Source organism: Vigna umbellata, chromosome 4 (assembly GCF_029865625.1).
Source record: "Vigna umbellata cultivar VRB3 chromosome 4, Vumbellata_1.0, whole genome shotgun sequence".
In the NCBI taxonomy this organism is placed as follows: domain Eukaryota; kingdom Viridiplantae; phylum Streptophyta; class Magnoliopsida; order Fabales; family Fabaceae; genus Vigna; species Vigna umbellata.
The window spans coordinates 42947042-43018857 of NC_142168.1; the positions used below are offsets into that span (position 1 = coordinate 42947042).

Consider the following 71816-nt stretch of genomic DNA (forward strand, 5'->3'; position numbering starts at 1 on the left):
GTAGCGTTCATCCAGTTCGGCCTGTTGTTGAGCGCTCGTCCTGTAGTGTTCGTCCAAATCATCAAGTGAGCGTTCGTCCAAATCTTCCATTGAACGTTCGTTCATTCGCTGGTTAGTAGTGTTCGGTCAGTTGATGGTTAAGTGAGCGTTCGGTCTTCATAGGCTTTGAGCGCTCGTTCAAATATTGAATTCAAAATGGTGTTCGGTTTTGAGCGTTCGGCAGAATCTTTGATCTCACAGTGTTCGTCCATGAAGAGCTAGCATTAATAACGCTCGTCCCAATAGTGCTCGACTAAGAGTAACAGCGTTCGTCCAAACAGTGTCCGTCCAATAGCTTATGACGTTCGTCCAAATAGTTGACACGCACCTACACATTGCAGAATTTGTTTTCGATAGTTTTGGGGGTTTTGGATGTCCGTTTTGGACGTTCTCTAGGTCGTTTTGGGGGCTCTTGACCCTTCCGGAACTGTTGGTGATGGTTTCAAAGCTGTTTGAGTTATATTTATGTGAGTAATAAAGTGTTATAAAGAAAATGTGTTATGTGTACATTGTTTTGAGTTGTTAGATATATCTATTTGATATAGAAATATTGTGTGATCGGTTTGACATTGCAAATTGATATGAGAATGATGTTTGGATGGTTAAGTACTGTTGAAATCATGGTTGTATATGATTTGATTATGAGTTTCATGTTAAATGAAGAATTGAGGTTATTAATGATATGGTATTGTGATAATCTCACTTATGCATTTGAATATATTGAATATATGCTAAGTTCATGGTTGGCGAATATGTGATGATGATATGATATGGGCGTTATGGTATGGTTGGATTGGTATTGTAAGGATTATTGTATATGGGTATTTTGGTCAGATGATGTTATTAAACGAGTGGTGGATAGTAAGCGTTGTGCGTGTTGGCCCGGGGAATCTCTTTAGGTGAGTGATGGGAGGTATACTTGCACTTGTCCGGGGAAGCTCTTGTTCAGAGTGATGGAAGGTGACATTGTGTACTTGCCCGAGGAATCTCCCTATAGAGTGATGGGAAGCAGCACTACACATTGGGGTAATGTGGAACCGCCCGGGGAATCTCTTACATTTATGTAAGAGTGGTGGGGGTGACGTGGGGTACTAGTCTGGTGAAGCTCGAGATAATTAAATTGGCGTTGTGCTTGCGGGCCAGGGAATCTCTTTAGGCGAGTGATGAAGGGTATACCTGCACTTGTCCGTGGAAGCTCTTGATTAGAGTGATGGAGGGTGACTTGTGTACTTGCTCGGGGAATCTCCCTATAGAGTGATGGGAAGCAGCACTACACATTAGGGTAATGTGTAACGACCCGGGGAAGCTCTGAAAAGAGTGATGGGAGTGACGCTAGTACATATTGGTGTATGTATTTTGATTGATCTGTAATATTGGTGGATGTAGTCTGATTTATTTTGTAATGCATATTGGTGTATGCATTCTAATTTGATATTTTGATACATATTGGTATATGCATAAGGTTGAAGCATAATTAGTACTTGGGTATATAGTTTGATGTGGTTAAGGTGTGGATGATAGTATGTTATTATGAGTATATTTATGATGTATATAAATTGTATTTTTTGTTAGCTCACCCTTGCATTGTTTGTGTTGTGTGCTGTTTGGGTATGTTTCTCTGGCGATGATCATCCACTTGGATAGGAGCAGACGTTGTTGAGGAAATCCCTTTGGAGCAAGAGCTGGAGGATACTAAGGTTGCGGAGTAGGTTTCTTAGGAGTTTCCCATCTGAACACATGTAGTGTTCGAATCTATAAACTGTTGAAGTTTAAATTTCAGTTTCTTTTATTTCTGGATGACTATAATTTCACATTTAATTACACGTCATGCTCCGATTGTTCTCTTTATTGGGATGTTGACGTCTTTATTATGTAATAATTGTTATTATATAAGCGGGATGTTACACTTCACGTATGCTCCAGGGCGCGGAACGGACTAACCTCGTGAGGGTGGTAGGGTGGAACCCATTGGCAATGGCTTTGCAAAGCAGTAGAGGCCACCACGAGTGCATAACCCGCCACAGCTCGATAATCATTCTAGTCCGGACGAGTCGGTCTATAAAGTAACAAGTCGGGGTATAAAGTAACAAGTCTTGTAATGTCGGTTTACCATGTTTGGATGATTTTTGCATGTCGTGTGAGATTATATAACATGCTTTTTATATCTAGCTCACCCTTGCTTGTTTGTATTGCTTGTGTACGTTTCTTTGGCGATGATCATCCACTTGGATGGGAGCAGATGGTGGAGAGGATACTTTGGAAGCAGCCCTTGATGAAGACGGCAGTGCTGCAGCTTAGACTTGCTAGTTTTTATTTCGTGAACTTGTTTTATTTGGAAGAACATTTTGTGTATCTTAAGTTTTAAATTCTCCGTAATTTCCATGGAGAAATTCTAATACTCTAGTTGTCAATTCTGCACTATTCTGAGGATGACTGTAATCCTAAATTAACTCTTGATTGCTTTCCTATATTATGCATGATGACATCTTTATTATATATGCATGACGTATATAATTGGGATGTTACAATTGTTACTGCTCTTTCATTTTATCCAATTCTAAATTTATTTTTGCTCGTGATTGTCAAGATTCAGAATCCCTACAGATTTAATTGTTAAGTGTAACATCCCAAAATACAGTAATAACCATAAATTAGCATTAATTACATTTAACAGTAAACCATGCAGTCTTTACACTAAGGTCAGAGTTCCAAAAGCCAAAAGGGTTTAAGTACAGAAATCAACTACCGAACTACAGAAAATAAGAGTTATGAACGAACAGTTTTACAAAACATTAACTGAACGTTCAAATATCAAAACTAAACAGCTAATGACTACAAGGTTACGAGCGCTCTAGGGCTCGGCTTTAACTTCCACTTCTACCAGATTCGCATCTTCCAAATTTTCTTCTTCCAGCGCCTCTTCAAGTAGCGCACTTCCATCTGCTCACATCCACACGGATGATCATTACAAAGACAAGACGGACGTACAAATGACGAGAGACAACACAAGGAAAAACGAAGGGTAAGCTTATGGAATTTAATTCATACATCAACATAGGAATTTAACATTTCAAACACACCCAAGTATTTCAACAAGTATAAACATTCATAAACTAATCACTAGACAGACCGTCCGGACTGTATGAATCTGTGTAGCTACAGGCGTCCCTTGCACCCGGGTGATGTAGTAACTGGAATATCACATCAGCTGCCACCCGAGGTTAGCCCTATCCAAAGTACCCCTAAGGACTAGGACCACCTGCCGTTCCCACACATGACCTACCCTCCTCTATGTGAGGACGAGTACCCACGGAACATCAGGATGGACAGCCAGCATTAGCATGCCCACAGTCATACTTTACAACAATTCCAAAATCTTTCATACATGAGTCGTTCCTTCCTGGAACGCTCGTTCAAATTCCACAATCATTATTTCATCTCATATATGGTTCGTTCAATATCATTCTTCACTTTAAACTCATTTTTATCCTACACTTCAGTTTCATAAAATAACGAGCGTTCAGTCCCCTTCACAACGAGGACGAACGTGAAAGACTAGACCGAGAGATTCTCGTTTTAGAACTGAATAAAACGGATACATCAGATTTTCCGAACATCATATCCTACTCGAATCAGTTGAATGAACTGACTCTAGGAAGATTCAAATTATTACTCAAGGAATAAATTTAAGTAAGAAGGCTCCAGGCCGAATCCAAAAATAGATAAAGTCCCTCAAGGCGTTTAGATGACATACCGAAAATAATTTAATTATAAAAGCCGACTACCAGTCAATGACCGAACGCGGTACACGGATTTATCGAAGTTTGGACGAACGCTATTTCCACCAGTTTGGTAATTTAATACTAGGACGAGCGTTTCGGTATAGGACCGAGCGCCACTCATAACGAACGCTTTGGGTCGAGACCCATCGCAGACTTGTACTCATAATAGAAATAAAATTAAAGTTAATACGAGATGGTGAAGATAGAATTTAGAAATGACTAAGTGTCCAAAGGTATAGTTATAAGCTTCTCAATTCCTCAGATAACACTCGGGGCATCTACGTTCGGCCGAACGCTCAAACGTAGCACTAATACAAGAGGGCGTTCGTCCTTAACTAGGATTCTTTCCGAATGAAAGAATCCCTTACCAAATCATTTTCACTGGAAAAACCGAACGGTCAAAGACCGTCCAGTAACGTACGTACACAATCATAAGGGAAATTTCTTATCATAGTCCATATTATCAAAATTCCAGATTTAACATATCAGCTCATACTTTATAACTTCGTATCAAAATATTAATTTACATACTTCAGAATTAACATTATTCATTCATACTTCAAAGTGATGCTTCATATTCACATTCATAAATATCAAACATTTATCATACAGATCAACCAACATACACCATATTCGTTCAATCACACAGCGATCGTTCATACAAATACAGAATATGAAATATACCTGGATCAGTGGTGAACACGTCCTAACGTATTGGTTTTGGTTCGCCCAACTACAACTTCTACCCTCAAGATCACTCAACTCTTTCAAACTAAAACAAGCTACAGAACCAAGATTTGATTCAGACAAAGTGAAAACATGCAACCAGGCTTGGTTTGCATGTTCATACGAACAATAACTAGGGACGAGCGACTTACCAGTTTCAGATTATGAAGTTGTTCGATTCAGAATGAAGCTCACGACGTCGGGACTTCTTTTATGGTTTCTGAAATGTGATCGGAGAAAGGAGGGATGAGTTACAGTAGAGAGAAGATGGAAGCTTTCTAGAGAGAAGGATGAGAAAATGAAGAGTCAGGTTTCATGAGGAAGAAGGGTGCATGTAGAGAGTGGAAAGAAGTGTTTCAGAAAAATCATTTTTCTTTCCCAGACAAAACGAACGCGCACTCTCATACTGACACCTGTCTTCCACTACTGATTTCTGAATGTTCCATTCTTGACACCTGGCGTCAGTGTGCAGAGTTTGGGAGTGGGTTTCAAATGAATCTAAACAGGGTTTGGGCGCATTAAATGCGATTTAACAGGTGGGGTTTTTGGGTTAAATTTCCAAGGCCTTACATTAAGCATTCTTGTAAGGACCGCACGTTCTTTTATTTTAGAAAAGAAAATGTGGTGTGGGTGGGCCTCATGTAGGTGGCTGCACGTTCAACAAAAGTGGAAGTACCACTGTTTTGGCTTTGTTCAGCAGCAGATGTGAGTGGTGGGTGTAAGACCCGTTTTCTTAGAGTGGTGGGGGTATGGTGGGGACATGGTGGTCACCCACCACTTGCATTATTAGAATGCAATAATTGGGGGTGCTTGGTTACGGGAAAGGCTTGGCAAAAGAAGGGGGGGTCTCATGATTGGGGGCATTATTGGAGTGGAAGGAGGGGAAGGGAAAAAGACGGGGGGGGAGTGACACCTCTGTGGTGGTAGTTGGGAACGGGGGAGAACTCTCTCTGCATGGACTATGAAGTGCTGATCTCCAACGCTTGATGTGTGCCTCCTGGATATGACGGTTGCTGCTCACACTGCTGGACGGGTTGCTGCACTTCTATGATGGCTGGTGCTCTGCCGATATGCTGGACCGGAGAGCATCTTTCCCACTGGACTTGGAGATGGCTGGACCGTGTTGGTAGCTGCAGCTTCTTCCTTTTCTTCCAAGAGGTGAGGGGAGCTGGATTACCTTCTTCAGATGTATTATGTGTTAGGTGTATGAATTGAATTATGCATGGTTAGTTGTGTTGAAACTGTGTTATGCTGTTTGGAATTGACTTGGGTGAGTTTGAATAGTTATAATTGATCAATGGGAAGTGATTTATGTATGACACCTTGTATGCTTTGGGTTGGAAGGAAATCTGGAAATTTTGGGGTTGAAAAATAGGATTTTCTGGGTTTCTCTGGAATCTTCGCGATTCTGCAGAATTCTGCAGAATGCGCGTCCGTCAAATTTTGGTGATTCAAAATTGGACGTTCGTTCCAACTGTGCTCGACCAAATAGTGGTCGGCCAAATTTATGGACGTTCGGAAATTGTTTTGAGCGTCCGTCCGAATCAGCGAACTTGGAACGTTCGTTCCAACAGTGCTCGACCAAATAGTGGTCGCCCTAAGGTTCGTCCAATTCTGGTGAAACTGGACGTTCGTCCAATTTGTTGAGCGTTCGGCTTTTGAGTATTAGTGAGCGTTCGGCGTTTGATTATTAGTGAGCGTTCGGCATTCAAGTGTAAGTGAGCGTTCGGTATTTGAGTGTAAGTGAGCGTTCGGTTTTGGGGGTAAGTGAGCGTTCGGTATTTAAGTGTAAGTGAACGTTGAGTATTTAAGTGATAATAGCGTTCGGTGCTGGAGTAATAGTGGTTATAAACGTTCGTCCTCAATTGATATTCTTGGATAGTAATCTTGAGCGTTCGGCAATCAGCGTTCGTTCTTGGTAGTAGTGTTCAGTCTTAATCATACTTTGGCTTAGGCATTTAGCGTTCGTCCTTGTTTGAAATTTAGACGTTCGTCCATAAGTGATATAGTGATTGTTCGTCCATAAGTGTCATTTCAACGTTCGTCCATAAGTGTTATTTGAACTTTCGTCTTTAAGCGTTATTGTGAGCGTTCGTCCTTAATTGTTAGAGTTAGCGTTCGTCCTACAAGTGATTTTGACCGTTCGCCCATAATTGTTAGAGTGAGCGTTCGTCCTACTAGTGATTTTGAGCGTTCGTCCTTAATTGTTTGAGTGAGCGTGCGTCCTACAAGTTATTTTGAGCGTTCGTCCTTAAGTGTTATAGTGAGCGTTCGTCCATAAGTGTTATTCTGAGCGTTCGTACTTAAGTGTTATTCTGAGCGTCCGTCCTTAAAAGTTTCGTTGAGCGTTCGTCCTTAAGTGTTTCCTTGAGCGTTCGTCCTTAGTGTTTCGTTGAGCGTTCGTCCTTAGTGTTTCGTTAAGCGTTCGTCCAAAATGGGCGTTCGGTTTTGATGGATTGAACGTTCAAATAGCATTCGTTCAAATAGTGTTCGTTCAAATAGTGTTCGTTCAAATAGCGTTCGTTCAAATAGCGTTCGTTCAAAAAGTGTTAGCGTTCGTTCAAATAGTGTCGTTCAAATAGTGTTCGTTCAAATAGTGTTCGTTCAAATAGTGTTCGTCCAAATAGTGTACGTCAAATAGTGTTCGTCCAAATAGTGTTCGTCCAAATAGTGTTCGTCCAAATAGTGTTCGTTCAAATAGCGTTCGTTCAAATAGTGTTCGTTCAAATAGTGTTCGTTCAAATAGTGTTCGTCCAAATAGTGTTCGTCCAAATAGTGTTCGGTAAACAGGGTTCGGGTCCATGGTTATCTTTGCTCTTATTTTAAGTGTGCAATGTGTTTTGTATATATATATATATATATATATATATATATATATATATATATATATATATATATATATATATATATATATATATATATATATATATACCCTGAGGTAAATTCATGTGAAACAAAAATATGTGAATGCATGAGATGTGGTAAAATTACTGTGATAAATGTATTTTATTATGTTGATATGAAATTGTGCATTTGATCACGAAATGATTATTACGGGGAGAGTCACATAGAGGTGTAATGTGAGTTGAGGAATATGAGTATGGTATGAATCTCATGGAGAGATTCTATAATATTATGTTATTAGTGTGTATGTTGATGTTGAGGGTCCCGTAGTTGGAGGTTATCCTGATACTCTAATAATCATCCAGTCTCATGTAGAGAAGGATGAATTATGTGGTGAGAGGAGCAGGAGGTCCTGGTCTATGTTCCGGTGTGGACATAGTGAGGGGACTAACCTTGTGAATGGTATGAAGTATTTTGGAAGTGTATTTGTAAGGAAAAGTAGAAGTCATCACAAGTGCATAACCTCCCGTGACCGCTCATCAACGTATCATCCGGATGAGTGTCTAGTAGGAATTGTGGTATGATGGTATATGAGAATGTCTGACATAAATTTTATATGATGTTTTTATCAAAGCATTTATGCATGTTTTATAATTGCGGTGTTGCATGTTAGCTCACCCTTACTTGTTTGTTTGTGCCGGAAAACTATATTTTTGCGATGATCGTATAACGTATTTGTTATACGGGAGCAGAGGAAGGATTGTCGCATGATCTGGTGTAGATGAAGGAAGATTTGGAAGAACAGATTAGAGGGATTCAATGATATCTTTGCAGTCAACTATGAGCTTAAAACTTATGTATAGATTTAAGTTTGAGGTTACATAGTGTTAATGTAATTGTATTATTACAATAATTTTTAAATTTTGAAGGGATAATTTTTGGGATGTTACATTAATGGTATCAAAGTAGTTCATCCTTAGGATGACCTTTGTGTTGTGGGTTTACCATGTTTTCTCTGTGAAGAATTGAGTGTAAATGGTATGATTTACCATTTCCTCCGAGTCTATATAGTAAGGTGTGTATCTAACTAGAAGTTTTGAGAACAGAAAATGTCTTGATAAGAGTAATGAGGGTGCACACTCATGACTTTTACCATAGATGATTTTCCTTTCTTAATTCGGAAGGTTAGAGTTATGAAAGAGTTAGAATTTCAGTGTTGTTTCCTGTAGTAACTGTTGTCTTGTTCTTGCTGTTGGTGGTAGTGTTATGTGCTCTATAGTAGTAGAGGAATGCATATTGAAGGACAACTTGAGTTGTATACCTTTGGTGGAATTGGTTTAAGCCTTTGAGACAAGTTCTTGCCTCGAAGATAAGAGAAAGGAGACTAAAAGTTAAGCTTCGGAGGACGAGTGGAGATATGGGAGTTTAGGAGTAATGTTATGAGTGAAGAAAATTTCAAGAAACAAAGTCAGAAGATCTTATATCGTTCGAAAGAAGTTCAGAGATTAGATTAAGAGAAGCTGTGGATAAGCATGGTTGTAGCAAGGTTTGAGAAATGAGTTGGCTTTAGTATATCAGTAACGTCAACAGTCAGAAGAAAGGGAAGTGTTGGTGAGAAACAGAGTGACGCTGTGAGAGTTTGGTAACATGAATCTGGGTACCAGTGATGGCTGGAATCCGAATAAGAAAATGGTGGATGGCCTAAAGTTTAAGTTAAGAAAGGAATAGGAAGTTCTATAATGGATTAAAGGGAATTTGTATCAAGAAAGGATGTAAGAGGATGAGATTTTGAGGGGCAGTCAGATAAGGCAGAACATGAGATCTTTGAAGAAGAATGAAGTATAGTAAGGATTTTAAGTTAAGTGAAAACTTTGAAGGAGATGATCATGTTTTATCAGCAAGTGGATGATTCAGAGTCAAGTTTAGTTGGATGTTTCAAGATTTGTAGTTCACGCAGAAGAAAGGTTTGATCATAGGCTAAGATGAAAGGTTTGAAGACAAAGGTATGTCTCTGCCGATCGGTGTCTTGAGACAAAACCTCCTGGAAGATGACAGTTGCTTCTTAGTGTTATCACTTATGGAAGCGACTCAAGTTTCAGATCTTGCGGCGCAGGAGAATCGGAGTGTAAACCTCGTGGTTATGAATGACTTCTTAAGATAATTTTCCTGAAGAAGTTTCTGGTTTACCTCTTTCACATGAGTGTGAAGATCACCTTAGTACTGTGTTTGAGGTTGAGAATTGAGGACGAACTGTCAAACGAGTCAAGGTCACTTGGAATGGTATAACAGGCAACCCTATCTTGAAGTTAAAGGACGATATGGGAGAAACCTACCTTGACTAGTTTTGATAGGCTTAATTTTCGAGGACGAAAATTTTTGTTTTTGGGGAGAATGTAAGACCCGTTTTCTTAGAGTGGTGGGGGTATGGTGGGGACATGGTGGTCACCCACCACTTGCATTATTAGAATGCAATAATTGGGGGTGCTTGGTTACGGGAAAGGCTTGGCAAAAGAAGGGAGGGTCTCATGATTGGGGGCATTATTGGAGTGGAAGGAGGGGAAGGGAAAAAGACGGGGGGGAGTGACACCTCTGTGGTGGTAGCTGGGAACGGGGGAGAACTCTCTCTGCATGGACTATGAAGTGCTGATCTCCAACGCTTGATGTGTGCCTCCTGGATATGACGGTTGCTGCTCACACTGCTGGACGGGTTGCTGCACTTCTATGATGGCTGGTGCTCTGCCGATATGCTGGACCGGAGAGCATCTTTCCCACTGGACTTGGAGATGGCTGGACCGTGTTGGTAGCTGCAGCTTCTTCCTTTTCTTCCAAGAGGTGAGGGGAGCTGGATTACCTTCTTCAGATGTATTATGTGTTAGGTGTATGAATTGAATTATGCATAGTTGGTTGTGTTGAAACTGTGTTATGCTGTTTGGAATTGACTTGGGTGAGTTTGAATTGTTATAATTGATTAATGGGAAGTGATTTATGTATGAAACCTTGTATGCTTTGGGTTGGAAGGAAATCTGGAAATTTTGGGGTTGAAAAATGGGATTTTCTGGGTTTCTCTAGAATCTGCGCGATTCTGCAGAATTCTGCAGAATGCGCGTACGTCCAATTTTGGTGATTCAAAATTGGACGTTCGTTCCACTGTGCTCGACCAAATAGTGGTCGGCCAAATTTATGGACGTTCAGAAATTGTTCTGAGCGTCCGTCCTAATCAGCGAACTTGGAACGTTCGTTCCAACAGTGCTCGACCAAATAGTGGTCGGCCTAACGTTCGTCCAATTCTGGTGAAACTGGACGTTCGTCCAATTTGTTGAGCGTTCGGCTTTTGAGTATTAGTGAGCGTTCGGCGTTTGATTATTAGTGAGCGTTCGGCATTCAAGTGTATGTGAGCGTTCGGTTTTGGGTGTAAGTGAGCGTTCGATATTTTAGTGTAAGTGAGCGTTCGGTGTTGGGTGTAAGTGAGCGTTCGGTATTTGAGTGTAAGTGAGCGTTCGGTTTTGGGTGTAAGTGAGCGTTCGGTATTTAAGTGTAAGTGAACGTTCGGTATTTAAGTGATAATAGCGTTCGGTGCAAGTGTAATAGTGGTTATAAACGTTCGTCCTCAATTGATATTCTTGGATAGTAATCTGGAGCGTTCGGCAATCTGCGTTCGTTCTTGGTAGTAGTGTTCGGTCTTAATCATGCTTTGGCTTAGGCATTTGGCGTTCGTCCTTGTTTGTAATTTAGACGTTCGTCCATAAGTGATATAGTGAACGTTCGTCCGTAAGTGTCATTTCAACGTTCGTCCATAAGTGTTATTTGAACGTTCGTCTTTAAGCGTTATTGTGAGCGTTCGTCCTTAATTGTTAGAGTGAGCGTTCGTCCTACAAGTGATTTTGACCGTTCGTCCGTAATTGTTAGAGTGAGCGTTCGTCCTACAAGTGATTTTGAGCGTTCGTCCTTCATTGTTTGAGTGAGCGTTCGTCCTGCAAGTTATTTTGAGCGTTCGTCCTTAAGTGATATAGTGAGCGTTCGTCCATAAGTGTTATTCTGAGCGTTCGTCCTTAAGTGTTTCGTTGAGCGTTCGTCCTTAGTGTTTCGTTGAGGGTTCGTCCTTAGTGTTTCGTTAAGCGTTCGTCCGAAATTGGGCGTTCGGTTTTGATTGGTTAAATAGCGTTCGGTCAAATAGTGTTCGTTCAAATAGCGTTCGTTCAAATAGTGTTCGTTCAAATAGCGTTCGTTCAAATTGGGTTCGTTCAAATAGTGTTCGTTCAAAAGGCGTTCGTTCAAATAGTGTTCGTTCAAATAGTGTTCGTTCAAATAGTGTTCGTTCAAATAGTGTTCGTCCAAATAGTGTTCGTCCAAATAGTGTTCGTCCAAATAGTGTTCGATCAAATAATGTTAGTCCAAATAGTGTTCGTCCAAATAGTGTTCGTCCAAATAGTGTTCGGTAAATAGGGTCGGGTCCATGGTTATCTTTGCTCTTATTTTAAGTGTGCAATGTGTTTTGTATATATATATATATATATATATATACCCTGAGGTAAATTCATGTGAAACAAAAATATGTGAATGCATGAGATGTGGTAAAATTACTGTGATAAATGTATTTTATTATGTTGATATGAAATTGTGCATTTGATCACGAAATGATTATTACGGGGAGAGTCACATAGAGGTGTAATGTGAGTTGAGGAATATGAGTATGGTATGAATCTCATGGAGAGATTCTATAATATTATGTTATTAGTGTGTATGTTGATGTTGAGGGTCCCGTAGTTGGAGGTTATCCTGATACTCCAATAATCATCCAGTCTCATGTAGAGAAGGATGAATTATGTGGTGAGAGGAGCAGGAGGTCCTGGTCTATGTTCCGGTGTGGACATAGTGAGGGGACTAACCTTGTGAATGGTATGAAGTATTTTGGAAGTGTATTTGTAAGGAAAAGTAGAAGTCATCACAAGTGCATAACCTCCCGTGACCGCTCATCAACGTATCATCCGGATGAGTGTCTAGTAGGAATTGTGGTATGATGGTATATGAGAATGTCTGACATAAATTTTATATGATGTTTTATCAAAGCATTTATGCATGTTTTATAATTGCGGTGTTGCATGTTAGCTCACCCTTACTTGTTTGTTTGTGCTGGAAAACTATATTTTTGCGATGATCGTATAACGTATTTGTTATACGGGAGCAGAGGAAGGATTGTCGCATGATCTGGTGTAGATGAAGGAAGATTTGGAAGAACAGATTAGAGGGATTCAATGATATCTTTGCAGTCAACTATGAGCTTAAAACTTATGTATAGATTTAAGTTTGAGGTTACATGGTGTTAATGTAATTGTACTATTACAATAATTTTTAAATTTTGAATTTTAAAGGGAGAATTTTTGGGATGTTATAGTGGGTCTTTCTACCTGGAAGTGCTTCAGCCACCAAGGGAGACACCATCATTACCTTCGTAGTGGGCTTGGCACTGAGGAGTAGAAGGGACGGTTGAGGATCGTCCAAGCTGGCACCAACAGTGGAGTGCAGAGTCTTCTTTCCTTTTAAGAGAAGAACCCATTGGATTCAAGGGGTGCTGGTTCTGAAATTCTGGAGGAGTGGAATTCTTGCTGCGATATCTATGAGAGGGTGAAGTGGGGAGCTGCTGAAGTGCAAGGAGGCTTTGGATTGCAAGTCTTGGAGGAGATTGATTCAAGAGGGGTGTTTGGTGCTGCATCTGGAGGAGTGTAAGGCTTGCTGCAAATCTGGGAGAGGTGAAGTGGAGAACTTTTGGAGTTGCAAGGACATCAAGACACTGCATTTCTAGATCAAAGGAAGTCTTCAAGAGGTAAGGGGAGCTAGATCTTTTGTTTGATTGTAAGGGGAGCTAGATCTTTTGTTTGATTGTTGAAATATACTGTATTTGATGCAAATCTGGGAAGAAGGGGATGAAAAATGGGGTTTTTGGGTTTTCTGGAAAATCTGGTGCGATTCTGCAGAATTCTGCAGAACGCGCGTACGTTCAATTTTGGTCAGTAAAAATGGGCGTTCGTCCAATTTGCTCGACCAGTTAGTGGTCGGCAAAAATAGCATGAGCGCTCAGTTTTGTGTTCTAAGGCAATGAGCGTTCGCGTTCGTCCTTAGGCAAAGTAAGTAATATACTAGACGTTCGTCCAAACAGTATCCAGTGAATTAGTAATGTTAGGCGTTCGTCCTTACTTTAGCATTCTCATAAAGCAATCTGTAGCGTTCGGTCTTGGTAGATTAATGTTTATGAGCGTTCGTTCCCAATTTGGTATTTTAGGTTTCAATCTTGAATGTTCGTTCTTATATTGATATTCTGAGGTTTCAATTCTGAGCGTTCGGCCTTCGCGAAGTATTCTTAGGTTTGAATCATGAGCGTTCGGTATTCATCTGAAATTCTTAGGTTTGGATCTTAACGGTCGGGTGATCTAGAGCGTTCGTCTGGGTGTATAATTGACTTTAAGCGTTCGTTGTTAAATTGGTACACTTAGGTTTCAATCTTGAGCGTTCGAACGATCGGTCTTCGTGTATTAGTAATTGTAGTGTTCGACCTTCATCTGATATTCATAAGATTGAATCTTGAACGTTCGGTTTTGATGTATTAGTGTGCGTTCGGTTTTAAATTTATATTCGTAAACTTAGATGTGGAACGTTCGGTTGTAAATTGATATTCTTTAGTTTGATATTGAACGTTCGAAATTGTAGTATTCGGATTAAATTAGTATTCTCAGGATTTGATTTAGTACCGAACGGTGAGAATGGATTTAGTACCGTTCGGTCAGGTGTTGATTTAATACTGTTCTGTTTAATGGATTTCGACCTTAGCGTTCGGCCTCAGAGTGTTTTGTCTCATAGCGATTGTTATTAGGGAGTGGTCGGTCTGGATGATGCTTATTTCAGGAAACGACCGTTCGTAAATAGTGCTCGGAAAATAGTGCTTAAGCTTAGCGTTCGTTCGAATAGTGTTCGGCCATAAAGTATTCGGTCTAATAACGTTTGATGTTTAATGTCGAGCCTATGAGTTTGATCTTAACGTTCGTCCAGGCAGTATTCGATTTAAGTGAAGTGTTCGGTTATAGCGTTCAGCCGAATGGTGTTCAATCCAGTGTGGTGCTCGGTTTTTAGCGTTCGGCATGATGTGGTAGGATCCGATAACGTCCGTCCAAATAGCGTTCGGCCTGGTGTTTGGAAAATAGCGTTCGTTTAGTGGCGTTCGTCCAGTAGTGTTCGGTGAATTGTGCTCGTCCAAATAGTATTCTACAAATAGTGTTGAGTCTAAGTGCATTTTCTCTTGAATTGAATTATGTGTACAAATGTTGGGAATATATGCTGGGATGTGATGTATGTGAAAATATGTGAATGTATGAAATATGATAAATTACGGTGAGGATATGATTGTAAATGTAAATATATCTCTGTCTATCCCTACACTCAAAGCATTGTTCATGCTCACATAGAGAAGAACAGTGTCAGTGGTGAGAGTAGAGGGAGGTTCTCGTCTATAGCCTTTAATGGCAGATATAGGCAGGTTGGGGATTTACCTTGCTAGTGTTGGAGAGTCCCAACAAAACTATGCAAGTGCAAAGACGACTGTTAGTTCGACAGTTATACAAATCCGGATGAGTCGTGTGTTGTGGATTTACCTTGCATAGTGTTGGAGAGTGCCAACAGAACTATGCAAGTGTAAAGAGGAGTCGTGTGTCGTGGATTTACCTTGCATAGTGTTGGGGAGTGCCAGCAGAACTATGCAAGCGTAAAGATGTGTGAGTTGTGGTTTAACGAGCATGTTTTAATTGTTCCTTTATATGTATCTATGTATGATGACATGAATCAACTGTGATATATGTATAACATGCTTTTTATATCTAGCTCACCCTTGCATTGTTTGTGTTGTGTGCCGTTTGGGTATGTTTCGTTGGCGATGATCATCCACTTGGATGGGAGCAGATGTTGTTGAGGAGATTCACTTGGAGCAAGAGCTAGAGGATACCGAGGTTGCGGTTTAGACTGTTAGGAACTTTCCTATTCGAACACTTGTAGTGTTCAATAATCTAAACTGTTAAGTTTAAATTTTCACTCCTTTTATTTGGATGACTGTAATTTCGCACTTAAATTACACGTCATATTCTGACTGTTCTCTATATTTGAATGTTGACGTCTTTATTATATAATATTGGTTATTATATAATCGGGATGTTACAATTCTCCTAAGTTTTTGTCTTTTGCTGTGAATTATAAATCTTATAACTAAATGACTAAATAAATAGCCAATAAGAAGGATAGAGGAGAGGAGTACCATCTTTTGCAACCGAACTTTTTTGCTATTTTTTTGAAGAAAGAGCAGGGACTAAAGGTGTTGGTTTTGTTCCTTGTGTTGTTGTGGTAGAGACTTGTGTAGTTCCCTGTATCAGGTGGGATAAATCATTATTAAGAAGGAGCAATATGGTGATATTTCTCAACCCAGAATAGTTATTTGGTGTAATTAAGCTGCGAATTCAGAACGGAAAAGTGGCTAAAGAATTTCAATCAGAAAATGAAAAGGAGCCTGAGGCCGAGGCTAACACGTTCATAATTGGAAGATTTTATCTGCTGATACATTGTAAAAGAGAGAAAGGAAAGATGTTTCTGTAATGGGTTACTATGAATAATATCACTCTTTTTCACTTTTAACTTCATTACATTTGGGTATTGCTATTGGAGAAATAAATCTAAGATAGATGAAGGGCCTGAAAATCTCGGCACTCATTTTCTTAGTCATTTTTAGTTTCATCTCTGGTGCTGCCGCCCAATTTGAATGAGTGCTTCTTGCATTTCCAAGTAAAAACACTTGTGTTTTTCATATTAGGATCTATCTAATTTCAGTTTCTGGTATGAGTTCTGGACAGATTGCTTAGAATGCAATATACATATGCATTACATACCACTTGGTCATGTTACTGACTTAAGCGTCGGAGTGCCTTTGACAGGTGCACGACCGCCTGACTTGGAGAGCGAGGAGGGAGAGGACGAATACTACAACCAGGACTTGAAGACGAGAGCCCGTTCGGCCCTTCCCAGCGCATCCAGCCCTCAGCCAAGAGCTCGTCAGAAGGCGTCCGTCCGTCACCAAGCTCCGTCCGATCCATAGCATGAGATATCATCCGTTCGCCAGTCTTTACCGTTCGTGAGTGTTTTAACAGGGTCCCACCAGATCCGGCCGAAACATTTGGCGCCCACCGTGGGGCCGAGTGCGTATTCCCCATTGTAGACACAAGGAACCAATGAGCAATGAAGGGCACCTCAAAAGAACGTCAACTTCCACCGTTCAGCCCTTTGCACTCGGCTACATCAACCCAACAACTCAGTCTCCCGGCCGTTCGGCCTCAACTCTCGGCCGTCCGGCCTCAACCAAATTTGGTATCCGTCATCCGGCCATTTGGCCTCCAAGGTACGTGTTCGACCTCTACCATTCGGCCATTCGGCCTTAGGTACTTAGCCAAATTTGGCATTCAACATTCGACCGTCCGGCCTCAACCTCTTGGTCGTTCGTCCAAAGTTACTCGGTCGTCCGACATCAACCATCCGGCCATTTGGCCTCCAAGGTACGTGTTCGACCTCTACCATTCGGCCGTTTGGCCTCACGAATTCAACCGTTTGGTCTCCCGGGCCCCACATACCTTCGTCCATTCGACCCCTCATTAATTTGGCCATTCAGCCTTTCACGCATTCATTTCGGCCATTCGGCCTCACATGCCTTCGGCAATTCGGCCTCCCATGCATTTGGTTCGGCCGTTCCGCCTTGCAGGTGTCCGGTCGCTCGACCTCTACTGTTTGGCCTTCTGTGGCCTCAACATTCAGGTATTCGGCCGTTCAGCCTCACAAGAACTCGATCGTTCGGCCACACAGGTACTCGGCCTTCAGGCCTCAATCGTCCGTCCTTCAAGGCGTCAAGTGTTCAGGCATTCAACAATTCGGCCGAACAGATTTCGTCTACTAGGATGTTCTTCAAGAACTCCTGGGCCACACATGGTCATTAACGTCTGCTAGGAAGTTCTCCTGGGCTACAGACGGTTATTCTCGGAAGCGCTCTCTAGGAACAATCCTTCTCATTCGAGCATCTTCAACTGACCGGTCTACCTTACAGGGCATAATCATCTACTTTCTTTAAACTTCAAATTCGATTACGTCTTCTTCCTAATACAGAATACGAGAAGATGAAAGCAGTGAGATATATAAACATTATGCCGAGCTATGTCAGGTATGTGCTTTAACCGTGAGAAATATAAACATGTCCACATAACTAGTACTTTGTATCTGGACTTATGTATGAAACACTTACCATTGCTTGCTTCAAAGAAAGCGCTGTCAGAGGTACAAATCTCTCCTTTAGTTTAAGTACATGCTAGGTTGATTGGCATGTTATATTTTTAATAAGAAATGACAAAGAAATAAATATGAAATGAAGCAGATAAAATAGCATCTTTATTAGGATGTGATATGCATGTTTGCTGCCAAAATGTAGTTTTTACTGCCTTTATCCTTGGCATGCATGCAGGGACCTGCCTTGGAACTTTTCCAAAATGACTCTGAGAGGGAGCAACACTACGCAGATGCTTTAAGCACGAGTTCATATGAAATTGTTAATGATACTAGCGTTGCGACAGAAATGGAAGCAGCCCTAAAGGAGTATGACCAAGTTGGTGCGGACCTTGGGATCATTCCCAGATCTTGTAAATTCTTTGCCGATGATCCGAGTTGGCTTACAAGATGGTTAACTGGGGAAGAAAAACTACAAAGGATATGATGGGTTATTATTTTGACATGTATAATTTGAACATTTGTTTCTGTACTATTTTAACTCGTAGTTCCTTATACAAAAGACGTTGTCAGTTTTCTTATCATTTGGTCAGGCCTTATATATATATATAATTAATTTTTCTTTTTAAATTTGAGCACATTTTTTCTCCATAGGATTGCCTTGGTTATTCCATACTCAAATTGAAGTTTAGTTCCGGTACTTTTACTATACTTAGGTTTTAGTTCTTATAATTTTATTCTAATTGTTTTAATCCTTATAATATATAGAGATGGGTTCTAATGAATTTGCTTTGAAGTGCTATTTGTAACATCCCAAAATACAGTAATCACCATAAATTAGAATTAATTACATTTAATAGTAAAACCATGCAGTCTTCACTAAAAGATTAGAGTTCAAAAAAAACCAATAGAGGTTTGAATACAGAAATCAAAAGCCATACAACAGGAAAGAGTTATGAACGAACGGTTTTACAAAACCAAATAACTGAACGTTCAAAAATACAAAACTAACAGCTAACAACTGAAAACTTAACGAGCGCTCTAGGGCTCGGCTTTAACTTCCACTTCTACCAGATTCGCGTCTTCCAAATTTTCTTCTTCCAGTAATTCTTCAAGTAACGCTCCTCCTTCTGCTCACTTCCACACGGATGATCATTGCAAAGACAAGACGAACGTTCAAGGTCGAACGACAACACAAGGAAAACGAAAGGGTAAGCTTATGTAATTTAATTCATGCATCAAACATACAAATTTAACAAAACCATTATACAGTAATATCTCAACACATATAACCATCCAAAAATTCTCATTTAACAGACTATCCGGACTGTATGAATCTATGTATCTACAGGCGTTCCTTGCACCCGGGTGATGTAGTAACTGGGAAACACTCAACAGCTGCCACCCGAGGTTAGCCCTATCAGTCCAAAGTACTCCTAAGGACTAGGACCTCCTGTCGTTCCCACACATGACCTACCCTCCTCTACTTGAGGACGAGCACTCACGGAACATCAGGATGAACAGCCATCAACAGCTTTACCATAGTCATACTATACCACTTTCCATATTCAAATCATAAAGACGTTCCTCCTTGGAACGCTCGTTCAAAAATCCACCATCACTTATTCATTTCATATATTGTTCATTATGTATAATATTTCATTCCATTTTCATTTTCAACTTCCAATCCCAGTTCACAAAATAACGAACGTTCAGTTCTCTTCATAACGAGGACGAACGTGAAGAAAGAGAACGATAACCTTTGTTCCAGAGCCGAATAAATTTGACTACAATTACGCATCACATTTGACGAACGTCATTTACCACTTGAATCAGTTAAATGAACTGAGTCTTGGAAGATTAGATCAATACTCAAAGAATAATTTAAGTACAGGACTCTAGGCCGGATCCAATTGGATAAACCACCTGATGAGTCAATATTTTCTTCACTTCGCTTAGTTTATTGTATTAGAATTAATCAGGGAATTGTGCTTAATTGTCCAGTATTTTCCTATTTTTCTGAATTGTGCTTAATTCGATCAGAAATTCTTATTTTAATTAATTTGAATTATCTGAGACTAATATTTTGCATTATAAATTGTAGGGAAAACTCTGAAAATATTCTAGGACATTTTGAAGAAATTTCGTTTGCACACTATGATAATTACTTGGAAGGAGCTGCACTGTGTTGATTTAATTTGTGTGTTGAAATGGAAAATTTGATTTGAAACTACCACCTACTTCACGGCCAAGAAGTTCCAAGAAGTGCTCAAATTTATCTGTAGTGTTATTAAGGGAAAGAGACCACACTTATTGAAAATTCACGTTGAGAAGATATTCCCTTTGCATTTCACGGTTATATGGTCTAGGAACACTACAAAATTCAGCAAAACATTTAAGTTGAAAGAGGGGCACTACATTCCAAGTAGCTCACGGTTTTGGGCATTGAAGAAGCAAATTCACGGTTCTCTTTGCAAATGAATGTGAATGGGAGACAACATATTATGGAGGGACCATCTTCCATTGTTGGGAGAAGTGTTATGTTATTTTGTTAATTTGCACGTAGAAGAATCCATTCAGCAAACATCACATGTTTTAGAATGAGGGGTCCACCATTTGGCTCATATTCACGGTCAGGAGGAACTCCAAAATGCAGCTAAATTTGTTGAAATGTAAAAAGCACACGGTCCCATACTTTTGTAAATCCATTATTCCTAGAATAAAAATGGGAGCCACCGGAAGGTCACGGCTTTGTTGGGTGAAATCTGACCCACCTTGTCACTCATTTTCATTCCAAAAGAGACAAGCATGACTTACTAACGAGCTCACGGTTTTGAGGAATGGCAGCAGCTAACATCCAAGAAGCTGGACACGGCCTTGGTTTTGGAAAAAAAGGAAGCATCTATTAAAGAGGACCATTCAGCTGGAACTTGTTGGAACAGCTGCAACAGGATTGAAGAAGGAAACGGTGCTGGCTGGATGTGTGAGGATTTCACGTCATACTACATTCAAGATGAAGGAGGCTAGCATCACAAAGATGGGTTTATTTATCTTGCTGTCCAGCCACATGATAAAAGGTGCATGTGCAGATTTTCAACTCTCTTCCACTCCACACAAGCTTGAGAAGCTCACGGTCCAGCAGCAAGGAGTGCAGTTCCAACGTCCAAGTCCAGCAGCTACCTTCACACGTCCAGAAGAAAAAGAAGAGCAGCTGAGTTTGAAGAAGATGAAGCCCACGGCTGGAGGAAGAGAAAGCTCACGGTATTGTTAAACTGCAAGAGGCATGGCAGCACTTATACGTCCAGCTGGGAGAAGATGAGAAGGCCACGGTTTTGAAGATGCAGCAGCAAGTTTGGTCACGGCTTGGTCTTGGAGAAAAGAAAGCTCAGTAGCTTGGACGGAAGATGGCAGAAGCACTCACGGCCTTCACAGTTCAGCAAGCTCCACGGTTCTGGTCTAGCATTAGAAGCACCATCCAGCCACCACTTGCATGCTATTTTGGATGTTTTCTTGAAGATTGTTTTGGAGGACCAAGGAGAAGAAGACGTCTAGCTTGGAGCAGCCACCCGTAGAGAAGACCTCCATGTCCAGCTGCAACACACATCCAGCTTGGCAGCAGCTACGTTCAAGGGAGAAGAAAGAAGAAAAAGAAATGGCACTCATGGTGTTGGATTTTGTATGAGAATGGAGAGGCCACGGCTGAATTGGAATGCAAGGAAGAAGTCTCCAAGTGTTGATGCCATACGGTTGAAGCTTGGGAAGAAGAAGGATGCTCACGGTTTCTTTGCAAAGCATGGTTGGCTGGAAAAGAGGAGTAGCTCAAGGCCACAATGAGGAAGAAGACAAGTAAGGACCCCACCTTCTTGACTTTGGCACATCTAAGGAGCTGCAGATTAGAGACAAACGTGAAAGCTGGAAGGTCACGGGCAAAATGAGAAGTCACGAGAGTTTGTCCAGGGAAATAGCTATAAATTACCAGCAGCAGCAAAGAAGAAACTTATTAGATTTTAGTGTGAGATTAGGAGTAGTTTAGGAGAAGTCACGGCCTTGGAAGAGGCTTCTGCCTCTTCTTTTTCCAGTTCTATTTTTCAAACAGTGCATGAATTTTATTTCAGAAGCGTGTAGTTCATTTTACAGTTTGATCATTTCATTTTCATTTTATTTTAAGTGTTGAATTTTAATTTAAGGCTTAATTACCTACTTAGTCCCCATGTTCGGAGGTAATTTGCTGTTTAGTACCCGGTTTTAAAAATGTAGGCATTTGATACCTATGTTTTGAAATTTGTATCAATTGAATCCTACCCACTTAACGCCGTTATAAATCTAACGTTTTTCTGACATCAACTTTGAATTCTGGACGAGCGGTAGTGGACGAGCGTCCGAGCATCGTTGGACGAGCGTCCTCTTCTGTTGGACGAGCGTCCTCCACTGTTGGACGAGCGTCCTCCACTGTTGGACGAGCGTCCTCCTCTGTTTGGACGACCGTCCTCCACTGTTGGACGAGCGTCCTCCACTGTTGGACGAGCGTCCTCCTCTGTTTGGACGAGCGTCCTCCACTGTTCGACGAGCGTCCTCCGCTGTTGGACGAGCGTCCTCCTCTGTTTGGACGAGCGTCCTCCACTGTTGGACGAGCGTCCTCCACTGTTGGACGAGCGTCCTCCTCTGTTTGGACGAGCGTCCTCCACTGTTCGACGAGCGTCCTCCACTGTTGGACGAGCGTCCTCCTCTGTTTGGACGAGCGTCCTCCACTTTTGGACGAGCGTCCTCCACTGTTGGACGAGCGTCCTCCTCTGTTTGGACGATCGTCCACAACCGCTCGTCCACAATTCAAAGTTGATGTCAGAAAAACGATAGATTTATAACGGCGTTAAGTGGGTAGGATTCAATTGATACAAATTTCAAAACATAGGTATCAAATGCCTACATTTTTAAAACCGGGTATTAAACAGCAAATTACCTCCGAACATGGGGACTAAGTAGGTAATTAAGCCTTAATTTAAATGTTGAATCCCTGATGAATTTGATTTTCAGTCAAGTGTTTTTATTTTTACCGTCTCTTTTATTTTACCGCTTATTATTTTATACATCGTTAAAATGTTTTACTGTTCCGCATTTTCATTTCCTGATGAATTTTACATTTTACCGTCTTTTACCGTTCAGCATATTTACTATTCCGTTTTTACCGTTTAGTTTTACAGTCGTTAAAATTTATTTCAGTGTTTTTAAATTCTGTCTTGTTTAAATTCCAATTTTAATTTAATTTAATTTTTCTCTGCAAAACAAAAATCATAAACAACCCCCCCCCTTTCATGTCAAATCTAAGACTAAACCGACACAAATTGGTCCTTGAGAGACGACCTAGGAGTCACTTCCTAGTAACTATACTGCATTAATTTCGTGCACATCAAATTTGTATGACCGCGATAGTCGTATCACCACCTCAAGACGATTTCCGAACCATAACGAATTTAATTACATTATAGAGACCGACTGCCAGTCTATGACCGAACGCGGTAAGAGAATTTTACTGAAATTGAACGTACGCTATTTCCACAATTATAATATTTAAAGACGAATCCGAGCGTTCGGTATAAGACTGAACACTTCTTATGACGTACGCTGGGTGTAAAATCGAACGCTATTTATTATGAACGCTAGGTGTAAGACCGAGCGCTACAAATCTTTAAAGTACAAGGTATATATATATAACTTTATTTCGAAGTTTAAGGTACGACTATTCTAAGCCGAACGCTCCAATATAGGATTTCCACATGAGGACGCTCGTCCTCGATCAGAGTCCTTTTCAAATGAAAGAATTCCATTTTTAACCAGTTTACTAGAAAACCGAACGGTAAAGGACCACTCGATAACGAACGTACATAATCATAGTAAGAAGTCTACATTCACATTTTTCACTATTTCCAACTTTAAGTTTTTCATCATACCAGATCATACTTTATACTTCACATCCAATATAATTTCCAAACCTTATAGTATCTACATTAATGATTCTTACTTCAAATTAATAACTCATTTTCACATTCATACACGTCATACATATCAACCATCATTCCACATACTCATACTGGATATATATATAATCACTCAATCGGCAACATGCATTCATTTTCAGCAACCATACCATAAACATACGAATCAAATTAATAAGCTTCCCTTACCTGGATAGTGGTGCACGTCTAGTAGCAGGACTTGGTCGTTCAAATATGGCTTTCTACCCTCAACGATTTTCTTAAGTTCTTCACTAAATCTAACCAAAAGAAATGTAGAAGAATTTAGCTTATACTCTTGCATGCAACCAAATCTTGGTTTTGCATGAACCCTAAGAACGAATGACTAAGGGAGGAAACTTACCAGCTTCAAACGTGAACTTGTTCAGTTTACTGGAAAGCTTAGGACGCCGGGATCTCTTCTACGGTCTTTGAAATGGGATCGGAGTAGAGAATGGTAAGTTACAGAAGAGAGAAGATGGAGGCTTTTTAGAGAGAAGTTGGAGAAAAATGAAATCTGAGTTTTTCTTGGAAGTGAGAAGGTGCGTGCAGGAGAGTGGAAGGGTTTTTCAGAAAATCCATTTTGTTCTCCTCACGTCCACACGAACGTGCGTCTCTCTTGTCGACACCTGCACCTCCATTACTGACTTCAATTCCTTCCTGGTGACACTTGGCGGAAGTTGCAGAGTTAAGGAAGTGGGTTTTTAATTAAATCAGAGAAGGGTTTTCAGTGCATTAAATGTGATTTAACAGGTGGAGGCTGGTTTAATTTTCCAAGGTCTTACACTATTGTTTTGCTTTTTCAGACATTTTGGATATTTAGGGATGAATGAAACTATTAAGGATGAAATGTTCTATGTTGTTTTCCCTTATTTTAAAGTGGGATACAATGATGCATGCATAGACTGAATTTTTCTTGTAACTGGATAGATAGGAAATAATCTAACTAAATAGGACAAAACAACAGAACAGAAAGGAAAAAAACAAAATAAATAGGAAGCATGACAAATAGTTCTTGAACCATCCAGAATTGGCAAAATTAGTATGACAAACTTGCTGTGCTTCTTCCACCTGAAGTGGGACAACTAATGGTATTTTGATATCCCACATAAATCGGAGGCGAGAATATTGATTTCAGAGAGGTTTGGAGACACTTTTGTAGAAAAGCGTAACAATTTCATATGACTTTGTTGAAGTTCCTCTTGGACCGAGAGAAAATATCTCTAAATGTTTGGTCCTCTGGTAAACCATCGGAATAACAGTAACATGAGTTGCATTCTAACTATTATAATATGTGACCGAAAGACGAGAGCCCTTGTTATGCAAATCATGTAAAAGAGACTGAATTATTGTAGCTCACAAAGGGTGGAATGCAAGGACATAAGACAATAAAATGGTTAAAGCTTCCTATACCCTATCAAAAGCTTCCGAAAAATGTTTCCATAAAAAGAGAGTTTTCTTATGCAACTCTGCTTTTTTTGATTTCCGGTTGCAACAACCAAGACTTATCTTCTTCGCCGCGTTCGAGAACAAGGCCGTGTCTAGCCCTAAAAACGGTGTCCGACACCATGTCGTGCACGTCCCTGAAACGTGTCCGTGCCAGCAAAGTGTCGGAAGCGGGGAAGCGCGGCCTCCCAACCGTCTCGGAGCTTTATAGGGAAGGATGAAATGTCGTTTGTCATTTGGCCTTAATTAAAAACGTGAATAGAAGGTTCCATACACAAATTGGATTTTACTTCTAACAGAAGAACAAAAGAGAAAGAATGTGTATATAGTTGGAAGGGGGAGAAAGGGAATCAAATCGAATTGATTGATGCGCGTGAGTGTTACAGTGAGAGGTGTGGTGAGAGGGAGAGGCTACCATGGGCGTTGGAGTGTTGAGAGTGAGTGTCAGGGGAAGGCGAAGGGGAATGCCAGTGCCTGGAATTCCCTTCTTCGCATGCACTCCACCCATGGATTGCCCCAAAGTGTCCTTCAATGTTTTGCTTCTTTTCTCAACTCTGGCCATTCCCCTGATCAGTTTACTTTCGCCATCACTCTGTCCGCCTGTGCAAAGCTACACAATGTTGAGTTGGGGAGGGCAGTTCACTACTGCATAATTAAGAGGGGTCTTCAATCTGCCTCCTTCTGTCATGGCGCACTCATCCATCTTTACGCCAATTCCCACTCTCTCACTTCTGCTCGCACCCTATTTGACGCCGCACCCTCCCCTCATCTCCACCCTATTTCTTGGACCTCTTTAATCTCTGGTTATGTTCAAACCGGCTTGCCTCAGCAAGCACTTCACGTATTTGACAAAATACGCACCACTGTTTCTCCCGCTTCTTTTCCACTTCTAGACCCTGTGGCACTTATCACCGTCTTAAAAACTTACACCTCTTTAGGAAAGCTGGACAATGCTTGCCAATTGTTTGCACAGATGCCCATCTCCACCTGCAATGTTGTGGCTTGGAATGTCATGATTTCTGGTCATGCCAAGAGAGGCCATTATCAGGAGGCTCTTGCCTTCTTTCGTCAAATGAGTAAGCATGGTGTCTGTAAGAACCTAAATAATTCTTTATTTTAGAAAAGAAGAAGTGGTGGGGGAGGGCCTCAAGTGGGCGGCTGCACGTTCAGCAAAAGTAGGAGTACCACTGTTTTGGCTTTGTTCAGCAGCAGCAGCGTGGGTAGTGGGTCTTCCCACTTTGAAGTGTCCAGCCACCAAGAAACACCATCATCTCCATCAATTAGTGTGCTTGGCACTAAGAACGGAAAGGAGTGGCTGAGAATGCAGAGTTTTCCTCTTAAAGGTAAGACCCGTGGATTCAAGGGTTGCTGAGTTCTGAATTTCTGGAGAAGTGGAAAGCTTTGCTGCAAGATCTGGGAGAGGTGAAGTGGAGATCCTCTAGAGCTGCAAGGAGGCCCTGGTAGTGCAAGTCTTGGGGGAGATAGATTCAATAGTTGCTAAGGAAGTCTTCAAGAGGTAAGGGGAGTTAGATCTTTTGTTTGATTGTTGAATCATACTGTATTAATGCAAATCTAGGAATTTATGGATGAAAATTGGGAGTTTCTGGGTTTCTGGAAAATCTGGTGCGTTTCTGTAGAATTCTGCAGAACGCGCGTTCGTTCAAATGGCTCGACCAATTAGTGGTCGGCCAAAATAGCATGAGCGTTCAGTTTTGTGTTCTAAGATAGGCGTTCGCGTTCGTCCTTAAGTAAAGTTAGTAATACACTAGACGTTCGTCCAAACAGTATCCAATGAATTAGTAATGTTAGGCGTTCGTCCTTAATTAGAATTCTCATGATGAAATCTGTAGCGTTCGGTCTTAGTAGATTAGAGATTGTGAGCGTTCGTTCCAAATTCGGTATGTTAAGTTTCAATCCTGAGCGTTCGGTCTTACTTTGGATTCTTAGGTTTCAATCATGGGCGTTCGGTATTAACCTGATATTCTTAGGTCTGGATCTTAAACGGTTACTTTTGATGTATTAGTGATGATGACGTTCGGTTTTAATTTGGTAGTCTCAGTTGGTGATCCTGAGCGTTCGGTCTTAAATTGATAGGTTTCAATCTTCAGCTTTCGGTCCTCGTGAAATAGAAATCGTAGACGTTCGTTTTTAAATTGGTATTCCAAGAAAATGATCTTTAGCGTTCGGTCTTGAATGTTCAGTATCGTTCGGTTAGAATTGGATTTAGTACCGTTCGGTCGAGCTTTGATTTAATACTGTTCGTTATAATGGTGTTTGATCTTAAGGGTTCGGTCTTAAATTTATACTTAAGTTTCACTCTTAAGCGTTCGGTATTGGTGAAATAGTAATCTTAAGCGTTCAATCTTAAACTGGTATTCTCAGAAAGTCATATTTAGCGTTCGGTTTACAGGAGGTATTCTCGGCTTATGAGCGTTCGGTCTTAATTTTGGATTCTTAGGTTTGAATCTCATACGTTCGGCCTTAGTGTATTAATGATTATAAGCGTTCGTTCTTAAGTTGGTATTCTTTGGTAGCAATCCATAACGTTCGGTATTAATTTGATAGTCTTAAATTTGAATCTTGAGCGTTCGGTATTATTATGTGATTTATGGCGTTCGATCTGGATTAGGTATTCTGAGGTTTAGATTGTAAGCGTTCGGTCTTGATGATGTTTGATTTCTGAGCGCTCGTCCAAACAGTGATGAATTCAATATGGTATCCAATGGTTTAGTGCTCGGCTCAGTAGTGTTGAATCCAAAATGATGTTCGTTCTTGAGCGTTCGGCCTAGTATGGTTTGATCTCACAGCGTTCGTTCTGAAAGTGTTCGGTCCATATGGTGCTCGGTTTTAGCGTTCGGCCGAATGGTGTTCAATCTAATATGGCGTTCGGTGAAATAGCGATCGGCATGATATTGTGGGATCTGATAACGTCCGTCCAAATAAGTGTTCGACCTGGTGTGGAAAATAGCGTTCGTTCAATAGCGTTCGTCTAGCAGTGTTCATTGAATAGTGCTCGTCCAAATAGTATTTTACAAATATGTTGGATTCTAAGTTCCTTTGCTCTTGGGTTGAATTATGTGTACCAATGTTTGGAATATTGTCTGTGATGTGATTTATGTGAAAATATGTGAATGTATGAGATATGTTGGATTTGTTGTGATAATATGGTGGTATCTAATTATTCATAATTGTGATTAAGGTTCAAAGTAACAATATGATTCATGGACGTAATTCCATGATCCTTAAGGAGAGGATACATGGTGGTGTTTTGGGGTTGTATAGAATGATTACATGGTAGCTCAGTTTTGGGGGTCATCCTAAAACTCCAATGGTCTTTCTTCTCATGTAGAGAGGATTGAACCATGTGGTGAGGAGTAGCAGGAGGTCATAGTCTTGGGTGCTTCCATATGATCCAAGGTGAGTGATAACGGATTAACCTCGTGACTGTGGCCGGGCGGTAGTGCCCAAAGTTCCACCGGGCGGTAGTGCCCAAGTTTCACTAGGCGATAGTGCCAGGGCGGTAGTGCCCAAGTTTCATAAAGCCACCACGAGTGTAAGACCCGCCATAGCTCGGTAATCATTCTAGTCCGGACGAGTCGGTCTATAAAGCAACAAGTCGGGGTATAAAGTAACAGGTCTTGTGATGTCAGTTTACCATGTTTGGATGAATTTTGTATGTCGTGTGAAGTTGTATAACATGCTTTTTATATCTAGCTCACCCTTGCTTGTTTGTATTGCTTGTGTATGTTTCTTTGGCGCTGATCATCCACTTGGATGGGAGCAGATGGCGGGGAGGATACTTTGGGAACAGCTCTTGATGGAGACGGTGGTGCTGCAGCTTAGAATTACTAGTTCTTATTCCATGACTTCGTATTATGTCCGAAGAACTTTTGTGTATTTAAAGTTTTAAATTCTCCGTAATTTCCATGGAGAAATTCTAATACTCTAGTTATCAATTCTGCACTATTCTAAGGATGACTGTAATCCTAAATTAACTCTTGACTGCTTTCCTATATTATGCATGATGACGTCTTTATTATATATGCATGACGTATATAATTGGGATGTTACATTTATGGTATCAGAGCAGTTTCTGTCCTTAGAGGATCTTGTAGGGTATGTGTGTGCCCTACTTGTGTTGTGTACTCTTAGTCGTGTGTTGGATGGTTGTTCTTGTTTCCTTGGGTTGGACTAATGGTGTTTCTCTGTATGAGCAGAAAATGGCACCTAGACCACCACCTCCTCCTCCTTCTCAGCCTGAGCCTTCTGAGAACACCATAAGACTGGAGGCTGTACTTGAGGCTATGCAACTTCAGAATACTGCCTTGGTACAACAAAACACCATCGCTCTTCAAAGCCTAGAAGCTGCAAGAGTGTCAGCTGAAGACACTCAGAAGTACCTCAGGGAAATGATGGCTAATGAAAGACCTACTCCTGGTGTTTCTACTCCTATTGCCATTCCAGTTAAGGAGTGGAGTTTGGAGAGTTTTCTCCAACATCATCCCGACAGGTTTACTGGCAAGTGCAGTCCGGATGAGGCCGATCATTGGTTCCAAGATATGGAACGAATCTATGAAGCCAAAGGGTGTCCGGATGAGAAGAAGCTGGCCTACACCCAGTACTTGCTGACAGGAGAAGCTGGACATTGGTGGAACAATGTGAAGACGATCATGGAGGGGAACGGGACTCCTATCACTTGGGAGTCATTCAGAACTAAATTCTACACTGAATACTTCCCAGATAGTGTCAGGTTTGCTAAGGAGGTAGAGTTTCTTGAGTTGACTTAGGGTAACAGATCGGTATCGCAGTATGCAGATCATTTTAAACACCTGCTTCGCTTCAACACCATGTCAATAAATGAAGAATGGTAGTGTCGCAAGTTTGAGAATGGCTTGAGAAAGGATATAAAGTTACTGGTGAAAGGATTGCGCATTAGAGAATTCTCCGCTTTGGTAGAGATGGCCCGTGATATGGAAAAGACTAAGGGAGAACCAGAGGGACCGTAGAGATAGCAGAACCAACCACTTAGGGTTGGTGGACCTGTGATATCCCGGGGAGGCTCCAGTTCTAGAAAGACCCCTTTCTCTAGACCCTCTTCCTCCGGGTTCAGGGGTTCTTCCTCTCAGTCATCGGGGCAATCCAATTTTGCCAGTTCCGTTATATGCTTCAAGTGTGGTGGACCACACCTCCAGATTTCTTGCCCTCAGTTAGAAGGGTATAGGAGGTGTAATATCTGCAGGCAAGAGGGACACTATGCTAGAGACTGTCCTACTACTAGGAGGGTAGGACCACAGCCACGCCAGGCTAGCAGATCTATTCAGAGGGGTGGGCACAGACCTCAGGCAGTCGGGAGAGTCTATGCGTTGACTGGGGCTGAGGCAACCAGTGTAGGTAATTTAATTATCAGCAGTTACTTGTTATTTGGAGCTTCGTGTGTGACGTTGTTTGATTCGGGGGCGACACATTCTTTTGTGTTTAAGGCTTGTGTGGAGAGGCTTGGTTTAGTTGTCAGAGAGCTTCCGTGTGATCTGGTGGTGTCTACACCAACAGCTGGGTTAGTCAGGACACCTAATGTGTGCTCCAGATGTCCTATTGAGGTAGAGGGGCGCAGGTTCAGAGTGAACCTTATTTGTTTACCTCTGCAGGAGCTAGAGGTAATTCTGGGAATGGATTGGTTAGCAGCCAATCGTATTCTTTTAGATTGCGGTGGTAAGAAGCTAATATTTCCCAAAGAAGATGAAGACTTGTCATTATCGCTCGGTGTATTGAGGCAAGACATCTTCGAAGGTGCTAGCTGCTTCCTAATTATGTTTCATATGGACGAGACTTCTAATTTAAACTCTTTAGCGCTTGGGGACCAGAGTGTAGACCTTCTGGTTATGAATGACTTCATGGATGTTTTCCCTGAAGAAGTTCCTGGTTTACCTCCTCCGCGAGAAGTGGAGTTCTCTATTGATCTAGTCTCAGGAGCAGGACCAATATCCATAGCTCCTTATCGGATGGCTCCAGCTGATTTGGCGTGGGGTGCGCCTGTGTTGCTAGTAAAGGAGAAGGATGGTAGCTCAAGGTTGTGCGTTGACTATCGACGACTGAATAAGTTGACGATCAAGAACAAGTATCCGTTGCCGAGGATCGACGATCTGATAGATCAATTGCACGGAGCTACGGTATTCTCCAAGATTGATTTGAGGTCGGGTTACCATCAAATTTTAGTGAAAGCCGATTATGTGCAGAAGACGGCATTCAGGTCCAGGTATGGTCACTATGAGTATGTGGTTATGCCTTATGGTGTGACTAATGCTCCAGCCATATTCATGGACTATATGAATCGAATTTTCAGACCCTTCTTGGACAAGTTCGTGGTGGTGTTTATAGATGACATACTTGTCTATTCTAAAACTCGGGAAGAACATGAAGATCACCTTAGGGCAGTGCTTGAAGTACTAAGAGAAAGAAGATTGTACGCCAAGCTGTCCAAGTGTGAGTTTTGGATGAAAGAGGTTCCTTTTCTTGGACATGTGATTTCAGATGGAGGAATTGCTGTTGATCCCGCTAAGGTGCAAGCAGTGCTTCAGTGGGAGAGACCTAAGACTGTTACAGAAGTCAGGAGCTTTGTGGGTTTAGCGGGCTATTATCGCCGTTTTATCGAGAGTTTTTCCCAGATTGTGGCGCCATTGACACAACTGACTAGGAAGGATCAACCTTTTGTTTGGACAGATCGTTGTGAGACTAGCTTCCAAGAGCTAAAGAACAGGTTGACTAGTGCACCAGTTTTGGTTGTCCCTGACACAGGTAAACCTTTTGAGGTTTTTTGTGATGCCTCTCATTAGGGATTAGGGTGTGTATTGATGCAGGAGAAGAAGGTAGTGGCATATGCATCAAGACAACTCAAGGTTCATGAGAAGAATTATCCCACTCATGACTTGGAGTTGGCAGCTGTGGTATTTGCTTTGAAAATTTGGAGACACTACCTGTATGGCGCGCAATTTTAGGTGTTCAGTGATCATAAGAGCCTGAAATACCTCTTTGATCAGAAGGAGCTTAATATGAGGCAAAGGCGATGGATGAAGTTTCTTAAAGATTTTGACTTTGATCTCCTTTATCACCCTGGGAAGGCTAATGTGGTGGCGGATGCATTGAGCAGGAAGTCAGTGCATATTTCAGCCTTAATGATCAGAGAGTTAGAGTTGGTAGAAAGCTTCAGAGATTTGAGGTTGCAAATAAAATTTGAAGTCATCCAGTTTGATTGGGACTGAACAAGGAAAAGATTTTGCCTTGGGGGCTGATGGTATCTTAAGGTTCAAAGGCAGAGTCTGTATCCCTATCAATTCTGAAATGAAGAAGTTAATCCTTGAGGAGGGTCATAAAAGTCGTTTTAGCATGCATCCTGGCATGACTAAAATGTATTGTCATGTTTAACATGTTAGAAGGCTAAGATAGAGCATCAGAGACCAAGAGGTTTGTTTCCCGGAAGGTCACCCATCCCAGAATTACTCCAGGCCAAGCACGCTTAACCATGAAGTTCTTATGAGTTAGGCTACCGAAAAGCAAATGCATTTTTGGTGATATGAGTAGTCAAATCAATTCCTTTAAGTTATCCTTCAACTGTATAGTCCCATACCTATACAGTCTCCAGATCCCTCTCATTCCGGTGTATGTTCGATTCATCCATGTGTCCCTTCCACCGGAAGCCTTGCCAGGAGCCGCTCCTTGTCTGTGCCCCCTGCACCATGCTCCCTGCACCGGCGTCACTCCCCGCCCTCTTATTAGTGCCCGGGTGTCACATGCCCAGTGTAACACCCCGAAATTTGGTGCTACACCGACTAATTTTTCCGTAAAACACATAAGTAAAAATTTCAAATTTTTAATATCCAAACTCTTCGGAAAATTAGTACGTTATTTATTACAAACCGATTATTCCGAAAATAAAATGTTAAAATAGTTAGGATCGAATAAAATATTAAAATACATTCCCAAGTCCTCTATCCCATCTCTCTTTCATCCTTTATGCATGTTCAGAAACATCAGCCATCACATCTGCAATAACATCTGCTCCCGTATAACATCACACATTACACGATCATCACATTCACATGCACAAACAAGCAAGGGTGAGCTAACGAAAATATAGCACACATACATCATAAATATGCTCATATCTTGAGTATACTATGCACACACATACCTCATAACATACTACTATTCACAATTATGAATATACTTCAATTACATTGCATATACCAATATGCACATAAAATAATACCTGCACACCCAATATACAATCACACCAACCACCTGTATACACCAATATGCATATAAACAAACAACATGTATACACCAATATACATCATAAAAAAATACCTGCATACACCAATATGCAATCACACCCAAATCATAATGCATACACCAATATACATCACAAACAAATACCTGCATACACCAATATACATCATAAACAAATACCTGCATACACCAATATCCACATACGTCACTCCCATCACTCTTTTTAGAGCTTCTCCGGCCAGTTACACATTACACCCAATGTGTAGTGCTGCTTCCCATCACTCTTTTAGAGCTTCCCCGGGCCAGCAACCACAACGCTTACTATCCACCACTCGATCATTAACATCATCCAGCCAAAATACACATATCCAATAACCCTCACAATACCAAACCAATCATACCATGACACCCATATCATATCATCATCACATATTCACCAACCATGAACTTAGCATATGTTCAATATATTCAAATGCATAAGTGAGATCATCACAATACCATATCATTAATAACCTCAATTCTTCATTCAACATGAAACTCATAATCAAATCATATACAACCATGATTTCAACACTACTTAACCATCCAAATATCATTCTCATATCAATTTGCAATCTCAAACAGTTCATACAACATTTCCATATCAAACAGATACATCAAACAGCTTAAAACAGTGTACAAATAACACATTTTCTTTATAGCACTTTATTTTCCACATAAATATAACTCAAACAGCTTTGAAACCATCACCAACAGATCCGGAAGGGTCAAAAACCCCCAGAACGACCTAAAGAACGTCTAAAACGGACATCCAGAACCCTTAAAACTTCAAAAAACGTAATCTGTCCCGCGCAACTCGCTCCAGCGAGTTCTTCACTCGCTCAAGCGAGTGGACTATTCCAGAACCACGAAAATTCACTTTCTGGTTCATCCCAATGTTTCCCTTCGCAATCCAGACCTCCCAGACATCCGAAACTCATCATCAATCATCACAGATACCAAAAATGTTCACATACTTCGCATATATCAACAGATTCATAGTTAAAACTCAAACAGATTCGGATTTCAATAAGTTGAGACATTCCTTCGTTTAAAAACCACCACAGATTCATACACATGTTCAAAAATCAAGAACATATGAAAACAAAAGACATAAAGTTAGCTCCCCTTACGGTTTTCTCCGTAGCTTCTTCTTCAAGAACTCTTTGTGATGTTTCCTAGACTCAGAGTCCTTATCCACGGCTTAAAGCGTTGCTCCAAAGCTCCACGCACCAAAATCTTCGTTTCTCTGCTCTCTAGTTCGCACATGAACCCTTTCCAGCCCCCCCCCCCCCAAACGTCCTATAAATAGCCAAAACTCGATCTGGTCGCCCAGCCGAAACGCTCCGCTCGCCCAGCGAGCTTGGTCATCTCGCCCAGCGAGTTGGTTGGCTCGCCCAGCGACTAAAAAAGTCTCCAGACACCTTTTTCTGGTGTCTGGAGCTGTCGGGAAACTTTTTCGCTCGCCCAGCGAGATGTACTGCTCGCCCAGCGAGTGTGCATTGCTCGCCCAGCGAGTAGAGAAAACTGGTGCAACTTTGACAGCTCGGTTGGACCCCTTCCCGACTTTGGAATTAGGCGTATGAGTACTCAAATCGAAGCTCTTTGAGTCTACTTTCCAATGGAAAAAGAATCAACCCAAAATATTAATTGTATAAAAAGTTATACATAAAATAGTAAACCATGTCAAATTTTGACAGCATTCTATTTTACACTACAACTTGAAATTTTTACAACTTGGTAAAATTTTGAGTTTACAAGGGTCTTACATTCTCCCCTCCTTTAAAAATTTTCGTCCTTGAAAATTGTAGTTGTTAACCAAAAAGATGAGGTCATGGACAGAATTCAAAACTCAAAATCAAACTTCCAACAAACATTACAAAATCAAATCAATGCAAACAACATAATTCAATCCACACAACTAAACAGATTCAGATTCAATCCACACAACCAAAAGAACTGAAAACATAAATAGATAGAGTTAGAAAGTTGGGTTGCCTCCCAGTAAGCACTTGTTTAACGTCTTTAGCTTGACACTAAGAAGCTCTCTGTGGTTGAGCCAATGGTTTGAAATCATCCTTCATGAATATTATACGCATGGAATAAGAAGAAGGACTTATTCCTTTCAGATTAGAATTTGACCAACCTACAGCTCCTTTGTCCACTTTCAACAATTTAATTAACTTTTCTCCCTCCAGAGTGGATAAAGCATTGCTGATGATCATAGGTTTATTGTCATCTTTGTCAAGAAAAGCATACTTCAAATGTGAAAGTAGCAACTTCAAGTCCAGCTTCTTTTCTTTTATCTCTTCTTCATCAGATGGACTTTCCTTTAAAGTATCTAGAGTCTGTATACATTCACCAATTAATTTCTCTTCATCTGCAAGTAGGAATTCACAAGCATCAACAAGAGTTCTTTCAAGAGGTGATGATATGTGCATCGTCTTCTGTGTCATCATGCAGATTTCCTCAAGTTCATCAGTTTGAAAGCATGTATCTTCATCATTTGGGTGAGACATTGCTTCAAAAACATTGAAATTTACTTCTTCATTATCAACTCTCACTTTGAGCTTCCCATCATCAACATCAATCAACACTCGAGCAGTCTTCATGAATGGCCTTCCCAGAATCAAAGGAATTTCTGTATCTTCTTCCATTTCCATGATAACAAAATCCACTGGAAATAAGAATTTATTTACCTTTACCAACACATCTTCCACTACTCCATGCGGATATTTGATCGATCTGTCTACCAATTGTAGAGTCATGCGTGTGGGCTTCAACTCTAATTCTCCAATCTTTTTAAACATAGACAAAGGCATAAGATTGATGCTGGCTCCAAGATCAATTAACGCCTTCCCAATAGTCAGTTTACCAATGGTGCATGGAATTGTAAAACTGCCTGGATCTTTAAACTTTGGTGGAAGCAACTTCTGAATGATAGCACTGCACTGGCCTTGTACTTCTATAGTTTCTTCCGCAATATACTTTCTCTTCTTTGTGAGCAAATCTTTCATGAATTTCGAGTAAGCAGGTATTTGTTTCAGTGCTTCTGAGAAGGGCATCTTGATTTCCAACTTCTTCAAAATATCAATGAAACTCCTAAACTGTTTTTCCTTCTCGTTTCTAGAGAAAACCTTTGGATATGGAAGAGGTTTCTCATACATCTGTTCTTTCTTTTTCTCTTCCTCTTTCTCTTTTTCACTTTCTCTATCCTCTTTCTCTTCTTCTTTATCTCCCTCTTTATTCATCTCATCTTTTTCTTCAATCATTTTTTTCTCATTCTCTCTTTCTTCCAGAGTTCTTCCTGATCTTGTAGTAATAACTTTACACTCTTTCTTTGGATTTACTTCAGTGTTTGCCCCAAAGTCCTTCTCTGGTTTTTCTTCCAACTTTTTAGCTAATTGACCCACCTGAATCTCCAAATTCCTAAGTGAGGCTTCTGTACTTTTATGGTTAGAGATTGATACCTGCATAAACTGCTGAAGAGTTTCTTCCAGTTTTGAAGTTCTGTCGGTCAGAGTAGGTTGTTGCTGAAAGTTCTGTGGAGGTGGTCTGTTGAACGGAACAGCTTGTCCCATACTTGGATGAGGTCTCCATCCTTGATTAAAACTTTGACCTTGATTATAATTCGTCTGAAGACCTTGATTTCCCATATAATTTACTTCTTCATGAGACATGCTTTGCATTACACATTGACCATTATTATGATTTCCTCCGCATAATTCACAACTTTGAAAACTCTGATGTTGAGCTTGAGAAACATTCTGCAGTTCTTTAGGTAGCTGAGATAACTTCTTCATTAATGTCTCAAGTTGCTGAGTCATAATCTTGTTCTGAGCTAGTAAAGCATCTTGAAATTGGAGCTGAAGAACACCTTTTTGTTGAAATTGAGCTCTCTGAACTTCATTATCATTTGCAGCCATATTTTCAATCAGATCATGTGCTTCTTCAGGTGTCTTCCATCTGATACTACCTCCAGCTGATGCATCTAACATTAACTTTGTTTGAGATTTCAGCCCTCCAAGAAACAGATTTAACATTGTAGGCTCATCAAATCCATGAGTAGGGGTTTTTCTTAGTAGGCCTTTGAATATATCCCATGCTTGACCTAGAGTTTCATCAGCATCCTGTTGAAAAAACGAGATCTCCTGCTTTCCCTTATTGAATTTGGACTGAGGGAAGAACTTATTCAGAAATTTTGCAACTACATCATCCCAGACTGTCAGACTATTCTCTGGAAAGGAATTCAGCCACATTTTTGCATTACCGGCCAATGAGAATGGAAATAAGCTGAGTCGGATTGCTTCATCTGGAACCTGGTGAATCCTCACTGTATTACAGATCTCCATGAAAGTAGCCAAGTGAGTGTATGGATTCTCGTGAGATAATCCATGGAACTGATTGTTCTGCACCAGATGAATAAGAGTTGGCTTCATCTCCATGTTAGTAGCATTCACCACTGGTCTTGCAATACTGTTGAAGTGCAGAGGTTCTGAGAAAGTATTATAATCTGCAAGAGTACGTCTTCCTTGCCCAGAACCTTCTCCAGTACGATTATCTTCCATTTCTTCTTTTTCTTGACTAGATGACAAGTCCAGAATTTCTTCAGAGCTAGCAGATGATTCTTTGGATTCTCTACTTTGTCTCCTTCTTCTACTGTTGTTCCTTCGAGCAGTTCTTTCAATTTCCGGATCAAAAAGTAGATTTTCAGCCTGTTCTCTACTTCTCATACAAAACACAAACTAAAAAGAAACAATTTCTATAGATGACAACAATTATGCACACAAATTCAAATACAAACACAATAACACTTAAACAAAAAATAGCTAAAATCAACTAAACCAGATAAACAACAAACAATCAACGAAAACAAAAACAAATCCCCGGCAGCGGCGCCAAAAACTTGTTGAGACCTCGGCAAGCGTATCGGATCGTTCAAGTAATAAACCGGTAAATCCGGAAATCGTTTTCCCAAGAGATTTGTTTTGATTCACAGATTGATTAAAGTTTACTAATTTAGTGATTAATAAACATATTTTTATAACACAATTAAGATTTACATACAAATGAAATTATAGTGGTAAAAACAGATGAATTAAAGCTCACTAGGGTTGAAATTCAAGTTCATCACTCCGGTAATTTTCTACAAACACAATTCCTTAAAATTAAGCATCGACATCCTAGGCGCATGCAGCCTCTGATCCCTTAGATGACAGTTCAGAATCACTCAAACTAAATTACTAATCCCTTAGCTAATTCAGTTATCAGATTTGCCTTAAACACGATGTCACAGATGACTAAAAATTCCCTCCTATGTTTAGGACTCGAAATCCTTTAGCAGTTCTATCCTAGGTCCGCGGTCTCATACATTTCCCAATGATTTAACCGTTCAAATAGCTCAGATTCCCATCATAGGCATGAATAATAAAGATAGAACACATAATTCAAACAAGTTCATGCATTAATAGAGAAATTACATAGAAGTTCAGAATTTTACTCTCAACCCCAGTGAAATGGAGTTCTAGCTACACATATACATCATAGAAGCGATAAACGATGGATTGGATGGTAGAAAGTGGTGATTTTCCACCTTGGAAGCACCCAAAACAAGCAGGACGTGAGCTGCAGAGTCTCCTCTGGACTTCTCCCCTCCAAGACTCTCTCTGTCTGCCTCTGGAGCGCGTTTTTAAAGAGAAAGACCTTAAGTGATTTCTCGTTGGGCGAGGAAGGTCAACTCGCTGGGCGAGCAGGGTCAACTCGCTGGGTGACTGGGTCCTGCTCGCTGGGCCACTGGTGCCTGGTCGCTGGGCCACTAGTGTCTGGTCGTTGGGCCACTAATGTCTGGTCGCTGGGCCACTGGTGCGCTCTGGCTGGGCCACTGATGGTCTCTGGCTGGGCCACTAATGCACTCTGGCTGGGCCACTGGTGCACGCAGGGTCTCTTTGATATTTTCCAATCCTTATTCTATTGCGAAATAAACAACAAAAACACTCAAATTGATATAAAATCAAATATATATACATTTTATACAACTTTTCATGAGATTTTACTACATAATACATCAAAGGAGATTAAAATAAGTGCTCAGAATATGTAATTTTTGACACTTATCAACTCACAACCTACAATGTCCTTAAAAGAACAAAACTGCTCTGATACCACTAATGTGACATCCCAAAAATACAGTCATAAACCATATAATTAGAAAATCACTTTTAATAATAATCCAGTACAGTTTTCCAACTAAAAACAAAAAATGAAACGAACGAACGCTCAAGGACGAACGTCCTTGAGTACAGTCTTACAACCTTAAAGAACGAACGCGCAAAACCGCACGTCCTCACATAAGAATTACAAACTAAAGCCGAACGTACAAGAAATCTGACCAAACGGTTTACACGGGACAAATACCGAACGGTCATTTTAACCAAATAAAGAGATGAGGTGGTCGAACGACCACTTAGTCACAAATCTACACTACCAGCCGAGCGTCTCACTGCTCGATCTTCACTTCAACTTCTACCAAGTTCTCTTCATCCAGCGCATCTTCCAAACGCTCGTCGCCCTCTGCTCACATCCACACGGATGATCATTGCAATGACAAGACGGACGTACAAAACGAGACAACACAAGGAAAAGCGCAGGGTAAGCTTATGTAATTTAACTCATGCATCAACATATATATTTAAGTAAACAGTTCATCATACATACTCATTCCAACGCACGCATAACATAAAACCCAATACACGACTGACTGTCCGGACTATATGAATTCCCGTGTAGCTACGACATTCGTGCACCTGGGTGGTGTGGTAACTGGCACTCTCATCAGCTGCCACCCGAGGTTAGTCTGTTCCGTCCAAAGTACATTTATGGACTAGGACCTCCTGCCGTTCCCACGCATGACGTACCCCCTCTATGTGAGGACGAGTACTCACGGAACATCAGGATCGAATCGCCCGCTAAGTCTGGCCACGGTCATACCTTACAATTCTCATAACCATTCAAGAGTCGTTCCTCCCCGGAACGCTCGTTCAACATTCATACTTTCATTTCATCTCATATACTGTTCATCATTCACTATTCATCATTCCATAATCATTTTCATCATTCAGAGGGAAACCATCAAAAACGAACGTTCTGTCCCCAATAAGACCGAGGACGAACGCTGTGAGCGAGACCAAAAGACGCTCATTCAGATCAGAGTACGAACGACAGAGTTACAGTTACGTTCGGGAATGGCCGAGTAATATCCTGTTCATTGGACGAACGTCATTTACCTTGAGAATCAGTTGACTGAACTGACGCTCGTGATTTCAAACCAACGTTCCGAGAATAATTTAAGTGTGAAGGCTTCAAGTCAAATTCATAGATTTACAGACACCACAAGACGTTTACGAACCATATTTAGAATAGTTCTCATACTGAAATCCACTTCCAGTCAATGACCGAACGTAGTAAAGGACAGTCCGCCTGAAGTCGGACGTACGCTATTTCAATAAGACTGATTTTATAAAAACGATTACGAGCGCTCAGTATAAAACCGAGCACCATTTAGAGCGAGCGCTCAGTATAAGACCGAATACCATTTAGAGCGAGCGCTCAGTATAAGACCGAGCACCATTTAGAACGAGCGCTCAGTATAAGACCGAACGTTCCTCAGTACGAACGTTAGGTGGGAGACCGAACGTTTATAACCTTAAATTAACAGACTTTGATAATATACTAAGGGACTCTCGAAACAGTGTTTACGAGCGAAAAACATACTATTCCATATATATATTTTCAAAAGAATGGTGTTTATCAAAACTACCAGATGCAACAGTGCTTGGCCGAACGCTCAAGCAAGGTACCTTAACATGAGGACGCTCGTCCTCGACTAGGATTCTATCCGGATGACAGAATCCCATTTCCATTATATTTACCAAGAAAACCGAACGGTCAATGACCGTTCAGCAACGAGCGCATGCTATCGAGGGAAGTTCATTTTCAAATCCATATATATTCCAGTTCATTTCTCATCCAAATCTCATAATTTCATTCGCTCATACCAAAACCATCTCATTCATATATCTCATTTCATCCAAATCTCATATATCTCATACATCATACGTAATTCAGTCATATTTCATTTCCATTCAATAAACAACGAACGTCCATGCAAATCAATCACAGCAACATCATACATTCTTCTCATGCAGTCAATTAACGAACATTCATACCATTCATTCATATCATCCATCATGCATTATTTCCATACAGTTAAATAACGAACGTTCACACACATACATCAAACCTGTTAAATTAAATAAGCTTCCCTTACCTTAAAATGTACGAACGTCCACAGACGCACAAACACGCTTCTCCACTTACAGATTCTACTCGTCGACGCTTGTTAACTCAACTACAACCAATAACGTCCGATACTATCAGATCTCCCTCATTTCAAGAATGGAAAACAACATACGAACCCAGAACTGGGTTGCATTCATGGAAAATGAACGACAGCATGAAGGGAAGGACTTACCAGCTCAGTTTTCACGAACCGAGCGGTTCTTCTGGAAGTCCTTGGCGCCGTGCGTCCTTCAACGTTGCCGGAATACAGATCGGAGGAGATTAAACGGGTGGTTCTTTCAGAGAGAAGGTGCAGAGAAATGAAGAGAGAAGGTGGAAAGACTTGAATTCTCAGGAATGAAAAATGGTGGTGCGTGTAGAGGGTGGAGAATATTTCAGAAGTTCTCAGCTTCTGCTTTCCACTTTGCCAGCGCACGTTACACTCTGACAGACACATGATCTGTTCTTCTGGCTTCTGACAGCCCATACCGGACGGTCGTCCACTTTGAGGTCGCCACGTGTCTTCCACTTCAGATTCCTGATCCATGCTGAACGGACGTCCACTCCCAGGCGGACACGTGTATCCCACTACCATTTTCCACTACGGGTTCTGACTCAGCTCCACGTGCGACAGCTGGCGTCCGTTAGTGGGCGTCAGCCTTCTGCGGTTGCCATGTGCGCTGCCGAGGTGGCGCGCTCTCCGGCTGCCACGTGGACTCCACTACTGCTGTTATTTCCGAGGCCTGACATTGGGCATGTATATGGATTCACAAAGGCTTGCAGATGCAAGCGTTCCTTTCTCGGAGTTTTCTAACCTTAAAAGCACGGTAATGTGGACTGCTTTAATTTCAGGATATACCCAAAATGAGTGCAGTGATGTGGCCTTAAACTTGTATAAGGAATTGCGTGGCAACAGTATCTTACCCGACCAAGCAACTTTGTTACTGCTCTTCGAGCTTCTGCTCTCTTATCCTCACTGCATGATGGTAGAGAGATACATTATCTAATCTTCCATACTGGTTTTGACTTAGATGAGTTAACAGGTAGTTCCCTTGTAGACATGTATGCAAAATGTGGCGATGTAAAAAGTGCTGTTGAAGTTTTTCATGAATTGACTATTAAAAAGGATGTGATTTCTTGGAACTCAATGATAGTTGGATTTGCCAAAAATGGTTATGCAGAAAGTGCCCTGAAGGTCTTTAATGAGATGGCTCAATCATGCATTACCCCTGATGAGGTAACATTTCTTGGAGTGCTCACTGCTTGTAGCCATGCAGGGTGGGTTTATGAGGGTCTTCAAGTTTTTCACATTATGGTAAACTGTTATGGAATTGAGCCTAGAGGGGATCACTACGCTTGCATGGTTGATCTACTTGGTAGGTGGGGTTTTCTAAAGGAAGCTGAAGAGTTCATGACAAAATAGAAGTTGAACCGAATGCTATGATTTGGGCCAATTTATTGGGTGCTTGCAGAATACATGGGGATGAAAAGAGGGGACAGAGAGCGGCTAAGAAACTTATTGAGTTAGAACCCAGAAACTCTTCTTCATATGTGCTGCTTTCAAATTTGTATGTTGCATCTGGACTTTGGGATGAAGCTAGATCTTTGAAGAGAACAATGATGCAGAAAGATATCCAAAAAATGCCTGGCTGTAGCTGGATCGTTGTAGGACAAAATACAAACCTATTTGTTGCGGGTGATAAGTCACATCCTAGTTGTGATGAAATTTCACTAGCATTAAAGCACCTGACGACACTAATTAAAGACAATACATTCCATGATTTCCTGGGTTAGTTACATGTAGTTATTCTATGTGATTGGACGTCAAGATTATTTGAATCTCATCACTTGAAGGCTGTTTTAAGGATTTGATTCTTCCCAAATCATAACGTGTTGGGGAGTTTATTCAACCAAATCTCATCACATGAAGACTGTTTGTGATATAGGTCGCATTTTGTTATGAACTTTTAGCCTTGATGTCTGGACATCTACATCCTCATCTACTTTTAATGGGGAACTTTTGTACACATTCTTCTCTGCTTGCATCATGTTCCAAGCGTGGAATGACATCTATGTGTCTTTCAAACTCAACTCTTTGGATAGATTAAAAAGTTTATTCTGTAAGTTAGCCCCATAAACAATTATTTGCTGTGATTTGTCCAAGGAAGGATTGATGGAGGAGGATCAACAGACCAGGTTAGACTCTTATTCTCTTATTATAATGAATACCTCTATAGGTTATACTTTATTAGAGAGTCTGTGAAGATTTACATTGCTCCTAATTCACGTTAGACACACAATGATATCTTTCTCTCTTTCTTCGTGTTAGAGTTCTTTGCTCTTGTTTCTCATCATCTGTGTCCCTCATTTAAATGATCGTGTATGTTCTGCAATCTTAGTTATTCTAAATTATCTTGTATTTGAGACTGCAATTGAATACCAACACAGTCATTGCCTTTGACATTTGAACTCATGGATGATTATTTTTCTCCCTCTCTTTGCACACTGATGATACACTTTAAAACTGTTTTCTTTTCTCCAGTTGATTTTTCTTATGTTCCTGGGTTTGGAACCTAACAAGAAAACACTCAAAAGATAGAAACAGAAATGAAAGAATGAGTTTTGCTATTATTCACCGTAAACGAATCTCTTTACAAGGACTGAGTTTGGGAGCATAACCTTCCTCTAGAGAGCCTAACCTCCCTCCTCAGGATGACAAACCCTGTTAGACTACAATCAAACAATCGACCCCCCACTACAATTGATTATTTGCTATTTATACAACCAATAACCCCACTCTTCCTAACTGCTAAGGCAGTTAAGGCAGTTGGGCATTTAATGTTTTATTCCTTCACTCGTAAACTCTCCATCCCTAACATTACACCCTGTTGCCGAACAACCTTGTCCTCAAGGTTGGAAACGGGAGGCTTGATCTCATGGCTCCTCTTCATCATCGTGTACTCATATGAATGGAACCCTCTGGCAAATGCCCTCCAACTCAGGTTTGGAGGTTTGGGTGGTGGCAATTCCTCCTCCAATGACTTCCATTCTTCTTGGATTTTATTAGCTTCCAACATTCTGGTAACCTCTTTTCCAGAATTATAAGCTTCCAACATTCTGGTCACCTCTTTTCCAGAATTATAATCCCTAAAGAAATGGTCTTCGATGTCTTTCAAAGCTTCAAAAAGTTCTCTCCCCTCTGCAAGTGCCTCACGAACGGCAAGGCCCTTCTTTTGTTCGCTGGTCCACCTCTTCACAAAATCCATCCTTCTCTCCTGACCATTGATTCTTCCATCCACCTTTCCCTCCTTAGCCTTCATTCTAATTGTAAGCCCGTTCGGCCAATTACTGAGAGATTGTTTGGACTGTAAGACCGTTCGACCTTTGAATGTAACTGTAAGACCGTTCGGCCAATGACTAGAACATCGTTTTGAGTGTAAAACCGTTCGGCCTTTGACTGTAAATGTAAGATCGTTCGGTTCCTCCTATCCTTTCACGTTTGGATTCGGCAGTTCTTTCCCGTTCGTTTCCGGACCGTTCGGTTCCTTCAGTCCTCTCGGGTTCGCAGCTTGTAGTGCTAACCCGTTCGGCTTCGTCAAGCCTCTCCCGTTGGGTCCAACAGTCTTCTCTTGTTCGGATCCGACCGACCGCTCGACCACTCTCGATCGACCTGGGCTATAACGCTTGGCCTCCGACCGTTCAGTAACTCTCGATCGGCCTGGGTTATAGCGATCGGCCTAGGACCGTGTCACCTCACCGTTCGTTCGTCTCTAAGACGACTTGTCTTCTATGGCCTCGGACCGCTCGGCCACTCCCGATCGGCATGGGTTGTAGCACTTGTCCTCAGACCGCTCGCCAACTTTCAATCTGCTTGGTTTATAGCAATTGGCCTCGAACCGTGTCACCTCACCGCACGTTCGTCCCCCAGACAATTGTTCTTCTATGGCCTTAGACTGCTCGGCCACTCCCGATCGGTATGGGCTATAGCACTTGTCCTCAAACCGTTCGGCAACTCTCTAGAACTCCTCAACATCCCTTGCGATTCGCATCGCCACCATCCATTCCTGCGGTTCATGCTGTCGGACTTGATTTCGGATGTCCTCTTTCAATCCCACAAGAAAATATCCCAACAGCTGCTCGTCCGGTACCCTCTTCGTTCGACCCGCCAATATTTGAAGTATTGTACATACTCGTCCACCGTCCCCGTCTGTCTCAATGCTGTCAACCGCTCAACAATGGTTCCAAACCTTATCACCAAGGCTTCCTTCAAACCATCCCATGAACGATTCTTGGCTTTCTCCTTCCAAGCTTTGAACCAGTAGCCAGCGCTCCCCTCAATGCTCACATATGCTAATCGTACCTTCTCCTCTTCCGCTACTCCTTGAAATTCGAAGAATCGCTCTGCCCAATTGATCCAGTTCAATGTATCTAATCCTTCGAACACGGGCAGCTCCACCCTCTTTCTCCAATTGAACCGCTCACCTTCTCCACCCCCAATTTTGTCCTTGCGTCTCGTACTCCTATTGGCGTTCACAGGCGCCTGACTGTCGTCAGATAGTTCCCTTTGAATGCGGTGCCGTCCCCCTGATAATCACCTCACTTCTTGAAGATCCTAGCGTGTGGCTGTCGAGTCTTGTCGAATTGCCGCCGTTTTCACCTTCATTTCCTTCCTTGACGACTCCATCTCCGCCTTTCGTCCATCCATTGACGGCTCCATTGCCGCCATTCGTTCCTCCATTCTTCCTTCTAGTGCGTTTAATTTTTCCCCCCTTTGTCTTTGCTCTCGTTCCTCCCCCGAGCACTCCCTTCTCCTTCTCTGATTCTCGTTAACAGTATGTTGATCTTCATCTACAAACCCTAGACTGCCTTCTAATCCCTTTTCCTGGTTCCACACCCTTCCTCTAAGAACTCGCAAGAGTTCTCTGGTTTCCTGCCGCATTTCTTGCATATTTCTTCTCCATTCTGCTAGCTCCCTTTTCTGTTCGCTGATCCTCCTTTTCCCAAGAATTGTCTCTTCCTTCCATGCTTCCCCCTTTCTTGACCACTTCTTGATCCATTCTTGACCCCTCTCCTAAGGATATCCGGCAGGTCGGACCAATTGTTAGGTTCCTGGGTTTGGAACCTAACAAGAAAACACTCAAAAGATAGAAACAAAAATGAAAGAATGAGTTTTTCTATTATTCATCGTAAACGAATCTCTTTATCATACGACATCCCTCCGTCTTCGCTAGGAGAAACGTTCTTTTGCAAACTTTGCATTATAGGGTAAGTGTAACTATAGGAAAAATCCTTGGTCAAATCGACACTAGACAAAAGCTTTTTGTACCTGCAATGAGACATGGTGATGGTAAGAAACTGATGTTGTTAGATGTGGTAAACGTTTTGGAAGGGTTATCTACCTGAGCTCAGTCTTAGAGTGAGCTAAATCAGATTGGATTGAAACATGTGGAATGGTTATCAATTGGCTCTCTGATAACAGTTGAAAAACTGTTATTTTCATGCTTAAAATTGATACTAAAAGCAACTTTTAGACTTAGAAACTAGCTTGAAATCATGCCTTTTACCTATATTTTCAGAAATAAGAGAGCTGGACAGGTTTATGCTTGATTTCAGTGTTTTTGTGCAGGTTTTAAGGTGAATTTAGTGAAAGAAGTGAAGAATGAGAGAGATGGAATCAGAAAAGGAATCAAAGAGTGCAAAAAGAAGAAGTCGAAGTCACCGCTCAGCGGCATTTTACCGCTGAGCGGCACTCAAGAGGTTGCGGGAGGTCCGCTGAGGGGCAAAATGGCCGCTAAGGGGAGAAAACGAGACGCGCAATCACCGCTGAGCGGTATTTTACCGCTGAGCGGCACACTTATGGGCTTGGGCTTTTGATTCTTTGTAATTTTAGAATAGTATATAAGCTTTAGGACGTCCTAGGGTTTGTATCTTTGGCAGAAACGAAGCAAACACTCTCTCTTCCACCCCTTTGAAGGAGGATCTTGGATGCTCAGGCTACCTCTTCACCTTTATTGGGTTTATTCTTTCATACTTTCATTGTAATTCATCTAGGTTCACCATGAATATGGTGAACTAAACTTTGTATGTTTGTTGGGGAATCAATGTAATCTCTTGAAGCTCTCATATATGGAATTTATGCTTGCATCTTAATCTAAGATTTATGCTTTCTTTCATCATTAGTTAGGGTTTTTCCTCTTTGCTTAATGCTTGCATAGTTTAACTCATTCAATGCATGATTATTGGTTTTGTCGATACGGGCACGTACGGGGAAGTCTAGATCCGGGGAATTTCTCCCAATATTATATTGGTTGTCGTTAAGCTCCTGCACTTATGAACTAATCATTAGGAATGCTAGGAATTGTATGAACTCGTGATTAGGGAGAAGCCATCTAGAATGGTACTTTAGAGAGTGGCATTAACAATGATGATTTGAATGTTGAATTCCTAAAATGTATGAGAGTGGATGAGATGAAATTGACCCCCAACAACATATTCATTCATATATTCCATTGAAAGTGTTTATCTTTTGTCTTTGCCATTGATCAAACTTCATGCATACATGTTTATTTTCGTCTTTTGCATAATATAATCCAAATATTTCGTCTTTAAGTCTTAGTTAATCAAGGAACCACACAACTAAACTAGGCCGCGAGTCCTTTGGGAAGAACGATACTTGGTCTTACCAAGTTTATTACTTGAACGATTCGGTCATACTTGCCGAGTGTGAAACAAGTTTGTGACATCATATTTTGGTGCTTACAAATTTGTCCATCAAGTTTTTGGCGCCGTTGCCGGGGATTCATGGTTTAACTAGTTAATTTGTGTGATTATTGATTATCTTTGACTTTAAATTTGAATTTCTGTTTTTATTTTTTCTGTTTTTATTTTATTTTATTTTATTTTATTTTATTTTATTTTTCTATTTTTATTTTATTTTATTTTTCTGTTTTTATTTTATTTTATTTTTCTGTTTTTATTTTATTTTATTTTTCTGTTTTTATTTTATTTTATTTTATTTTCTGTTTCCTATCTTCTTATCTTTTCAATTATATCCTTTGATATCTTCTCCTATATCTTTTTGTGCTAACAATTGTTTTTAGGGTTTTGTGCCTAATGTCTGCAGAATGCAATTTGGTCAAGAATTTAACTATATGGGCACTCAATTCTACCAAAGTAATCTCAACCACTGGTGGGAACCTCACTCAAGCATGGATCAAAGCCAATTTTGGCAAGCTGCTGGACAATTTGAGAACCAACCACAACAACAATGGCAGCAACAACCCTTTCTATCAGGAAGTTTGGATAGGTTGGAGGACACCCTTCAACGATTTTTGAAAAATTCCGACTCTACTCAGAAAAGCATTGAAGAATCATTTAAAAGAATGGAGATGCAACTTCATTACATCAGTCAGAGATTGAATGATGATGTTAATACTGAAGTTAACCTTAAGGAGGAAGGGCAAATCATTATCACCGAAAGTGACAAGATTCTTGATGAGAAAAAAATAGAGGGAGATGCGGAAAAGATAGAGAGAAAAGAGAAAGAAGAGTTGAGTGAGAAAAATAAAGATGAAGAAAAAGAGAAAGAAGTGGTTGAGAGAGAAGAGAGAAAGAAGATTTGTGTGAAAATAAAGAAGTTGAAAAGAAAAAGAAAAGGGAAGAAAAAAATGAAAGAAAGGAAAAAGAGAAATTTTAGGGAGAGAAAAAGGAAGAAAAAGAAGATGAGAGGAAAGAAGAAGAAATCATATGAAAAATCTCATCCTCATCTAAAGAAGAATCATAGGAAGGAAAAGAAATTTAAGTGCTTTATGGAAATCTTCAAGAAATTGGAGATTAAAGTTCCTATGATTGAGACACTGCAACAGGTTCCTGGTTTGATCAAATTTCTGAAGAAGTTCAGTAGGAAGAACAAAAAGAAGAAGGAACTTGAGCTTTACTGGGTCAAGCTAATGACGTTAAAAGAGCGCTTGCTGGGAGGCAACCCAGTGATTTAAGAACTTTTGATTTTATTTTGGTTTTGTAATTTTTAATTTGTGGACATTATTTTTGTAACTATTTTGTTGGATATAGCATCTACTGAATGATGCTAGGTGGTTAAGTATCTACTGATGGATACTCAGTTTGTAACACCTACTGATGGGTGTTGGTGGATTTTGGGTCAGGCTCGTGACGTTAAACAAGCGCTACCTGGGAGGCAACCCAGTTGATTGATTGTTTTTGTTTGTTTATTTTAGTTAGGGTTTGCATAAGCATTTTTAACATTGAATTACAGGGAACCTATGAGGGACATGTAGGGAAGGCACGTAGGTCAAGAAAAGAAGGAGAGGAGCACATTAGGGTATTTTTATACCCCAAGTTGCGTTTTAGGGTTTATTTCCAGGCTTCTCTCTGCACAAACACTTCCACACACCTTCTCCTAGGTTTTCCACATCTTTTCACTCTTCCCTCTTAGAAAATCTCTCTTTCACTCACTTTTTCATTAGTGTGCCATCAAAGTTTGGGGTTGGAAGAGAGCATTCTAGCTTGGAAGCATTCTCATTGCATCTAGCATCTCCACCCAAGTAAGTAAAATGCATTTTGTTCATTCTAGGGTTCTTGAATTTGAATGTGATTGTCAAAGCATGAATATTTAGGGGTTTTGATTTCTATGCATGATTTGATGATATATTTGATGTTTGAACCGATTAAACTACATGATCATGAACTGGAAAACTAAAAATTGCATTTGGGTGGAGTTAGGACAGCTTTAAAACAGGTTTTTCAAAAATCTGCAGAGTTACCGCTGAGGGGTAATCTGCCGCTGAGCGGCACTCTGCTAGATTTGGTTTTTCTGAAATTTTGCGTGTTGGAGTGTGGTACTGGTGGCGCTGAGGGGAAATTCTGGCCCTCAGCGGTGGTTTAGCTTCGAAAGGAGTTGTGTGTTGTGTTTTACTAATGATTAACATCATGTTCTGTGGTTTTGTTTGTGATTTGAATGTAGGAATGACATCTTCATCAGGAAAAAGATTGAAAACCATGGCAACCAAGAGAAAGGAAAAGGAACCAGAGCAACCCCATTCTGGCAGGTTCCTCTCTAGGAAACATGAGAAGCACTTTAGGGTGGTTCAGGACAGGAGACTTCTGATGGAGAGAAAGGTTGGAATGATACCTAACTTTGCTCCTCAATTTGGAGAGCAAGTGTTAGGGAATGATTGGGGAAAGCTAGCCACTTATCCTGCACCTGCCAACATAGCTGTGGTGAAGGAATTTTACACCAATGCAAAGAAGATTGGTGATTATCCAGTTGAGAATTATTTGGGCTATGTCGGAGGCCATGCTATCAGGTATGATCCTGATTCGATCAACAACTTCCTGGATACTGTGTGGGCTGGTGAGCAATGTCAGTTTGCTCTTTGCATGGAGGAGGGTGCTGATTTTGAGGATGTGGAGAGAGTGTTGTGTATACCCGGAGGACACTTCCAAAGGAATAGATCTGGCTCAGTGGTTAACATTAGGAGGACAGATTTGACTCCTCTTGCAAAATATTGGATGGCATTTTCTCATGCCAACATTCAGCCATGTTCACATGTGTCAGATATTACTCTCAGCAGGGCACTATTCATCTACTGTGCTATCAGAAATTTGAATGTTAATATTGGGCAGGTGATAGCTGATGAAATTAGTGTATGTGCTAACACCTCAAACAACAAAGCACCGTTAGGACATCCTTCTTTGATCACTCACCTTTGCAAGCTAGCTGGGGTGGATACTTCTGTTCCACCATTTGAGAGGCCAAGAAAAGCTATTGATGAGGCTTATTATAGACAGTACTGTGGAGGTGAGGATGTAGCTCAGCCAGTTCCACCACGCCGGGCTCGTAGAGAGAGAGGGCCAGCACAGGGCCAGACATCTGCTGATACACATGAAGCAGAACCATTCCAGATGAGGGACATGTATATGTCTCTTATAGGTGCTCAGTTGCAGTCCATTCACAGAGGGCAGGTGGCCACTGCTGAGATGATAGTGGGGATGTATGATACACCTCCAGCCCACAGGTGGACTATGGATGAATTCCACAATGTAGTAGCTTGGCCAGAAGAACCAGTACATGGAGGAGGAGCTGGAGCAGCTGAAGCTTCAGCTAGAGATATGGAAGAAGATGAAGCTGAGGAGGAGGATGCATTTGATGATGATGAAGATGAGGAGGAAGAGGAAGATACAGAGGACAGCTCAGACTGATGAGGAGCTGAGATAGCATTTACTGATGAATGCTATCATATGATTATGCTTTTGCGGTTTAAGTTTTCTGAACTTATTTGTTTTTGTTTTTAGATTAGGGTTTGATGTACTCTATTGAACACCTGGTTTGTTATGATGGTTCTCTATTAACTGTGATTGAGTGATGAGCAATGCTTGATGATGCTTATTGATTGATTGATGTTGAGAGGATGTGCACATTAAAATGCTTATACAGGTGATTCACAAGCTTTGTGAACAAATGCATGATATCATGATTGTGATTGTGAGATTAAGCAGGATGTGTATGTCAAATGTGAATGAGCTTATATGTGAGATTTTGAGCTCCAGAGTTTTTGGTATGATTGAATGCTATTATTTTGAAAGCATGAATGATTTTGCCCAGGTTTTCTATAATTGAATCAAATTGCTTGTTTTGCATCATGTGATCAAGGCCATTTGTTGGAATCCTTTTTATTGGCCAAATTCATAAAGTTAGCCTACTAAAAGAGAACACGTTGTGTTCTATCCTTTGAACCCTTAGCCTTGAACATACATTGAAAACCTTTGATTGAAAATCTTTACCTTGAGTTAAGTAGAAGATCTTGTATGGTATTGTTAAATGTTCAAGTTTGGGGTTGTTGGGAAAACATGAAAAGAAAAGCATTGAGCTAAGAGCTAAAAAGTAAGAATATGCAAAGAAAAAGAAGAGAAAAGAAAAAGAAGTAAAGCTCAATGCAAATGCAAAGGCAAAAGAAAGTTGGGAATGAATAAGATGATTGTGTTGTTATGATTCTCTTAACTCAAGGATTTTGTGATCCAGAAAAACCAATTTTCTTGTTAGCCCAGCCACATTATAAGCCATTGAAAAGTCCTTGTGATGATGCATGCTTGTGAATGTTTTTGATTGTGGTAAAATGAAAGGCAAAGTTGATTCATGTGACATTGTGATAATGGAGTGAATGAGTGAAATACTTTACCTTTTATACACTTGTGTGTTGAGTGAAACACTTTACCTAGTGAGGAAATATTCCATAAACACATGAACATCCATGCTTAATTGATTGATCATTCATGAAAAATAGCATTTGTTGGAATTTAAATGACTTTGTGAATACTAAAGCATGTGCACATCATGATTGAACTCTTAGTCATAAGTTTGAGTGAAGTTGTTACTTATCTTGAGAAAAGGATTTTGAATGAGTGAACCGTCATATGAATTGGTTGGAGATGGAGTTACATTTTGTTTGCTTGAGGACAAGCAAAGTTCTAAGTTTGGGGTTGTGATAACAGTTGAAAAACTGTTATTTTCATGCTTAAAATTGATACTAAAAGCAACTTTTAGACTTAGAAACTAGCTTGAAATCATGCCTTTTACCTATATTTTCAGAAATAAGAGAGCTGGACAGGTTTATGCTTGATTTCAGTGTTTTTGTGCAGGTTTTAAGGTGAATTTAGTGAAAGAAGTGAAGAATGAGAGAGATGGAATCAGAAAAGGAATCAAAGAGTGCAAAAAGAAGAAGTCGAAGTCACCGCTCAGCGGCATTTTACCGCTGAGCGGCACTCAAGAGGTTGCGGGAGGTCCGCTGAGGGGCAAAATGGCCGCTAAGGGGAGAAAACGAGACGCGCAATCATCGCTGAGCGGTATTTTACCGCTGAGCGGCACACTTATGGGCTTGGGCTTTTGATTCTTTGTAATTTTAGAATAGTATATAAGCTTTAGGACGTCCTAGGGTTTGTATCTTTGGCAGAAACGAAGCAAACACTCTCTCTTCCACCCCTTTGAAGGAGGATCTTGGATGCTCAGGCTACCTCTTCACCTTTATTGGGTTTATTCTTTCATACTTTCATTGTAATTCATCTAGGTTCACCATGAATATGGTGAACTAAACTTTGTATGTTTGTTGGGGAATCAATGTAATCTCTTGAAGCTCTCATATATGGAATTTATGCTTGCATCTTAATCTAAGATTTATGCTTTCTTTCATCATTAGTTAGGGTTTTTCCTCTTTGCTTAATGCTTGCATAGTTTAACTCATTCAATGCATGATTATTGGTTTTGTCGATACGGGCACGTACGGGGAAGTCTAGATACGGGGAATTTCTCCCAATATTATATTGGTTGTCGTTAAGCTCCTGCACTTATGAACTAATCATTAGGAATGCTAGGAATTGTATGAACTCGTGATTAGGGAGAAGCCATCTAGAATGGTACTTTAGAGAGTGGCATTAACAATGATGATTTGAATGTTGAATTCCTAAAATGTATGAGAGTGGATGAGATGAAATTGACCCCCAACAACATATTCATTCATATATTCCATTGAAAGTGTTTATCTTTTGTCTTTGCCATTGATCAAACTTCATGCATACATGTTTATTTTCGTCTTTTGCATAATATAATCCAAATATTTCGTCTTTAAGTCTTAGTTAATCAAGGAACCACACAACTAAACTAGGCCGTAAGTCCTTTGGGAAGAACGATACTTGGTCTTACCAAGTTTATTACTTGAACGATTCGGTCATACTTGCCGAGTGTGAAACAAGTTTGTGACATCATATTTTGGTGCTTACAAATTTGTCCATCACTCTCCTTGATCTTATAGATTGCATGGCCACATATAGCACCAATTCGTCTACGTTTAGTAACGAGAATCAAGTAGTAAGTGTAACATCCCGATTATATAATAACCAATATTATATAATAAAGACGTTAACATCCAAATATAGAGAACAATCGGAGTATGACGTGTAATTAAATGTGAAATTACAATCATCCAGAAATAAAAGAAACTAAAAATTTAAACTTGAACAGTTGAAAGGATTAAACACTACAAGTGTTTAATCGAGAAATTCTAAGAAGACTATTCTGCAATATCAGCAACCTCCAGCTCTTGCTCCAAGGGAATCTCTTCGACAACGTCTGCTCCCATCCAAGTGGATGATCATCGCCAAAGAAACATACCCAAACAGCACATAACAAAAACAATGCAAGGGTGAGCTAGATATAAAAGCATGTTATACATATAGCATAGGTAATTCATATAATCATACTTAGATTAGTATAAAAGAACAATTAGAGCATACTCATTAAACCACAATTCACTCACTTACACGACATGCAAAAGTCATTCAAACATGGTAGACTAACATCACAATACTTGTTACTTTATACCCCGACTTGTTAGTTTATAGACCGACTCGTTACTTTATAGACCGACTCGTCCGGACTAGAATGTATGTAGAGCTGGGGCGGGTTGTGCACTTGTGATGGCCCCTACTGCTTTGCAAAGCCATTGCCGAGGGGTTTCACCCGACCATACACAAGGTTAGTCCGTTACCGCAGAATAGACCTCCAGTGATAGCGTCTACCCTAGGACCTCCCACTACTCCCACCACACGCGTCAATCCTCTCTAAGTGAGAATGAAAGACCGTTGGAGTGTTAGGGATAACCCCCCATATGGAAGCCTCTTACATTCATTCAATACACTAACCGATCCCACCGAGAGATCTTAATTTCCGATTAAATCCTACCATTTTAAATCTCATGATATTTCTTTTGGATCAACAATGTACATCATAAACCACTTATAACCATACACTTTCAACCAATCTGGATCACATGAAGATGCATTCATAAATTGTAAACGAAATATTTAAATAACATAACTTACTGGATGAGAGAAAACATAACACAAAATATCACCACTGGACGAACACTATTTGGACGAACGCTCAAAGATTAAACCTCCTGACCGAACGCTACACTCACCAAGACGAACGCTCAACAATTTGGACGAACGCTCAACAATTTGGACGAACGCTCAACTATTTGGACGAACGCTCAACATGTAACCGAACGCTCAACAATTTGGACGAACGCTCAACAATTTGGACGAACGCTCAACTATTTGGACGAACGCTCAACTATTTGGACGAACGCTCAACATGTAACTTAAGGACGAACGCTCACTAGGACGAACGCTCACTGGGACGAACGCTCACTGGACGAACGCACACTGGACGAACGCTCACTGGACGAACGCTCACTGGACGAACGCTCACTGGACGAACGCTCACAGGGACGACCGCTCCCTGGACGAACGCTCACAAGCACGGACGAACACTATTTGGACGAACACTATTTGGACGAACGCTCAAAAGCACGGACGAACATTTGGACGAACGCTCAAAATAACAACGAACGCGAACGTTCGTACCATCAAAACCGAACGCGCATAACATTTGGTCGACCACTAATTGGTCGAGCCATTTGGAACGAACGCGCGTTTTGCAGAATTCTGCAGAAACGCACCAGATTTCCAGAAAACCCAGAAAACCCCAATTTTTCATCCCCTTCTTCCCAGATTTTCTCCAACAACACAATTTTACAACCACTCATGCAGATTTACATACAACCAGGTCACTCTGAGTACGAAAATTTGTTCATGAACGAAGCTATATTATAGATTTCCCTAAACAGATACATGATTCATACAATCTAAAGAAAAGGATCTAGCTCCCCTTACCTCTTGAAGACTTCCTTTGCAAAATCTTTGAATCTCCCTCCCACGGTCTCCTTGCAAATTCCAGAGCTCTCAACCTCACCTTTCAGATTTTTGCAGCCCAAAACTCTATTTTCTCCTCTCTGTAGTTTTAAAGCCTTGCCTCAGCTCCCTTGTTGCTCTTGGACGGTGCAGGTTGAAGGAAAGGGACCCTCTGAGTGCTGCTCCCCATTAGCAATAAAATAGAAGCCCACTTCTGATATTGGGGCGGCTGGTGCTTCTAAGCATGATGACTGCCGCCCCCCTCCCACTGAGAACGTGCGGCCCTTACATTCTCCCCAACAACAAAAATTTTCGTCCTCGAAAATTAGGACTTACCAGAAAACAAGTGAGGATATGACTTCTTCATCTCTTCCTCCTTCTCCCAGGTAGAATCGCCAGTTCTATTGTCCCAAATGACTTTGATCAGTCTGGTAGCTTTCCCATCTGGTCGTTTGGATAGCCTCTCGTCTACTTTGACCGGTTGCATCTCTATAGAGAGATCTTCCTTGACTTGTACAGTGTCAGCTTCTAACACATGAGAAGGGTCGGGGACATACTTCCGAAGCTGAGAAACATGAAAGACTGGATGGAGATTAGCTAGCTGGGGCGGCATAGCTATCTCATATGCGACTGGTCCGATGCGTCTAGAAATCTGATATGGCCCAAGGTATCTGGGAGAAAGCTTCTTAGCTCGAATAGCCTTTCCTACTCCAGTAGTAGGCGTCACACGAAGAAACACATGATCACCGGCCTCAAACTCCAAAGGCCTGCGTCTCCTATCAGCATATGATTTTTGCCTACTCTGTGAGGCTCTCATCCTCTCTTGAATCACTCTCACTTTCTCAGTCGTTTGTTGCACTATTTCTGGCCCAGTCAACACAAACTCCCCATCTTGGAACCAGCATAAAGGTGTCCTGCAACGCCTCCCATAAAGAGCTTCGAACGGTGCCATTCCAATACTGGTCTGAAAGCTATTATTATATGAGAATTCCACCAATGGCAACACTTCATCCCAGACTCCCATATGATCCAGTATACACGTCCTAAGCAGATCCTCCAATGATTGTATAGTCCGTTTTGACTGACCATCAGTCTGAGGATGGTAAGCAGAACTCATCTGGAGTTTACTATTCTGTAAGGTCTGCCAGAAACGAGAAGTGAAGCGGGGGTCTCTGTCCGATATGATGCTGGAAGGCACACCATGCAATCTAACAATTTCCTTGATGTACAACTGAGCTAATTTCTGCATAGACATCTTCAAATTAATTGCCAAGAAGTGAGCACTCTTGGTCAATCTATCAACTATTACCCAGATGGCATCATGCTTTCTGACAGTGTGTGGCAAATGGGTTACGAAATCCATTGCAATGCTGTCCCATTTCCACTCACGAACATCAGGTTGTTGTAACATACCACCTGGCCTCTGGTGTTCTATCTTAGCCTTCTGACAGGTAAGGCAGGAGGAACCAAATCTAGCTATATCACCTTTCATACCTGACCACCAAAATGATTTCTTAAGATCTTGGTACATTTTAGTCATGCCGGGATGCATGCTAAAACGACTACGATGACCTTCTTCTAAAATCACTCTTTTCAACTCTCCATCATTTGGTATACATGTTCTTTCTTTGAATCGTAGAAGACCGTCTGTCTCAGTGTTAAAATCTCTTCCTTGTTCTTTACCAATTAAAGCCCTTGACTTCTGAAGCTCGGGGTCTAAGAGTTGCCCTGTTCTGATTCGCTCAAGGAGTCCATTAGATATCACCAATTTGCAGCATCTTATACCATCAGGTTCAAACTCCACATTCAACTTCAAATCACTGAAGCTCTCTACTAACTCTAGTTCTCTCACCATCAAAGCTGAGATATGCACGGTCTTCCTGCTCAAAGCATCAGCAACCACATTGGCCTTCCCTGGATGGTAGAGAAGATCAAAGTCATAGTCTTTCAAGAACTCCATCCACCTTCTTTGTCTCATATTAAGCTCCTTTTGATCAAACAGATACTTCAGGCTCTTATGATCACTGAACACCTGAAATTGAGCTCCATACAAATAATGTCTCCATATCTTGAGAGCAAACACCACCGCGGCTAATTCCAAATCATGTGTAGGGTAGTTTCTCTCATGAATCTTTAGTTGTCTTGAGGCATACGTAACAACTCTTCTTTCTTGCATCAAGACACATCCTAGTCCCTGATAGGAAACATCACAGAAAACCTCAAAAGGTTTACCTGTGTCAGGAATGGCCAATACTGGAGCGCTAGTCAATCTCTGCTTCAACTCCTGAAGGCTAGCCTCACAACGGTTTGTCCATGCAAATGGAGTGTCTTTCCTAGTCAGCTGTGTCAAAGAGGCTACAATCTTAGAGAAATCTTCAATGAAGCGACGATAGTAGCCTACTAACCCAACAAAGCTTCTGACCTCAGTGACTGACTTCGGTCTTTCCCATTGCAACACGGCTTGAACCTTGGCCGGATCTACAAAAATCCCATCAGCTGATATAATATGACCAAGGAACTGTACTTCTCTCATCCAGAACTCACATTTTCAGAGCTTGGCATACAACTTTATTTCTCTCAATATCCTCAACACTGCTCTAAGATGATCGGCATGTTCTTTTTCACTCTTAGAATATATTAGAATGTCATCTATGAAGACGACAACGAATTTATCTAAGAAAGGTCTAAAAATCCTATTCATGTAATCCATGAATATGGCAGGGGCATTAGTCACACCAAAGGGCATGACCACGTACTCGTAATGGCCATATCTAGATCTAAAGGCTGTCTTCTGAACATCATCAGCCTTAACTAATATTTGGTGATAGCCGGACCGTAGATCAATCTTGGAAAACACAACTGCCCCATGTAGCTGATCCATCAAATCATCAATTCTAGGCAACGGGTACCTATTCTTGATGGTTAATTTGTTAAGTTGCCTATAATCCACACAAAATCTTGAACTGCCATCCTTCTTCTTTACAAGAAATACAGGCGCACCCCAAGGAGAAACACTAGGCCGGATGAACTGCTTCTCCAACAACTCTTCAATCTGCTTTTTCAATTCGGCCAATTCGGCTGGTGCCATGCGATATGGGGCTATAGAGATAGGCCTTGCTCTAGATACAAGGTCTATAGAAAACTCTACCTCTCTTGGAGGAGGTAAGTGATGAGAGGGTCGCACCTTGATAAGAGGGTCGCACCTCCCACAAAAGTTGTGCATAAAAGAATGCAGTATAAACTAGGAAGTGACTCTTAGGTCGTCTCTCAAGGACCAAATGTGGTTCGAGTCTCAGGTCAAACACATAGTGGGGGAGTTTTGAAAGTGTTTTTGTGAATGCAGCTGGACTAAATTAAAATTTGAAATTAAATATTGAACCAAACACTACAATAAATAAATACCCCAACACAATTTAGGCTATTAAAATGCAACCCTCAACTAAAAAGATGACAAGCAATTGAACATATAATGTACAATATTCTAAAGAAAAAGAAATAAGAAAATATGAACTTTTTCTACCATTTCACGTGACCATGTGCTCTCCTCAAGACAAAGATAAATTTGAATTTCTTCTACAATGGAATCCGTGCCTCTTCAAGGTGTCACATGTGCATGTTCAAATGGAATAAGAATTAAAGGGAGACATTCTCTTTCTTCCAGCAACTAATACGTGTACCAAGCAATGAATTAAACTTCTTCTCTCAACTTAACCACCGTACAAAACTTATTCAACTCTGAATCACCACATCTCTCTTCTTCTCTCTTGCAAATGAACGAGTTCCCCTCTTCCGAAATCACTCACTGCCTTGCCTTGCTCCACGTCACGGACACACCTCACACCATCTAATCACCGTGAATCCGCACACTTCTTTAACTCTCAATCACCGTTTCGGCTGCTTCCAGGAAACAAAATGAAAGTGCTTCCCTTCACTCAAAACGTGACACCACTGCTGCTTGCTTATTCCATCCAGCCAGCTGTGACACCAAGTGCTTCATCTCTCCGTGCAGCAGCTCACACTCCTCAACGTGCTTCTCACTTGAAAACGAAATCAGCCCTTCCATGTGCCATGAATCAACGCTTCCATTCTCTGCTGGACGTGTTGTTCTCCCCCAAAATTTCATCACCGTTCATTCCTTTAAAAGAAAGAAAATCCCAATAATGTTGCACCGCTTCTACCAAGCTAGACGTGTTCAACAGCTTGCTTCTCTCCAGTAAAGAAAATAAAATTCCAATCACCAGCCAAGATAAAAATGATTCATCGAGTGGACCTCACAGCTCCTGGAATCAGCGCATCTTCTTCCAAAATAAAAGTCACTGTGCAGTCCAATTTACTAGACCGAAGCTTCACTCTTTTCCACCTAATCTCTCCCTCATTCCCGTGCTTCCACCTGTGCCTCATACATTGCTTCACCAAGCTACTCTTCTCCCAAACCGAGACAACACTTTCCCCATTCCAAGCTCACATAATGCGAGAAAAGATTGAATAAAAGTGCACCAAAACCAAATGGAAAATTCAATCAGAATTCAGCAAAAAGAATAATCATTACAAGTGTTCATTCATTCCATTCAAAGACCACGTTCAACTCTCTCTGAAAAAAAAATTCAAAATTCCTAATAGCATAAAAACTAAAAACCGAGAGTGTAAGAAAATGTGTGTGGCCCGTGGCGGCTGGACAAGGGTCGTGTGTCCCTTTTTAATAAGGGTAGGGTCCACACAAAAAATTAAAAACCCTAACCTAAAAGGCATATGTCCTACAAATGATATTTTTTTACAAAATTGTCCCTAAAAGTGTCCAAAACACCTAATTCTAATTAAGGGCTTCTAGAAAACGAAATTACAACTTTAATTAGAATCTAAATGACTAAATGTTGAGCCTTTGAGTGTGTCACTCCATATCCCAATGCTCCAGATGATGTTTCCACAACTTCCCTGCAACTAGAAATGCACTTAATCAGCTCAGAAAACCCAAATTAGCACAATTACGAATTTCCGACCAAATTAAGCAGAATTCGGAAAACGGGGAAATGACAGACAATTAAACACATTTCCCTGGTTTATTTAAGTGCAGTAAACTAAATATGGTTCAAGAAATAACGACTCATCAAAATAGACCACACTTAGTCTTTTGCACTCCTGGGCAAAACTAAGACGAAAACCAGGGAACTACTCAAACATCAGGGAGGTGACACAGACAGACAACAAAGACTCCAAAACAGGAACACAGTTGCACAATTCTCACAAAATCTGGACAGTAAAAGGTATAGGCAGAATCCCACACAGAGTCAATGTAAGCAAATACTCAAAGAATCATCCAAACAGTTCAGTACAAGGAAAACAGTCAATCAGTTCAAGAGATGAATCAAAAGCAACAGAGCCTCACAGATGCACACAATCAGTGTTTCTCTCAAGTGTTTAAGGTAAATCAATGTCACTCAATGCACTCAAGAAAGCAAACACAAATAGACTTGGCAAGACTCTAATATCAACACTCAAGCACATACGCATGTTCAAATCAAAAGGTCTTTTCATGGTTGTAATGGGGCCAAGGACAAGGGAGGATATATCTGGATAAGAAGCTACAAACCATAAGGGATAGAGGAGCAATGGGGAACAAGTGTAAACACATAGTCAACTCACACCCAAAACCTCTAATTTAATCCTTTTCTTGACTCCATTATTCACAATTTTTTTTTCTCATTTTTCTCTATATTTTTTTTCATTTCTCATCTTGTCTCTTTTCTTTTCTTTCTGTTTAGGACACAACTGTAAGAGACAAGATACACAACATATTTACAAAAACTAAACAAGAAGAGGAACCAACTAGCCAATTCATCAGAATCCCCAAGGAGACCACACTTGTTCCCAAGACACTTCCAAAGCTCCAAAATTCCCTAAGGTTAAGGTAATCATGGTTTTTCACTTAGGGCTAGTGTATGAGCATTCAAAACAAAGAAATGGGGGAAAGTGTAGGCTCAAAAAGGGTTTTCAAAGGATTAGAACAAGGTAGGCTTATTTGGCTAGAGAGGCTCAAGAACAAAACTGCCTTTATCACTTCCAAACATGCATATCAATCAAGAATTATCAACAAGAGTCAAGCCAAGGCATATGTGCAAGCAATCAAGAGATATATCACACATAAGAAAGAACATAAAGTGGCTCAAATTCTCACACAAGGCATTTGTGTCACAATCAATTCAACTCTCAAACATCATGATCATCTTCCCAAGCAGAGAAAAGCAAGGATTTCAAACATATCAGAGTATTAATGAAGTGAAAGACACATCTACAACCTAAACAAAGTCCAGAAATCAAGAGAAACATGTAAAACTGTACACAAGACACGACAAAAATAACCTAGAAAAGAGAAAAAAAAAATTAACCAAGAAAACAAAAACTAACAAAGAAAAATAAAAATCTCCCCCAATAGACCACACTTAAACTACACAGTGTCCTCAATGTGTCATAAGCATAAGATCAGAAATCATAACAGTCAACAGATCATGGACAAGTGCAATAAAAGTAGGGAAAGGGGGAGAAGAGAGAAAGAAAACTCCCCTGATCATGGTGGCAGTTGCCAATTTTGGACTTTCAGGGAGATGTCTTCCACCACAGGATCCAGCAAGGAAGTTTTGAGGACGAACTGCTTCATCCTCCAAATCTGATCTAGCAGTGAAATGTTTTCCACAACTGGATCTATGCAGTGATTGTTGATGAGCAGGTTCAGCAGGTGCCTGTTGATGTTGAAACTTTCGTGAATGCTGACACCTTTGTCTTCTAGCATGGGTGCATGTTGGTCAAAATTCATGTGTACCTCCTGCAACATGGTTAGTACAATGTGGCTCTACAGAAATTACATGCAGGGGTATAACACCCAATCCCAGCGTAACAGGCTGAACCTCAGATATACTCTCAGAACATGGATCACTTTCAAATTCAGAAACAATATCAACAACAGACTCAGATTCATGTTCAGTGCATGGAGAATAAACATTCAGATGTGATAGCAAAAAGTGGTTCTCATCATGCAGAGATGGAGAATCAAAAACAGACTCATCAACAATATAATCATCAACATACCTATCAACAGCATAATCATGAATAGCACATTCATCAACAGAATAATCAATTTGAGGTATGTTTACGTCCACTTCCCTAAAGATTGGAAAAGTGGTGGAAGATGAAAATGGTCTACCTGGTTCAAAATAAAACCTAATCTAAAAAATAAAATCTAACCTAATCTAAAAGATAAAATAAAATAAAATAAAATAAAATCTAATCTAACCAAATAAAATAAAATAAAAACAGAAATTCAAAAATTAAAGTCAAAGATAATCAATAATCAAACAAATAAACCAGTTAAACCACGAGTCCCCGGCAACGGCGCCAAAAACTTGATGGACAAATTTGTAAGCACCAAAATATGATGTCACAAACTTGTTTTTCAATCGGCAAGTATGACCGAATCGTTCAAGTAATAAACTTGGTAAGACCAAGTATCGTTCTTCCCAAAGGACTCACGGCCTAGTTTAGTTGTGTGGTTTCTTGATTAACTAAGACTTAAAGACGAAATATTTGGAGTTTATATGCAAAAGACGAAATTTAAATATGTATGCATGAAGTTTGATCAATGGCAAAGACAAAAGATAAACACTTTCAATGGAATATATGAATGAATATGTTGTTGGGGGTCAATTTCATCTCATCCACTCTCATACATTTTAGGAATTCAACATTCAAATCATCATTGTTAATGCCAATCTCTAAAGTACCATTCTAGATGGCTTCTCCCTAATCACGAGTTCATACAATTCCTAGAATTCCTAATGATTAGTTCATAAGTGCAGGAGCTTAACGACAACCAATATAATATTGGGAGAAATTCCCCGGATCTAGACTTCCCCGTACGTGTCCGTATCGACAAAACCAATAATCATGCAATAGAATGAGTTAAACAATGCAAGCATTAAGCAAAGAGGAAAAACCCTAACTAATGATGAAAGAAAGCATAAGTCTTAGATTAAGATGCAAGCATAAATTCCATATATGAGAGCTTCAAGATATTACATTGATACCCCAACAAACATACAAGGTTTAGTTCACCATATTCATGGTGAACCTAGATGAATTACAATGAAAGTATGAAAGAATAAACCCAATAAAGGAGAAGAGGTAGCCTGAGCATCCAAGATCCTCCTTCAAAGGGGTGGAAGAGAGAGTGTTTACTTCGTTTCTGCCAAAGATACAAACCCTAGGACGTCCTAAAGCTTATATACTGCTCTAAAATTACAAAGAATTCAAGCCCAAGCCCATAAGTGTGCCGCTCAGCGGTAAAGTACCGCTCAGCGGTGATTGCGCGTCTCCTTTCTTCCCCTCAGCGGCCATTTTGCCCCTCAGCGGAAGTCCCGTGACCTTCTAAGTGCCGCTCAGCGGTAAAGTGCCGCTGAGCGGTGACTTCGACTTCTTCTTTTTGCACTCTTTGATTCCTTTTCTGATTCTATCTCTCTCCTTCTTCACTTCTTTCACTAAATTCACCTTAAAACCTGCACAAAAACACTGAAATCAAGCATAAACCTGTCCAGCTCTCTTATTTCTGATAATATAGATAAAAGGCATGATTTCAAGCTAGTTTCTAAGTCTAAAGGTTGCTTTTAGTATCAATTTTAAGCATGAAAATAACAGTTTTTCAACTGTTATCACAACCCCAAACTTAGAACTTTGCTTGTCCTCAAGCAAACAAAATGTAACTCCATCTCCAACCAATTCATATGATGGTTCACTCATTCACAATCCTTTTCTCAAGATAAGTAACAACTTCACTCAAACTTATGACTAAGAGTTCAATCATGATGTGCACATGCTTTAGTATTCACAAAGTCATTTAAATTCCAACAAATGCTATTTTTCATGAATGATCAATCAATTAAGCATGGATGTTCATGTGTTTATGGAATATTTCCTCACTAGGTAAAGTGTTTCACTCAACACACAAGTGTATAAGAGGTAAAGTGTTTCACTCATTCACTCCACTATCACAATGTCACATGAATCAACTTTGCCTTTCGTTTTACCACAATCAAAAACATTCACAAGCATGCATCATCACAAGGACTTTTCAATGGCTTATAATGTGGCTGGGCTATCAAGAAAATTGGTTTTTCTGGATCACAAAATCCTTGAGTTAAGAGAATCATAACAACACAATCATTCTTATTTTTCCCAACTTGCCTTTGCATTTGCATTGAGCTTCGCTTTTTCTTTTCTTTTCTTTTCTTTTCTCTTTGCATATTCTTACTTTTTAGCTCTTAGCTCAATGCTTTTCATGTTTTCCCAACAACCCCAAACTTGAACATTTAACAATACCATACAAGATCTTCTACTTAACTCAAGGTAAAGATTTTCAATCAAAGGTTTTCAATGTATGTTCAAGGCTAAGGGTTCAAAGGATAGAACACAACGTGTTCTCTTTTAGTAGGCTAACTTTATGAATTTGGCCAATAAAAAGGATTCCAACAAATGGCCTTGATCACATGATGCAAAACAAGCAATTGATTCAATCATAGAAAACCTGGGCAAAATCATTCATGCTTTCAAAGTAATAGCATTCAATCATACCAAAAACTCTGGAGCTCAAAACCTCACATATAAGCTCATTCACATTTGACATACACATCCTGCTTAATCTCACAATCACAATCATGATATCATGCATTTGTTCACAAAGCTTGTGAATCACCTGTATAAGCATTTTAATGTGCACATCCTCTCAACATCAATCAATCAATAAGCATCATCAAGCATTGCTCATCACACAATCACAGTTAATAGCAAACCATCATAACAAACCAGGTGTTCAATAGAATACGTCAAACCCTAATCTAAAAACAAAAACAAAAATACTTACAAGATACTGGGTTGCCTCCGAGTAAGCGCTTGTTTAACGTCCCGAGCCTGACCCAACTTTCAAGGATCAACCAACAACATCATTGTGGAAAATCGTTGCATCTCTCCCCCTAGATAGGGCTTAAGACGTTGACCATTTACCACCCAGCTTTTCTGTGGATCATCAGCAGATGGATCAAATATTTCAATTGCTCCATGTGAATGCACTTCTTTTATCACAAATGGTCCTGTCCATTTTGACTTCAGCTTCCCAGGAAATATCTTCAATCTTGAGTTGAACAATAGTACCTGTTGTCCTGGATTGAAAACTCTATTCACCAACTTCCTGTCATGATAAAATTTAATTTTGTCTTTGTAAGCCTTGGATGAATCATATGCATGTAACCGCATTTCTTCAAGCTCTAAAATCTGCCTTCTGCGTGTGCATTGAGTTTCATAAGGATCAAAATTCAAGAATTTCAAAGCCCATAATGCTCTATGCTCCAATTCAACTGGCAAATGGCATGCTTTCCCATAGACTAATTGAAATGGTGATAATCCCATAGATGTCTTCATTGCTGTTCTGTAAGCCCAAAGAGCATCATCCAATTTGAGAGACCAATCCTTCCTTGATGAAGTCACGATTTTTTCTAGGATTCTTTTTATCTCTCTGTTAGATACCTCAGCTTGTCCATTGGTTTGTGGATGATAAGGTGCAGCTACCTTATGCTTCTTTGAGTACTTTCTCTAGCTGATAATTGCAAAAATGAGATCCTCCATCACTAATCAACACTCTTGGAGTGCCAAAACGTGAGAATATCTGTCTCTTCAGGAATTTAATTACCGTACTAGCATCATTTTTAGGACAAGCCAATGCTTCCACCCATTTACTCACATAATCCACTGCTACCAGAATATATTCATTGTTGAAAGATGGAGGGAAGGGTCCAACAAAGTCAATACCCTAACAATCAAAAACCTCAACCTCTAAAATACCTTGTAAAGGCATCTCATGACGTTTAGTGATTGTCCCTGCTCTTTGACATTTGTCACAATTCCTAGCATGATTATGAGCATCTTTAAATAAAGTTGGCCAATAGAATCCTGATTGAAGGACTTTTGCTGCTGTTCTTTCTCCATTAAAATGTCCTCCATAAGGTGAATCATGACAATGCCAGAGAATTCCTTCTGCTTCTTCATTTGTAACACATCTCCTCAGAAGATTATCTGCTCCAATTTTGAACAAATACGGATCGTCCCACACAAATTGCTTGGCATCATGCAGAAATTTCTTTCTCTGTTGCCAAGTTAAATCTTCCGGCATGACTCTTGCAGCTTTGAAATTTGCCATATCAGCAAACCAGGGCCTCTGCTGAATATACATGAGTGATTCATCTGAAAAAGATTCCCAGATTTCAGGCTCCTTGCTAGTGACCTCATTGTTGACTAACCGTGACAAATGATCAGCAATTAAGTTCTCACTTCCTTTCTTATCACAGATTTCTACATCAAATTCTTGCAACAGTAGTACCCATCTGATCAGACGTGGCTTAGAATCTGGTTTTGTCAACAAATATTTAATAGCTGCATGATCTGTATAGACAATCACCTTAGACCCAATAAGATAAGGTCTAAATTTCTCTAAAGCATATACAATGGCAAGAAACTCTTTCTCTGTGGTAGCATAATTCAATTGAGCATCATTCAGCACCTTGCTAGCATAATAAATTGGATGAAACTTTTGTTCTTTCCTTTGGCCGAGGACAACTCCTATTGCATAATCACTTGCATCACACATTAATTCAAAATTTTGATTCCAATCTGGTGCTGCAATTACTGGAGCTGACACTAGCTTCTGCTTCAATATATCAAAAGCTTTCAGGCAATCTTCATTCATCACAAAAGGAGCATCCTTCATCAAGAGATTACTCAATGGTTTAGCAATTTTTGAGAAATCTTTGATAAATCTTCTATAAAACCCAGCATGACCAAGAAAACTTCTAATCCCCTTTACATTTGTTGGTGGAGGTAGTTTCTCAATAACTTCTACTTTAGCTTTGTCTACCTCAATTCCTTTAGCAGAAATTTTGTGCCCCAATACAATTCCTTCAGTTACCATGAAATGACATTTCTCCCAATTCAAAACCAGATTTGTCTGAACACATCTTTTGAGGACAGTGTTCAAATTAGTTAAACATCTTTGGAAGGAGTTTCCAAAAACTGAGAAGTCATCCATGAATACTTCAATGCATTTTTCTAAAAGATCAGCAAAGATTGCCTGCATACACCTCTGAAACGTAGCTGGAGCATTACATAATCCAAAAGGCATCTTTCTATATGCAAAGATACCAAAAGGACAAGTAAAAGCCGTCTTCTCCTGGTCTTTTGGATCTACCACAATTTGATTATATCCAGAATATCCATCTAGAAAACAATAGAAAGCCTGCCCTGATAACCTTTCTAGCATCTGATCCATGAAAGGAAGAGGAAAATGATCTTTCCTAGTAACTTTATTCAGCTTCCTGTAATCAATGCACATACGCCAGCCGGTAACTGTCCGAGTGGGAATAAGTTCATTCTTATCATTATAAATTACTGTCATCCCACCTTTCTTTGGCACCACCTGTACTGGACTCACCCATGCACTGTCAGAGATTGGATAGATGATACCAGCTTCTAGCAGTTTCAACACTTCTTTTCTGACCACCTCCTTCATAACAGGATTTAACCTTCTCTGTGGTTGAGCACTTGGTTTATAGTCTTCTTCCATAAAAATCTTGTGCATGCAATAAGTTGGGCTAATACCTTTGAGATCTGATATTGACCACCCAATTGCTTCTTTGTTGGCTTTCAGAATTTCTATCAACTGCTCTTCTTCTTGTAAAGATAAAGAGTTACTGATAATGACTGGCTTTGTTCCATCCTCTTCTAAAAACACATATTTCAAATGTGATGGCAATCTTTTTAGTTCTGGAGACTGTGCTTTGATTGTTTCTTCCTTATCAATTGTTTCGAATATTGGATCTTCCTCTGGACCCTTTTTCAATGTTTCCAAGTCCATCAGACATTCATCAATCAATTTCTCTTCTTCTTCATCCAAATCTTCACATGCATCAATGAGCGTTTTTTCCAATGGAGAAATGTTACGCACCATCCTTTCTTGAACCATACAAACTTCATCAAGTTCATCAAATTGAAAGCATGCTTTGTCATCATTTGGATACGTCATGGCCTTGGATACATCAAAAGTGACTTCTTCATCATCAACTCTCAGTTTAAGCTTACCATTCTCTACATCAATCAAAACTCTAGCAGTCTTCATAAAAGGTCTCCCAAGAATAAGAGGAACATCACTAGTTCCTTCCATCTCCATCACAATGAAATCTACTGGAAATACAAATTTGTCAACCTTCACTAGAACATCTTCAACCACTCCATATGGATATTTAAGAGACCTGTCTGCCAATTGAAGAGCCATTCTGGTTGGTTTAATTTCCAGCCCCTGAATTGTTCTGCACATGGATAGTGACATTAGATTAATGCTAGCTCCCAAATCAATCAATGCTCTTCCAACTTTCACATCTCCTATGGTGCATGGAATGGTGAAGCTTCCTGGGTCTTTAAGTTTAGGAGGTAGTTTCTGTATGATTGCACTGCAATTGCCCTGTATATTTATAGTTTCCTTCTCAATGTACTTGTGTTTCTTTGTGAGAAGTTCCTTCAAGAATTTTGCATATGCTGGCATCTGTTGCAATGCTTCAGAGAATGGTATAGTGATCTCCAACTTCTTAAACAGTTCCATGAATCTTTCCAACTGCTTTTCTTTCTCCTTCCTTGAATAACCCTTTGGATAAGGAAGTGGCTTTTCATACTCTTTTTCTTTCTGTCTCTCTTCTCTCTCATTTTTTTCTCTCCTCTCCTCTTCTTCTTTTTTCTTTTTCTCTCTCTCAACTCTTTCTTTCCACTCACATGTTTCTTTTTCACTCTCACTCTCATTTTCTTTCTCCTTTCTCTCTTTTTTTCTCTCCTCTAACACTCTACCACTTCTAGTCACAACAGTTTTACATTCCTTTCCAAGATTATCATGTTTCATTTCGTCAACTATTCTCTCAACATAGACCTCCATTTTCTTAAATGCAGCATCCACATTATGACAATAAGACGCATTTGTCTTTAAGAATCTCTAGAAAGTCTCTTCAAGCGTTGTTGTTTTCTCAACTGGAGTAGATTGCATCTGCCATTTTTGGTGCTCTTGAACCATTGAAACCTGTTGTACTTCCTGTGGTATTTGAAAAAGTTTCATGGTTACTTCTTCAAGCTGTTGAGAGATAATTCTATTTTGGATAAGCAATGCCTCATTTAATTGTAACAGCTCCTTCTGACTAGGATCTCCTTTTTCAATATTGAGTTCGTTGTCACTAGTAGCCATATTTTCAATAAGTTCAGTTGCTTCCTCTGGAGTTTTCCATTTAATATTGCCTCCTGCTGAGGCGTTCAGCATCATCTTGGTTTGTGAACCAAGCCCTCCAAGGAAAGTTAGGACTACTTCTTCTTCTTTGAAACCATGCATGGGAGTTTTACGTAACAAGCTTTTATACCTGTCCCATGCATGCCCCAGTGATTCTTCCATGCCTTGCTTGAATGAAGAAATCTCTTGCTTGCCTTTGGTCACCTTAGATTGTGGGAAGTACTTGTTTAAAAATTTTGTGACCACTGCTTCCCACTCTGTGAAACTTTCTTCTGGAAAAGAATTCAACCAAAGCTTAGCATTGCCTCCCAATGAGAAAGGAAACAAGCTAAGTTTGATAGCTTCGTCTGGCACCCCATTAATCTTGACCGTGTTGCAGATCTCGTTAAAGGTAGTAAGGTGCTCATATGGGCTTTCGTGAGATAACCCATTAAATTGATTACTCTTCACCAGTTGAATTAATGCTGGCTTGACCTCCATGTTGGCTGCATTGACTCTAGGTCTAGCTATGCTGTTAAAGTGTTGAGGTCCAGCAATATTAGTGTAATCTGCAAGAGTTCTTCTAGCATTATTGTTCTCCATACTTCCTGTGCTATGAACAGAACCTTGTGGTGATGATTGTAAGAGAGTTTCTGGAGAAGGGAAAAGTTCTCTGGACGTTCTGATTCTTCTCCTCCTTCTACTCTCTTCTAGACCTTCAAGAAGTGGTTCTGTTGTTTTCTTACTCCTAGTTCGAATTGCTTCCTGCATACACAAGAAAACAAAACCCTAGAAATATTTGTTAGCACAAAAAGATATAGAAGAAGATATATATTCAGAAGATAAAAAGATTTAGAAGATAGAATCAAATAAGATAGAATAAAATAAAACCTAATCTAAAAAATAAAATCTAACCTAATCTAAAAG

The 71816-nt window shown here is 40.4% G+C and overlaps 5 protein-coding genes, 1 long non-coding RNA gene and 1 pseudogene across 6 annotated transcripts; 3 read left to right on the forward strand and 4 right to left on the reverse strand.

Moving 5' to 3' along the window:
* The first annotated feature begins 17578 nt into the window (after positions 1-17578).
* LOC124839352 (uncharacterized) lies at positions 17579-18268 on the forward strand. The gene is made up of 2 exons (XR_015785533.1): positions 17579-17625; positions 17923-18268. It is a non-coding gene; the product is annotated as an uncharacterized LOC124839352 (long non-coding RNA).
* A 7237-nt stretch (positions 18269-25505) lies between these two features.
* LOC124839354 (pentatricopeptide repeat-containing protein At3g09040, mitochondrial-like) lies at positions 25506-26775 on the forward strand. Its single transcript, XM_047315144.2, has 3 exons — positions 25506-26229; positions 26502-26598; positions 26715-26775. Exons 1-3 carry the CDS (start codon positions 25506-25508, stop codon positions 26773-26775), a joined length of 882 nt encoding a protein of 293 aa, XP_047171100.2.
* A 2526-nt stretch (positions 26776-29301) lies between these two features.
* LOC124839355 (uncharacterized) lies at positions 29302-32394 on the forward strand. The gene is made up of 6 exons (XM_088112883.1): positions 29302-29901; positions 30010-30140; positions 30249-31493; positions 31566-31944; positions 31993-32079; positions 32176-32394. The coding sequence occupies exons 1-6, from the start codon at positions 29302-29304 to the stop codon at positions 32392-32394; spliced, it is 2661 nt and encodes an 886-aa protein (XP_087969009.1).
* Positions 32395-35496: 3102 nt separating this feature from the next.
* LOC148200272 (uncharacterized) lies at positions 35497-36627 on the reverse strand. Its single transcript, XM_088112884.1, has one exon. It carries the CDS (start codon positions 36625-36627, stop codon positions 35497-35499), a length of 1131 nt encoding a protein of 376 aa, XP_087969010.1.
* Positions 36628-36738: 111 nt separating this feature from the next.
* LOC148200273 (uncharacterized) lies at positions 36739-38193 on the reverse strand (the record flags this gene model as incomplete). Its single annotated transcript, XM_088112885.1, has 1 exon — positions 36739-38193. A coding segment is annotated over exon 1 (1455 nt), but the record flags the coding sequence as incomplete, so codon positions are not given.
* A 6246-nt stretch (positions 38194-44439) lies between these two features.
* On the reverse strand, positions 44440-45117 carry LOC148200274 (uncharacterized). The gene is made up of 2 exons (XM_088112269.1): positions 44923-45117; positions 44440-44883 (listed from the first exon to the last, which is right to left on the reverse strand). The coding sequence occupies exons 1-2, from the start codon at positions 45115-45117 to the stop codon at positions 44641-44643; spliced, it is 438 nt and encodes a 145-aa protein (XP_087968395.1). The 3' UTR covers positions 44440-44640.
* A 450-nt stretch (positions 45118-45567) lies between these two features.
* LOC148200275 (uncharacterized) lies at positions 45568-46854 on the reverse strand (annotated as a pseudogene).
* Positions 46855-71816: the final 24962 nt, after the last annotated feature.

What these genes read in the sequence shown, in the direction of transcription:
- LOC124839354 (XM_047315144.2), top strand. Translation starts at nt 25,506, where the DNA reads ATGCGCGTGAGTGTTACAGTGAGAGGTGTGGTGAGAGGGAGAGGCTAC. An exon ending in AATGAGTAAGCATGGTGTCT is followed by an intron (nt 26,230 to 26,501) that starts GTAAGAACCTAA and finishes CGTGGATTCAAG; the next exon opens with GGTTGCTGAGTTCTGAATTT. An exon ending in AGAGCTGCAAGGAGGCCCTG is followed by an intron (nt 26,599 to 26,714) that starts GTAGTGCAAGTC and finishes ATGCAAATCTAG; the next exon opens with GAATTTATGGATGAAAATTG.
- LOC124839355 (XM_088112883.1), top strand. Translation starts at nt 29,302, where the DNA reads ATGGTTGTTCTTGTTTCCTTGGGTTGGACTAATGGTGTTTCTCTGTAT. An exon ending in GTGTCAGGTTTGCTAAGGAG is followed by an intron (nt 29,902 to 30,009) that starts GTAGAGTTTCTT and finishes GAAGAATGGTAG; the next exon opens with TGTCGCAAGTTTGAGAATGG. An exon ending in ACTTGGAGTTGGCAGCTGTG is followed by an intron (nt 32,080 to 32,175) that starts GTATTTGCTTTG and finishes TTTGATCAGAAG; the next exon opens with GAGCTTAATATGAGGCAAAG.
- LOC148200272 (XM_088112884.1), bottom strand. Translation starts at nt 36,627, where the DNA reads ATGTATGAGAAACCTCTTCCATATCCAAAGGTTTTCTCTAGAAACGAG.
- LOC148200274 (XM_088112269.1), bottom strand. Translation starts at nt 45,117, where the DNA reads ATGAAGGCTAAGGAGGGAAAGGTGGATGGAAGAATCAATGGTCAGGAG. An exon ending in ATTATAATTCTGGAAAAGAG is followed by an intron (nt 44,884 to 44,922) that starts GTGACCAGAATG and finishes TCTGGAAAAGAG; the next exon opens with GTTACCAGAATGTTGGAAGC.